General features: G+C 36.0%; 1 long non-coding RNA gene across 2 annotated transcripts; it reads left to right on the forward strand.

Annotated features, from left to right (window-relative positions):
• Nucleotides 1–19,233: 19,233 nt before the first annotated feature.
• LOC120511697 lies at nt 19,234–35,620 on the forward strand. Of its 2 annotated transcripts, XR_005629806.1 has the most exons (5): nt 19,234–19,276; nt 19,624–19,838; nt 20,124–20,274; nt 33,202–33,325; nt 35,380–35,620. It is a non-coding gene; the product is annotated as an uncharacterized LOC120511697 (long non-coding RNA). The 2 variants fall into 2 exon arrangements; XR_005629807.1 differs by lacking the exon at nt 20,124–20,274.
• The last annotated feature ends 36,469 nt before the right edge of the window (nt 35,621–72,089 follow it).

Raw genomic sequence — 72,089 nt, forward strand, 5'->3', positions numbered from 1 at the left:
AAAGGGGGTCTGCAGCTGCTGGCTGAGCTCAGTTCTCTGTGATTGCTTGAAATACCACCTCCAGCTCTCCAACTCTCTTCCACTCTGAGCTGTCTGCTTTAACTCTGTAACTCCACAGCAGTGCTCTGGAGGAAAAATACCAAGAGGGAATAAAGCCAGCAGGCAGCAGAAGGGCCCAAGTACACTAGGGTTTGAGAGGGCAGTCCACTGCACTGCAATGACCTAGGCCAGAATGACAAACTTCCCATTTCTGGTCCCAGCATTTCCTGCTGAAACCTGGCCCCCCAGCAATGACATTAGTAGAATAAACAGCATTAAAACCTCCACTGCCTTTTCTCTGTAACCAGGACAGTGGAGGAGCCCTGTTTTTCTGGAGATGTCTGAATTCCCTGCTCATGGGAAATGGTGATTGAAGCTGTTTTGTTTTGCCTGCGTGCATGGCTTTAGCTTTACCTGTTAAAATGTCTTTATCTCCACCCATGAGTTTTCTCACTTTTACCTTTCTGATCTCTCCCTCATCCCACCAGAGGAACATGAGAACCAGCTGTGTGGAGCTCAGTTTCCTGATGGGGCTGAACTGTGACAAAATTTAAAGCAACAATATGCCTTCAATAGAGTAAGCAGCTTTTAGATCTTTGTGTTAATGCTAGTCTGAAGATATATGGTACAATTTAATTTCTTTCCTGCCTTATATTAAATTGAAACACAAACTTCCATTATATTTGACTATGGTAATTCAGTATAGTAAAAAGACTGAAAATAATGATGCTAACCAGGCAACAACTTAACTAATAAGGAATTTTACTTACCTTTACATAACAAGATTTTGGTAGTGGAGAAGTTACAGAGTTTTCTTCTGTGAGAATCTGCTAGAAGCTTTCTCTGTGTCTGATAAAGCCAATGTCAGCTGGTTTTAGATGCACCCACTGCCAGCAAAGCCTGAGCTCATCAGTGACAGTGGTAGTGCATGAAAAAAACCTGTGCAACTACAGTGGAAGTGGGGAGTGAGAATATATGAGAGAACTGCTCTTCAGACACAAGGTCAGTAAACAGGGAGGGGGAGGAGATACTCCAGGTGCCAGAGCAGAGATTCTTCTGTAGTCTGTGGTGAAGACCATAGTGAGGCCGCCCATGGAGGAGTACAGACTGGAGTAGGTGGATGCCCCAAGGAAATTGCGATACTGTGGGAAGTCTGTCCTGGAGAACACTGGTCAGGACTTGTGACCCCGTGGAGGAACCATGCTCAGCAGTCTGTTCCTGAAGGAGAGTACCCTGTGGAAAAGACCCATGCTGGAGCAGTGAGAAGGAATGGAAAAATAAAAGGTCTGAAAAAACTTACAAAATGTTATTAATAAATTATATACTTGGCATGGAATGTTAACTTGGTAAGTTAGTTCCTTATCCTATAGCATAAACACATGGTGCTGGGCTTTGAATAAGGAGTAGGGTGCAAGAGAAGAGAGAGACCAAAGAGAGGGGCAGTGAATAAAAAAGGAAAGAAAAAGAGGAGACCAGTCCTGGCTCCAACATTGATCCAACTGATGGGGTGTCCATCGTCCTGGGGAGGCTGCCCAGGCTTTGTGAGGGTACTTTTTTATAGATAAGTTCCTCCACCCTGAAGCTTACTTTCTCATTTTCGGTGCAAATTATTTATCATGCACAGTTCATTCTAGACCTTTCTGGAAATGGTTGTAGGTCTTTGGGGATTTTTGGTGCTCTTGATTTCCCCTTCTACTGGGTCAGTCTTTGCTCAAAAGTTCATGCCTGCTTCTCAACTTCATTCCTGTCCTTGAGCTTATCTCCAGGAGCCAGAACAAGGTTATTTGTCCCAGAAAAATGCTTCCCTACCTCCATATGGCTCTCTTCTTCAGCCATATCAATTTTTTTTCTTACAGTGTGTTCTTACATGAGTCCTCAGTTGGTTCTATGGCTATCTGGGTATTGTACTGAGACATCCACATCAACCCCTTATCTTCTGGGCTTCTACACTGTGCCCTTGTGCCATTGAAGTGGGGATGAGGTAGAGTAAATCAGGACAGGTGGTATCACAAGGTGGGGCAAACATGGTTTAAGGTTTGATTTTTTTTTCTCATGTCCTTCTCTGATTTGGTAATAAATAATTTCCCCCAGGTTTCCTCAATAACTTTCCCTTTTACTTTTGACAGAAATTGGTGAGTGCTCTCTTCTTTCCTTCTCTTTATTTGTGAGGTTTTCACTATATTTTCTCTTCTCTGTTGAGCTAAGGAAGAGTGATAGAGCAACTTTGCTGAGCACCTGGTATCCAGCCAGAACCAAACCACTACATATTCTGTACCTGAAGTAAATTGCATATTAACATAATATAATTTTAAATTGTAACTAGGCAGTCAGAGGGTAAAAATTAGGGATGCTACTGAAGGTGAAGGCTTACTACTGAAATGGGAGATATGAAGAGCATTGCTGGAGAAGTTATGTAGAGTATCAAGATGCAAAATTCTATTTCACATCACTAGATAGTCTTAGGATTTCGGTTCTTCCATGTCTACTAGTAACAACTTCCTCTCAATATCAATATAAAAATGTAAAAACAGATTAAGTGGCAAAATGTGTAATAGTGCCTACTTTGTTTTGCATACACAGAAGAAGGGCTTTCCTACTGTATTTTTTTCTCTCACTTCGAGCCTCTCTTTTTGTGCACCCTCTATGCGACTTTTCAGAAACTTAATAATTCAGGCGTCCCCATGATTTCTTAGTTGTGTGTCTGACAATGGAGGTACTTAAAATCAGTGATTCACTTAAAAATTCAGGTTTTCATATGTATATATTATTTTATATTCTTTCTACAGTGTTTGAGAAAGATCACTATAATGTTGTATTAATAAAGAAGTTCTTGGTGACAATGATTTGACAAAAGCATTTCCATAAAATTTGCAAAACATATAGCTTCAATTTTATTGCATTTCCCTGCAGAGGTAGCAGTTAAAAACCTTTCAAAATTATAGTATTATATCAGAGGCAGAACTGAAAGGCTTTTAGAAATAAACTAGTCTGATTTACCTGTCTAAGTAAGATGAAATTGAAGAAATAAACTCTATACAGTGACAAGCAATGTAGATTAAAAGAAATTATTTGGCATCTAGAATGTCATTTAAAACATAGAGGAGAAGAGATTTTTACAAACTGTGGTAGGACAGAACTAGTGTGAATTGGCAGACCTCCATTGATTGCATTGGAACTTTGCCGATTACATTAGCTGAGGATGTGAGTTTATATGAGTTTTAACTTCATAGCATCCCTTAAATCATCAGGAATAAGATGCCTTAGTGACTCAGTAAATCAAGGCAAGATCAAATAATTATTAAAAAATAAATGAGATCTGTTCTTTAGTGCAATACAATTTTATTTTGAATAGCACTTCATAAAAATGCATCCCAAGACACTTTACAAGAAAAGCTATAAATAATAAAATTATGTGGTTTAATAATAAATAATAGATTAAAAGCTGTTAAGGGTGTTGGAGAAATAGTTTCATCTTATGCGCAGAATAGAGTAAAAATTTTGTGGGTTGAAACAGGGCAAGGATGCTAGTTTAATCAGAGAGGAAGAGATATTCAAACTATAATCTGAATGAAAGGGCAAGGGGAAAAAATAAAAATTTTTCATGGCTGAAATCTTATATGCAAATAAATCTACATTTCTTACTCTCTGGAGAGTAGTTCAATCTCCACATAACAGCCTACTCAGGAATTGGGAATATTTTCAGGCCTGCTGAAAACGGAGCTGTTTTGCCTTGCAGAAAGAGAGGATAGACTGAGCAGTGCATATCACACTGTCTTGTGCACAGCTTTATGTGGAGAAGAGAGTTAGTGTCCCAACCCTCCAGCCCCCTCCCCAGGTGAAAAGCTCTTTAAAATAATGAGTCAGACAATGTAATTGTTTGGTTCTGTGTTAAAAATGTAAGGTGAGGGAGGAAAAAGGACCACAGGGGGAAGAGTGGAACCTAGTTCTCCATTACAATTTTCCTCACTCTTGACTCCCAGCACAGCATTTTTTTTTCCTAGTTGTTATGGGCTTCATGCCTCTGCATGTGACTCAAGGCAGGTGATACATATGCTGAGGGAAGATATTAGTGCTTGGGAATTACAGCAGCATTGCAGTGACCAAACCACTAAGGTATATATCTTTAAGCTAAAAATTATGTCCTTTAATTCTTATACACTTATTTTTTCTAATGTGTGTGTCTGTCTTTCAACAAATTATTTTTATCATATACATTCCAGTAGGAAAGTTTTCCAATATATGCCTCAAAGACTGGAGGAGGTAAGAAATGGATAGTGCAAGGGTGACTTGCTGTCAGGTAGCTTCTAGAAATCCATTGGAGATGCAATGATGAAAATACACCTAGGACATGACAAAGAGAAGAAGTTGCAGAGGTATTCAGAAGGAAGAAGGAATCAGAGTGTCAAAGGGAAATTGGGGAACCATTACAGCATGGGAGACATGCAACCTTTCCTGAATGAGATGAAAAATTAGCAGAGCCTCCTGCTGTTCCTTCTCTACCCAAGAGTCTCTTAGCTTTATACTCTCCGCCCACAGTAACTGGCAGCAAATCTAACACATCTGCTAATCCATTTTGAAGAATATTTTGGTAATAAATTCTTTCCTTTCTCCTTATTTGCAAACCCAGTATGCCCTTCTCCTGGAAGATAACTGTGGGTAGGAGTCTATAACTTGTTACCAATCTTTAAAAAGTACTGCCAAACTTCACGATGACTTAAGAAGCCCCCATGTCTGGAAATCTATAAATCAGGCCAGCTCTGTGCAGGGTCACCATTTCCTTTCTCTAAGGCAAGTAAACTAGGTTAAATAAAGTAATTCTTAAAATCCTTACATATGGGACTCCAGACAACTTTTTGAAGTCCTTTGGAACAGTGTAAGTTATTTGGTAACAATACCAAAGAAAATAAGCCCTCTGTGACTAGAATGAAGTAAACATTAGTCTATTATACTCAGATTTCAGTAAAGTATGCCCACATTCACTTCACAAACAATATGTACTTTACATATAGCCGTACGCTAAGGATATATACATGGCAGGTCTCATGCTGGGCCTTTCCATTTTCATCCATGTTTCATTGTGTTCCACACAAAGGTTGGAATGGAACTATTAAAAAGATGGCACGAATCAGATATGGTAGTTTTGTACTTAGGTTCTACAAGCTTAAGGATGTCTTAGCCTCATGTTGAAGAAATTGCACAGCTACATTAGAAATTATGGTCTTCTGCCGCCCTTGAGAGCTCAGTTGCCCTTCAGAACACATCATGGAACTTCTGTCTTCTTTATATGCATTTATATTTACAATAAAATTTAATTTAAAAATTTTTATAATCTATCACTGAACAGAATACTTTGCAAGCCATGACAAAGGATTTTATACACTCTAATTCAAAATTAGTAATAATAATATCTTTTTGCTATTTGGAATTATTTTTGTTTTTAAAAGTGCAAAAGCCAACAATAGAAAAGTACGCTTTTAAACTAAAATACTGTACAAAAGGATTTTACCTATAGCTACAGCAACAAAAGCTTTTTTCCTGGTAGAAAAGACCTATTTCCCTCACCTGACAAACATCACTTCTATGAACTTGTTATTCCTATACTCGTTATTCCAGTGATTAGTTGGGTGACTGTGAGAGTTATTTGCATCTTTCTTCTGTGCTACAGCATTGGTGGCTGGGGAGAGGAGGAAACCATGGTTAATATTAATGAAATATATTGGGACGTGGAGCAGAGCACTAACTTCTGCTGTCTGGGTAGTAATATTACTCCTCATTAAAGAGGAAGTTCATCTCACATTCAATTACAGATGCCTGAAAACTGTTTTCCAGGCAATCTATGCCCCTTAGACAAGGGAAAAGGGGGAGGAAATGATCTGTTTTCCCCTGAGATTTGCTGCTCTCTTTATATATACTACTGCTGACCAGCTGGAAGATTTTGTTAAGTGACTTGTTGGTCAGGGAGATGCCATATTCAGAGATGATGAATGACTCTGGGCTTCTGCTCTAAGACCTAGCAGAAATATTGCAATAGTCTCAAAGGAATATTGGAAGTTTTAGCTGTAACAGCTTCAGAAATGCAGTCGCATTTATGATATTCTAAATTCTAGACAAGTAAAAGCCCGGCAGTTTTAGTTTTTGGGGGTTTTTTTGAGAATAACATTTTGTACATGGTTAACCCTTTTGAATATGAGTCTAATGGGGTTGTCTTTGTTCAGTAAAATTCTGCAGGGCTTGGAAGTTCGAGAGGAAGAGAGGAAGCAGAGAGGACATACAACACTTATGACACTTGCTGGTTTTTGCCTCAGCTTTTATTCTGTTATGAGATTTTCTCTAATCAGTATAAAAATACATGATTCTTTTATAAATATGCAGTTCAGAAACACATCACAAAGTCAATTCTTATGAGGTATGAAAAGACGAAGTAGCTGATGGAAACTATTAACTATCTCAAACTTGAATTTGAATTGTGTTTTGGGTGAGATACTTTGTTTATCAAAACTTGTGAAATTCGAAATAATTTCTTTTTCCCTAAATCTCTATTTCAGCCTCATTGAAGACAATATTGAAGAAGGGAATTGGCTGGTAGGTCACACTCAAAGGCTTGAGGTAAATGATTTGATGTCCAGGTAGAGATAAGTGAAAAGCATCCTTCCTTGAGGGCTGGCTTTGGGACTGACACTTTCTACCATCTTCGTTGGTGGCATGGACAGTAGGAGAGCAAGTTTCCCAACAATGCCCAGCTGAGTGGTGTGGTTGACACTCCAGAAGAAAGGGATACCATCCAAAAAGAACTTGGCAACCTTGAGAGACAGGCTTGTGTGAACTTCATGAAGTTCAACAAAATCAAGTGCATGTGGATTAGGGAAATTCCAAAAACAGCTGCAGGCTGGGTGGAGAATGGATTTACAGCAGCTCTGAGGAGAAGGATTTGGGTGTGTTGGCTCATGAGAAGCTCAACACAAGCCAGCAATGTGCACTTGTTCAGAGAGCCAAATGCATCCTGGACTGCATCAAAAGCATCATGGGCAACAGGTTGAGGGAGGTGATTCTGTACTTCTAATCCACTCTGGTGAGACCTCACCTGTAGTACTGCATCCACGTCTGGTGCCCACAATATAAAAAGAACATGGACATTTCAGAGCAACTCCATAGCAGGGCAAAAAAGATAAAAGGGCTGGAGTGGGAGAAGGCTGAGAAAGATGGGGTTATTCAGCCTGGAGAAGACAAGGCTTTTGTGTGACATCATTAAGGCCTTTCAGTACCTAAACAGGGCTGACAAGAAAGCTGGAGAGGGACTTTTTACAAAGGCATGTAGTAATAGAGAAAGGGGAAATGGCTTTAAAGGGAAAGAAAGTAGGTTTAGACTAAATACTAGGAAATTCCTTACTGTGAAGGTGGTGAGATGCTGGAACAGGTTGCCCAGAGATGTTGTGGCTGCCTTATACCTGTGTGGAAGTGTTTAAGGACACGTTTGATGGAGCTCTGAGTAACCTGGTCTAGTGGAAGGTGTCCCTGTTCATGGCAGGAGGTTTGGAAGTATATGACCTTTAAGGTCTTTCCCAACCGAAGTAATTGATTCTATGATTCCATTATTTGCTGTCATATATTGTGAGAAAACATTCATTTGCAATATAAAACATAATTTCACAGTCTCTTTTTGTACTGGATATATTTGTTAGTTAGAATCTACCTGAAGGTGAAGAATCAACATATGCAGAACAAGACAATTACTATATATTTTCTGGTGTTTAATGCTCTTTCCTTCACCTCATTTTTATTGGGAGGAGAGAAAGAATTTGAACCCAATAATAATGAAAGGATCATAAAATAACATATGCTGACATATGAGAATATTAATTAAAATTCTGGACTGTAAATGATTTTTGGAATTCATGGAAAAATCCAAAATCCATTGATTTTGGAAACTATGACATTCACAAAACGGGAAGTTTGCTAGACTGTGATATAAGTTATACCAGTTTCCCTTAGGAAGTTTTGCTGAAATAGATGTCTCAAAAGAGAAACCTAAAATCTGAAATTAGAAATGATCATTACATGCAATATGGTTTAGACATATTGTTTCCCTATTTTAGACTGAAATACCTTCTTTGGAGGACAACCTTCACTGCTTTTAAGTTGGACATTATTTCTACCTGAAATACTGTTTGGTTCCTTTTTTAAGATTTTCCAAATGCTTATCAACTCTAAGGCCTCTCTCATGTACTTTAAGCTTCCTCTGTTGAATCTGATAATGACTTTATTTGCAGGTTTAGGAAAGGGTACAGACCTATAGTGTGCTCCACATGCTAACAACAACCAGCTCCATACCCACAAATCCTGGCAAAATCTGTAGTCCAAGGATGTGTTTCTACTTTGGTAACATTTTGTTTTCAATTATTATTTTTTTTCTACTCAATAAGATTTTTAAAAGGTTTCTAGATGGTTTTGTTTTACTTGTAGAGGGATTTTTTTAAAATTAAAACATTGTTTTAGTTTTTAGAACATACATTTTTAACAGTTCATTTACAGCATGTTCTAACTGCTTATGATACTTAAAAATATAAGTAACTATTAGATAAAAGTTTAAAAACAATATGCTCAGCACACAGGCAATGATTTCAATGATAGTTTTGGTGGAGTTGGAACAGAGAGGCTGCTTACACACTCTCAGTGGTTGTATTGAAATGACATACCATAATGGCTCCAAAGGAGCTGTTACAATCTACCCAGTCAATGACCCATGAACAAAGAGAGATTTAGTCAATTTGAAACCAATACCTTCTAACATGTTAAAAATAAACAAGCAAATGGTCCTATGCTCTACTGGTCCACACAGAAATTTTCTCCTTTACTCACAAGTAATGCACCTATCTTCTGCCTCATCCTCATAGCTCTCCCTACTCTGTCTTCGGAAGTACTTGAAGGAGTAAAAATAAAAATATTTTAGTCTGCTTTGATATTACTGTCAATGGCATTTTCAAGTCTTGGGAAGCAGAGTGGAATATTTGCAAATCAATACATTGTTGTGGTTTAACCCCAGCCTGCAACCCCCACAAAAGCCCCACAAAACTGCCCACTCTTCCCCCACACCGGGATGAGGAAGAAAATCAGAAGGTGAGAAGTGAGAAAAGTGAGAAAACTTGATGGGCTGACTGTTTAAATGCAAAAACTTTGCATGGAAACAAGACAAAACAAGAATTCATTCACCACTTCCCATCAGCAGATGGGTGTTCATCTATCCCCAGGAAAGCAGGGCTCCCTCACATATAACAAAGGCTTGGGAAGACAAACACCTTCCAATCCTTTCTCCGTCTTCTTCCCTCAGCTTCATATGCTTAGAATGACCCCATGTTGTATGGGATGTCCCTTTGGTATTAGTGTTCAGCTGTCCTGGCTGTGTCCCCTCCCAAGCTCTCATGCACCCCTTGTCTCCTGCTGGGGGGGTAATGTGAGGAGCAGAAAAGGCCTTGACTCTGTCCAAGCACTGCTCAGCAATGACTGAAACATCCTTAACACTGTTATTAACACTGTGTGCAGCACAAGTCCAACACACAGCCCTATTCCAGCCCCATTCTGAAGAAAATAACTCTATCCCAGCCAAAACTAACACAAATAGTTATTACTAGTGACTTTAGGAAAATGAGTTTTCATATCCAGCTTAAACACAGACATGAATCCAGCTTTTGACTAATTACCTATTTTACCAAGTATTTTTAGCTTATTGTTTGAAAATGTGGATTTATTAACTGCTACTTGTTTAAACAGCAGTTCAATTCTAAAACTGTCTTTGATACAGGGACAGTGATAAGTATGAGACATTTGTATTTAGAACTTAGGGAAAACAATCCTGCAGAAAATCCCTAGGAATCCAACATATTGCATGTAAATGGATAACAGTAGACTTACTTTTTTTTCATTAGGATAAGTCTGTCTTCCTCTTTGTTTTAATGGCATAACACTATGAATTTTCCAAAATAGCGAAGCAGGTGTGATATCACTATTTATTATTAAGGGTTCATTGTCTGAATAGTAACAGCCTCAAAGGATGACAAGTTTTGTGAAATATATTTAATCTGCAGGTGGAATTCCCATTACCTAGAGCTGAGAGGGTGAGTAATCTAGACTAATGCCTAAATTTGATGTGATAAATTGTAGATGTTGCACCTAAAATCCTGAAGTGCCTAAGGTTTCTAACTTTCTAAAATTCCAAATTATTTGTACAGTTATAATAAAAAGACAATACATTTTAGGTCTGAGTTCTACTGTCTATCAAAGGGGATCTGGAACATGTATTTAACCTGTAAAGTGTAAACAACTATATGTATGTATTTTTGAAGTGGGAAAAATGCTGAAACACCAAAATTCCTTATCTTTGAACAAACTCCATGAATTTATGAATGTTGAGAAAACATTGCATCATCACCATCAGAAAACATAAGTTCTTCTTATAAATACTTGATAAATATAAAAGAATTGTAGGATCATAGAATCATCAAAGCTGGAAGAGACCTTTGAAATCACCTGGTGTGTCTGTCCATCCAGCAGCGCCACTGCAGCCCCCAAAGCACTGAACCACATGACCCAGACCAGATCTGAACACGTCCTGAGCACCTCCAGGGATGGGGACTCCACCATGTCCTTGGGAAACCTATTCCAATGCCTGAGCACCCTAACAGTGAATTTTTTTTTTTTTGGGTTGCTCGGAGGACATTGAACAGGTGAGAAATGAGACAAGAAATTGAGAAATGTTTAGGAATCCTAATTAGTATGCATTAAAAAATTACCAGCTGAGCTATATAGTTATGGAAGAGTGAATGTCACTATCCTAGCAGTTTTACTAGTTCTTAAATTTTAAATTAAAAAAAATAAATTTAACTGAACATATGGAGCTGCAGTATGGCTATAGTCCATAATTCTTTAGAAATATATTTATTTTCTTCTACTATGTCTTAAAGCTTTAGACCTTGTATATGGACATGTTACACAGAGAGAACTGAGAGGAATATAAAAATTATTCCAACTCATAAGTTGTTTGATGTTTGTTTACTAAAATCTGGAGTTAGAGTAAACTATTACTCATTTCTGAACAGGTTGACAGTTTTAATGAAGTACTTGACTTACGATGAACTTCTAAAACCTATGATGCTGAACTTTATATGCATCATACATAAAAAGGGGAAAGGTAAGATCAATTTACTGCAATTTCTTCAAACCTAAGTAGTTTTTGAATTCAGATATGGCTTGATAAAAAAAATAATTGAGCATATTTATAAAAAATGCATATTACCAAATACTGGCATTCTCCCTAAAAATAGAATTCCAGTACATTTTCATTAAAGATATGTTCACTATTATGAATCATTTATTCTTTAAAAATATTACTGCTTTTTATTAAGTATGAAAAATATCCACAGAAATTCCATATGCTACTTAAAATCTAAGCAAAATGTGTGTTTTCATATATGATCACACTTTTTCAATTTTTCACTAAAAATAACACAATGAGGCTGGTCAATTTTAGAAGGACCTATTTATATTTTTTTGTCAGAGCCCCATTTATTGAGTTGAATGTAATTTTCATATAAGATCCTCTTTCATATGAAACTTTCAAATATAACACATGTTAAAAACCTTTCTATTGCAAGACTTGCATTATGTTTTATTTTATGAAAACAGACACATCTGCACACAGAAGTATACATCTGCCCGTCCATCCACACATCCATCTGCCTATATATTAAAGAAATTAATTTATCAAGAATTTGTCCATCAAAAGTGATAGAAATTCTGCACTAAACTAAGGAAAAATAATAGGTATGTGTTCTCTGCTCTAATTAATAATTCTGCATTGTAAAAAAATATAATTTGCAATCTAAACAATACCAATCAAATATAGGAAAGATAACATCTGATACAAGTTCTCATAGACCCATTGAGTTTAAAATAATGTCGTTACTTTTCACATGTTTAGCTGTTAGATGTGAATCTTTACAAGTATTTTCATATATATGAATATTCATTCTATGCACTGTTTACCTGTTCTTGGGGTTTGAGTCCTCATGGATTTGCTTATTATTTTGAAGGTTCTGATATCAAATATATCTCAGTTTCTTCTGTGGTACAGTCTACCTAACCTAAAATACAATAATATCCATTTCTGAATTTCTCTAAGAAATTCTTATAATTTCTGTACAAGATGTAGATTTTCAGGGCCCCTTTCTTTTTCAAGTGTTTCCTACCAGAATTCTGTAAAAGCTCAGATTTTGCTGCTTTGATTAAGTTTATTTTTAGTCCATCTCTCTCTTATTCTTTTGCCACTCTTACATACTTAGCTGGATTTTATTACTTTAGATTCAGGTTAACAAAAGTCAGTGCATTTCTGGATTTTACGATAGAATAGTTAATGATCTGAACTTCTGTTTCACTTAAATTTTTTGATTCTAACAACCAAGAGAACATTTCTGTTTGTCAGAAAATTGTTCTTCAGAAGATTTCTTCAACTACTCTAGATAAAGGTAATGTTATCTTTTATGTTATCTTCCATAGCTAAAATCAAACATATGACACATCCTGAGGATCAGCACAATTTCTTTACTGTAGATGTACATAGCTAGAGCATGGTATAACTCTTCATTCAATAATAGGAATAAATACGTGCAGTATCAACAGCATCAAAATAAGTTCTACATAGCAATTTAGTTGCCATAGCGTTAGACTTTTCTAGGTCTTCTGCAGAAAGTGTGAAAGCTTATTAAATTTCCTATATTTTTTTTTAAAAGTAGGGCAATAGCTGTAGAATCTTGAAGACTTCACATTTATTTTGTCCTCTTTCTTTATTAATGTGAGGTGGTTTTGCTCACAGAATCATAGAATTATGGCATCATTAAGGCTGTAAAAGACCCTTAAGATCATCAAGTTCAATCATTCTACTAGCAGTGCCAACTCTACCTCTAAACCATGTCTCTAAGTGCCACGCCTATACCTCCAGGGATGGTGACTCAAAGCACATTATCTCACTTGTGTGCATATGGCATGAGCAGTGAGATATACATTTAGGCTAAATGAGTGTAATATTAATAAACAATTATGAGAATGAAGTACTAAAGGTAGCTGTTACAGAACCCAAAGGCCATGAAGTTGCCTTGTACATATGTAGCTCATTAAATTTTAAGCAAAAATCAACTCATATTCAAACTGAATTGCAAAACACTATTTTAAAATGTAGTTAACCTTTATTACTTACATAGAATGGGCAGGAAAATATTCATAGCTTTTCAAATTTTTTTTTTCTCTCAAATTATATAATACCTCATAAATATTATAAAATCCCTCAAAATAAATATGTTATTTATTTGTAATTGCATTTGTAGCTGATGTGATAGACTTTCTCAAAATGGCTTACAAAAAAGAACAACATTTTTTGGAGCAATTAACATTCTATATGTATGTGAAATTGCATGTATACACGATAGAGATACATATATAGATTCTGTGTGAAAAAGGTGTTATTAAAGATAAAAATATTGTTGAGTGTAGGTTTCAAAATCCTTACAAGAACTCAGCAGATGTCACTGAGTTTTACAGAAAAGTCTGTAAACATATCAGCATGAACTGCAGTATGTTCTCCAATTCTAAAAACAAATTTTTGTGTGGCATTTCAATGCCTTTTTTCTTTTTATATTTTATTCTTGGTTTTTTTAAAAAAATTCATGTAAATGTACAACTTTATGCTTAAACATATTTTGACTTTCTTACATTTATTAAAATTGAAATAACACAGAAATTCAACTATAATGAAGTTTAAAATCATGTTTGGGGGATTATGAAAAAAAGTGGTATGACAAAATGATACAAGAAGTGCTGTTCCACAGGAATCATGACAGAGCAACAGATAGAGGAAAGTTTAGCTTACAAACTGGTTCCCTAAACTCTTGGGTTTGATGATGCCACTTGTGCTATAGTATGAAAATACTTTGTATGCTTTTATAAATGACTATTCCCATAACAGAAAAGTAGTAGAACTGAGACTTCCTTTGATGCCTTTACTGCTGTGAATGAGATTTCCTACACCAACTCAAAGAGCCAGAAGACCAAGCACATAAGAGTTTCATGACTATAAAAGGAGACAGCATAAGGTGTCCCACTTTTTGACTTTGAAAGTCTGTTCCCTATGCAGCTGATGGCACGGTGACTTTTCTGTTACATGGTGACTTCTGAGATTCTGACATTTGCTTTTGTTCTCTGCTGGAAGGACAGCAGAAGTCTTTGTGAAGCACTATATTGGATTGGTATTCAGGGCAAATACAGGAGTTTCAGTGTGAGGTGAGTGCTCTTGTCCCCTTGTATGTGAAGGGTTTTGAATTGTTTTGAATTGAGCAGGATAAGAACTTGATCCTCAGCCTCCCATGTGTTTGTATCTTAGGCATCCAACATAAGAGTCATGCTACTCCTCTTTTTCCACTGACACTGTACCTTAGGTTGTGAAACCTTTACCATGAGAAAGTACATCTCTGGGAAATACACTAGAGATGTTGAAGTTGATATAAAATTCACTGTTCTGGTGAATTCTGATGTTTGCTTCATTAAAGGAAAATAAACACTTCTGAACACTTTGGGAGCCTCTTCTTGGTTTTCAACCCAAATTCAAGCAGAGAAAAGATATACAGTATTAAAAAATGGGTTAATAATTTCACACATGTGGATTTATTTATCTTTGTCTTTTTAAAAGTACCTAACATGTTTCTTTCCATTATTAGCAGGAGGATGACATATGGTTTAGCTCTGAAATTATTAATTTTTTATTATATACTGTTTTGTTATATATTTTTCTTAACTGTTGGATTTCCTTTGTTGCATTTCTTTTGTGGAAAAGCAAAACCTTCAAGTGAAGTAAAAGTCTTGCCATTCCATAAAAAATCAATTTAATTTCTGGTTTCTTCTTCTGTGTACCTGGACTTTGTCAAATGTATTACATGCACCTGCAAGCCCTTCTAGTATTCAATTATTTTTTTACTGCAAGCATAATAAGAAAAATATAATATGCTTTTCTTCAGCAAATAAAAAATGAGAACTTGGACACCTGATTATGGTGCACTGAAAATGTGAATGCTGAGAGGGTTTATCAATATTTCTGGGATTTAATTTTTTTTTTAAAGAGAAACATGCAATAGAACCAATGTGTTTATTTAAAGGCAAAGGGGGCTGCTTTCCCCACTAAGTAAAATCATACCAAGTGAAAATGCTTGTTCACCCTGATTTTGAAATACCAGAAAATGAAATAATAACTCTAAAGAATAATACCACAATTCTAAAGAAGAAAATGATTCTACCAACCAACAGCAAGAATACTGCTTCAACTGGCTTCTAACAATTAGGGTCACTGTGTTCAATATTAAGTTTCAGAGCTGATTTTTTTTTTCTTTGTCTCTTTACTGAATTTACTGTATTTTGAGTTGTAGCACTATATGGTTATGGAAAGCTACTTTGAGGAAAGCAAATAAAAAAAATTTCTGACCTTGTTCTAAAGCAAATTTAAGCTGTCCCAAGCCAGTATATGAAAGTACTTATATGGCATTTTGAAATAAAAACAAATAATGTTTTAATGTTATTACTCTATGACTCATAAAAAAATGAGACTGTTTATTTTATGTATACAATGGGAGATGACAGTACTTTTACACAAAATAATAAAAATACAGAGAGGAAAATTGGATATTTATTCTTATAGAGTAGGAAAAAATTAGTACTCTCAAAGGAAATGAAAAGCAATTAATGTAAAATTTATACAATAAAACAGAATTATTTCTTGTTTCTTGTTTTTCACAAAATGTCTAATCAGATTTTGGAAGTAATTTGATCAAGTAAACCACTATCAATATCAGTTTTTTTTTTTTTAAATGAGTGTTTATAACAGTGCTGAAAATTCTTACATAAGATACATTTCTGAACCTGCTTTTCTTGACTTAAAACATTGAAAAAATAGTAATTTTGCATTATAATGAGAAATTTCTGGGTTTTTTTCTTTTAGAGTTTTTTATATAATTTATAAACAGACTAGATTAGTTGTTTATTTTTCTTCATATTTTTACTTATGGTGCTATAAAAAGATCTTATTTTCCTTCCCTTTTTAACACTCAGTTTTCAGAAAACAACACAAAAGTTTATTGAAATTATTTTAGCATCATCTGAATTCAATGGGAACATAATTAAAAAGAAAAAAAAAATTTATTTTCTTCCACTACATAAAATTGACCTTTATAAATCCCTATGATTTTAGTAGTGAAAGATTCATTGGGAAAAGAAAAACTTCCATAGTCATTAGATAAACATAATCAACAAACAAAACAGGCCCATTTCAGCAAAATGCTGTAAAAAATTTAATCCAGACTTGATCATCAAGATTTATAATGGCATGCTTTGTTTCAATTTGTAGATTTTATAATTGTTCTGAAAGAAAAACACGGTAATTAATCAGAAAAAATCAAAAAAATGTTCAACAATATGTTTCATAGTCCAAGTTTTATGGATATAATTAGTGCGATTTGGCTTTTTCATTTTTCACAAGTCACATTGATGCACAAAAAATGTATCACAGTCATGGCATGAATTTTTCAAACTGTAGTCAAGAAATTATTTTCCACAGTAATTTTTATGTTACAAAAATTTCTTAGACATTCAAAGGAATTACTAATATCTTATGTATTGCTGGTGACAAAAGCTCTAAACACAGGGCATGAGTTCCCTTTTCTTTGCTTGGGTCTCACACAAAAGTCTACTCATGGATGCCAGCAAATCACAGGTAAGATTAGTTCATAGAAAAATGGGTTTAGAAGTGATTGTAAATTGCTATACAGCCCCTTCCCATATCACAATGTGAGTAAAAGATAACTTTTCTTATAATATTAAATAAAAAATCTTCATTCATGGAGTGTCATGGCCTTTTTGAGGCAATCTATTCTAGCAGATTTTAGAGTAGTGAGTTTAGGTAGGCTCACAGATGTTTTTGGATGTTAAGTCTGCAGTGCTACTCCACTGGCTTACCTGTGAAATCTCAAATATGACCTGCTCTGAGGGCAGCACTGTGACAGTGAAATACTCTTCAGCTGGTTTCTTGGCTTCCAGAGCTGAGAAAAGCCTCAGAGATCTTTGCATGTCAGTTTGAAAAATAACCATGATCTCAGATATATTTTCAGTATCTGCTTTCCTAATTTCTATTTTCTAAGTGCAACTTCTGCTTTTATTGGTATAATCAACCTAAAATCTCTATGCTTTTATAAAGTAAAAAGTTTTGGTTGCATTTAAATTTCTTTTCTGGCATTACCAATGCATTATCCATGCTTTAGAAATCATTATTTATTTCACTATAATATTGAAACAAAATATAGTAGAGTGAGAGTGTTGTCCTTCCTTTGGTAACAGCTTTGAGTATTTTATTTATCAAGTACTTTCCAAAGCTGCAATTTTTGATCAGAGGTTGATAGTAATACATGCCAGAAAGATGGAAGAAATGTTTTCTTACAGTCATTCTCCAAGGCCTGTTTGGCAAAGCCCAAGCAAAGGGGATGCAAATCATATATTTTCATCCTATTATCTTTGTTCCAGCCACAATATTTGTTTCCTCCTTTTAAGTATTGAACCAAAATATAGTAGAGTGAAAGTAGAGTGTTGTCCATCCTTTGGTAACAACAGCTTTGAGCATTTTATTTATCAAGTATTCTCCAAAGCTGCAATTTTTGATCAGAGGTTGATAGTAATACATGCCAGAAAGATGGAAGAAATGTTTTCTTACAGTCATTCTCCAAGGCCTGTTTGGCAAAGCCCAAGCAAAGGGGACGCAAATCATATATTTTCATCCTATTATCTTTGTTCCAGCCACAATATTTGTTTCCTCCTTTTAATGGACATAATTCAATAAGCTACTAGATACAGTCTGTCATATATTCGTGTGTCTGACAGTGGCTTGCATACATGAAACTTGTGAAATGATTACAGGAACATTGATAATTCTCACACTGCCCATCAACTTTTAGATCAGGGAGTTTCTGAGCTAATGTTTTGATGCAACATCAGACATCAATTTGATGCAACATCAACATCTTTTTTTTTGTTACATGAAGAACTAATAAATTAATTTTTATATTAATTTTTATATAGATATTTTTATCCTTTATTCTTTATGGTGATATTTTTTTCAATCAGGTGTGAATAAAAGATCTCTTTTTTTTCTTTGAAAATGTCCCCCTTCCTTAGGATATCCTTAGAGAATAAATGGTTACTTCCTATTCAGTTCTTTTTAGTTGTGTCCATGATGTTATTGTTACCTTTCATAAATACCTTTCAATCATCTTTTTACAGAACAATGCATCTTAATTTATTTAATCAAAACTTAATCAAGATGTTGATCATCTGTGTAATCTTTCTTTGTATTTCCTTGAGTTTACTTTTGGGATAGAAAGAAGAGGACTACATACAAGATATTGCTAAAAAAGAGCTAAATCAATGCAGTATATCTTAATGTTTTGGGTTTTTTTCTCCTAAAACTCTTTGTATTTTTCATATGCTACCTTAACTGCTATAGATCAAAAAGCTGCTGATTTCAGACAACAATTCAAGTCTTAGATTTAAGGACAGTAGGTTTAGATTAGATATTAGGAAGAAGTGCTTTACTATGAGGTTGGTGAGCACTGGAACAGGCTGCCCCATCCTTGGAAATTTTCAAGAGTGGGTTGGGTGGGATTCTCAGCAAACTGGTCTAGTTAAAATGGACATGGGAGGTTGGAAGTAGATGATTTTTAAGGTCCCTTCCAACCCTAGCATTTCTATGATTCTATTATTCTAAGAGGAAAAAAAAAAAAGGTTTTTTTGAAGGCAAATTAGGTAGAACTTTCATAATCTTAAACAAAACTGCTTGATTTGGTAACAGAGTGAAATGATCTTTACATTTAGTACAACGGAGGCAGGGCCAGCATCCCACCCCTTGTTTGCTATTTAATGCTATGCAAATCTGTAAGCAGTTCTAAGCAAGTTTAAAATAAGATGTCTGAGTGGCAGTTTAAAAAGACAACTCACATCTCACCTTTGCTTCCCTGTTGAGATGTATGTTTGGTGATGTAACAGCTAGATTTAGCCACATCAAGTCAGGAGATTACTGAGGTCACGTGCACACTTGGGACTGGTCCCAGGATAATATCAGGAGTGAGAAGTGGACATTGTATTACGGCTGTGGTGGAGCTCACAGGTACTTGGTTCTTTATTTTCTGGTGATTTGAACACTCTGAGGTCATTATCTAGTAGAGCAGGGGAACTGCTGAGCAGATTTCAGATGCCTCAAGGACTGTGGAAGAAACAGTTTCAGCTGATGAGAAGAAAATAATGAAATTTTACCTTAATGATTTAATTTAAATTTTCTAGTCTTAAACAAGATCAAAGGTATTTTTTTTAAGCTTAAATAAAGTAGGCAGAGTACAGAGATTGGGAAGATCTGCATAGAGACCTGAGTTTTCTAGGTCTCAGCCAAAACTTGAACAACTTCATGTCTATTTTGTATTTGGTCCTATTTTTCATCTGCATTGATTTTTTTTACAGTTAATGAAAATGATTTATAGACGTTGATACTGAAAACTTCTGCTGTCGGGACAACTTTACAGCAAAGGAAGCAGCAGAGTCTTCCAAACAAAGTACATATGCTACTGTGACACACATTTATGAGTGTTGCCTGCAGATTGAAGGAAGTGATCCTTTACCTCTGCTCAGCACTTGTGAGACACATTTGGAGTGCTGAACCCACCAGTACAAGGCAGGTATGAAATGAGAGACCAAGAGAGTAGAATAAATCTAGCAAACTGGAGCTAAAATATTGAAGGGCTGGAGTACCTGACATAGGAGTATAGAGATGGGACTATTCATCCTGGAGAAAATAGGGTTTAGGGGAACTTTTTAAATGTGTAAAAATAACTGTTGGGAGGAATAAAGAAGACAGATATAAACTCTCCTCACAGGTGTCCAGTGGCTACAAACTGAAATACAGAATTTCTGATTAGACATAAGAAAAAACGGTTTCCATAACTGTCTGAACACTGGAACAGGTTTCCCCGAAAGGCTGAGGGATCACCATTTGTGTGCATTCTCAAAACCCAACCAGACATGATCCTGGGCAACCTGCTTTATCTGACCACACTTGAGCAGAAGCCTTGGATTAGATCCTCTCCAGAGATGCTCTCCAACATCAGCCATTCAGTGAGTCTCCTTCCTGTTGTAGGACATGTCCTAGAAATGTAGTTTCAGTTGTGTTCATCTGTGCTGTGTTGAAAATGACTGACTGCTTCAGTTCTTGTGAACATGTCAAGATGTCTTTGACAATCTCAATGTTTTACAGAAGTGCCATGGTAGTTGTGGTTGTTTGAGGATATAACATGTGGGGATTTTGAGATTTTTCATGTTAATATATGACACAGATGCATGACTGACTCTTTAGAAGGATAATAAACCAAGCTGGTTTAAAATAATGATGAAGCACAGTGAATTTATCTTGTAAATGAGAAGTGTTGAGCATTTCTACTCTTCCAAAGCTCTTCAAGCATGACGTTGCAGATAAATGTGCCAGTGAAAATCCAGAAAAATTTTAAGGTGAAAGTTTTCCATTTCTGTTTTGGATTTCTCCATGACCTGAACAAAATTGCAAAACAAGGAATCTATGCTAAATAAAATATTTTCTTTTACTTAAAAATATCTAATCAATTTACAGAAAAGCTGAATTTGCAGGTGCAGATTACTCTCTTTCATAGAAAAGATTAGGAGCATTATATCAAGGATAAGAATTTTTTTAGTTTTTTTTTTATTTTTTATTTTTTGGTACTTGACAATTTTTATTTTTTTAAATCAGGAAAAGAAAATACCTATTAAGATTTATGAATACTGAGTGGACAGCCTAAGTAGTTCATGTGTGGATAAGTTTATTTGGGCAGTGTTTCCTAAAAGTGACATTTATAGCCATCAGCACTTAGATTCCTCTTTCCAGCCAAACTGAGTGTCAGTAATTGGTGTACCATACTGCCATGTAGTAGTTCATAAAGCAGAGCTGGCTAAAAAGCAGCATTACACTTTCCAGATTTTTTTTAAAAAGGGGTTTTTTTCTGAATCAGCCCAAAATGAACAAATAAGAAAAAAATCTAGAATTTCCTGTGAGCTGGAAGCTTCCCAAATTTTGCAGCTGCTCAGAGAAATGAGCACTGAGCTGTGATACTGGCAAAAATGCAAAACCTGTCAAACTGCATGCACTGATTGTAAGATGCACAGTGTTGAGCCCCTTCTCATAATTGCCTCGTGTATTTCCAGCGTTGTACCTTGGCCTTTCTTCTTTTTCAGGCCTTTACATGCCAGAGAGTTTGTTGGTGGTGTGTTAATGTGGTAACCAGCTGCTCCTTGCACACGGGTCAAGGGATGGACAAGAAACCAGGGCTTTGCCCAACAGCTGGGGCAGTGCTTTTCAGGGAAAGGTCTCTGCTGAAAAGATCCCTGTAGAAGACATATTACTTGGTTGCCATGTGTCTTTTAAAAACCTCTCTTATCATATAACCCCATGTGGCTCTCCAGTTGCACTATATCACCTGCTCTTCTAATTGATTTCTCATCACATAACTTGATACAGCATATCCTCACAAGCTAAGGAAAATGAAATTTAACCAGCTGAAAATACATATTTAGCTGAGGAGGTGAGGGAGGTCTCCATTTTGAGTTATTCTCATGTGTTGTACTAAACCTTGAAATGAAGGTGGAGATAGTTTCTGGGGCTGAGGTATTCTCACTGTAATACAGCAAAAATTAATATTTTCTAGTCAATTTTCTATTTCAATTTTCTATTTCCTTAGAAAACATATGAATATCTGCTCTGCTGAAATTTAAATAGATCAAAGGAAGAAGATGCTAATAGTGTCAGTGATACACATAGGAAGATGCCAATCTGTCCTGTGGAAGAATCAGTATTGTTCAGAGATTTTAGAGCCACAGGGAAAAGACAAGCAACATCCATAAGACAGCACAATCTCACATATAGAATATGTACACATCTTGATCATACAATTAAAATTAATTCTATTATTTATGGTTTTTACTTGAAGAAGTATTTAGAAAGCCATCTTTTGGAGCACTTTTATAAAGAAAATATACTGGCTAGGGAAACTAAAATTTAGGAACTATGAGCTACAAAACTAGAACCATGACCTAAAAACCACAGTGAACTTATTAATGTAAAAGAAATGGAGTAGAAGTGAAGCCTGGCTTCATGGGAAAAGAAGGAGGAGAAAAACACAATGAAACACATCAGACAGACAGCCTGAGGTAGCCTGGTGGGGTGATCTGAATGAAAGGGAAGAAAAAATTTAGCTTGATGCAAAGGGCAGAGGAAGCACAGAAAGAACTAAGGAAAAGAAAGAACAACAAAAGGCATGAAAGCACTTTATTCTGTTAAACCGTGGTTTATAGATTTTTCTAAAAGTTAGTATAAGTTGCATAGCTGAAAAATACATAGTAGTTAACTGGCAAATTAAAACATGTAATAGTTGCAAATTTAAGTTCTGTATTGCTCAATTCTTCTCTTCTATCATGCACATTTTAACACATGGTGTGTTTAAAATCCAGTGGGAAAATTAAACCCACTCAAGATGTCTCCCCACGCCTTCTGATACTGGAGGAAACACTAAGAGAGACTGTAAAATGGAATAACAATTTATGGAAAAATCACAATAACCACAGCAATATTAATGAAAGAGAGTGTTTTACCAAAAAAAGAGTATATTTACCACTCAACAAAGGAAAACATTTCCCAAAGACAATTCCAGGTGTGATTTTCTCAGACAAAGGTGAAATAGCCACTGACTTCTGGGTAAGCTATGTTGTATATAGGAAAGCAGAGGCAGTAAGCCAGGGAGGCTCATGGTTTAACTTCCTTCCCTCAACCCCCAGCCCAAACACAATGGAAATACAGGGACAAGACAAAATTTGGTGGGACCTGACAGGGCTCTGAAGCAACACAGGGGAACCTTTCCTGGACCTGCCTTTATAGAAGTGGGACTGGAGCACTTGACAGTTCCACTGCAGCTTGGCCACCATCTGCAGCTCTTCTGGCCCAGGGGAACCTTTCCTGGACCTCCCTGGAGCACTTGACAGTTCCACTGCAGCTTGGCCACCATCTGCAGCTCTTCTGTTATCACCACAGCTGCAGCTTGGGGTCCACACAGTTCAGCTGGGCTCTTCTCCTTGTCCACTCTTTTTACCTTTTCCTCAGGGCAGTGTCTTGGGCTTGCCAGAGCTGTCTTTCAGAACAAAAGCTGGAAAGCTGCAGATCAAAGGAATGAGAAAGGGACTGTCAGTGGCAGAGAGAGACTAGCTTCGACCCTGAAACCTGAACACCCCATTGTTTGAAGGGTGCCCCTTCTGCTTCCAACTCCATCTTCTTCCTGCTTAAACCATGCCCCTGTCATGATGTGGGTAGTATGAAATTAAACAGTGCAAGAAAATCCACTCCTTTTCTCTATAACCATGATATTATCCACTCCTTTTTCTAGACTATCAAGGTCATGCCCAGATCTTATGCCTTTCAACACACACACACACACACACACACACACACACACACACACATATATAAATGCAGAGACATATATTTATACACAAGCACGGTATTGTTTCAGTAGTCACTGGCAAGCCACTCAAGATGTTTGTTGAATTCATTTAGTCCATGAGTGGTGTAACTGGAGCAGTCCATACTCGTTGACCATGGTATTTAGGACATACAACTGCAATGTTACTTAGGAACTGATATCACATATGTAATTAAACATTTCAGGCTGTTCTCAACCAAAAATTAAATTCCCGTAAGTTATGTGTGATGTTTCCCTGTTCCTGTATATTACCCACCAAGTGCACCCCAGTCCTTGAGTGAAAACAGTTTGCCCTTGTTTGAGCCAAGACTAATCTTAACTGTCATCCCAGCACTCTTCCAATATGTGCCATGGGGACTTTATCTTCTTCTATGGTACAGAGGGGTTTTGATTGGGCAAGTCCAGCTCTATTGGTAGAGCCTCTAGTGTTAACTAACCAGGTGGCCTTCACTAAATGTAGATTCCAATGTCTGATCCCACCACCCAGTGCTTTCATTGTGCGTTCTAACAGTCCATTGCACCATTCCACTTTCTCAGTGCCTGGTGAATGTGATTGGGAATATGATACACCCACTCAACACTGTGCTCTCTGGATCAGATATCTATGAGTCTGTTTTTGAAATTAGTCCCATTGTCTGACTTTGAGGGGTTTTTTTGGTGCTGGATTTGCTTTTCAAGGCCCAGGATGGTATTAGAGGCAGTGGTGTGAGGCACAGGGTACACCTCCAGCCATCCCTTAGTTGTTTCCACCATTGTCAACATGTACCACTTGCCTTGGTAGGTTTGCAGGAGTGTGATGTAATCAATTTGGCAGGGCTCCCCATATTTATAGTTTGACCATTATACCCCATATCAAAGGGGCTTCACCCACATGCTTGATCATGACACAAGTTTCATAATTATGAATAATCTGGGAGATAAAATTCATGGTCAAATCCATCCATGAATCATGAGTCCATCTGTATATTATATCTATTCCCTGATGACCTGAGGCGTCATGGACCCACTGAGCCAGAAATATCTCACCCTTGTGTTACCAGACCAGATCCACCTCAGCCACTTTTATCTTGGCAGGTTGATCCACCTGTCCATTGTTGCAATGCTCTTCAGGAGCCCAGCTCTTGGGCACTGCACATGTGCATCTACTGTGATGTACTTTCACAGTCAACTTCTCTATCCAGGCAGGGATGTCCTGCCACAATTCAACAGCCCAGATGGCCTTTTCCTCTGTGCTGCCAATTGGCCTTTTTTCCATTGGCCTAGCCAAACCCAGAGATCATTTGCTACCGTCCACGAGTCAGTGCAGAGGTAGAGTGCTGGCCATTTTTCTTATTCAGTGATATCTAAAGCCAGCTGGATGGTTTTCCATTCTATGACTTGACTGGATCCCCCTTGTGCCCCAATAGTTTCTGAGACTTGCCATGTAGGACTCTATAAAGCAGCTTTTAGTACTTGATTTGTCCCTAATGATATAGCAGGAACTGTCAGTGAAGAGAGCATGTTGCTTTCTATTTTCAGGTGTCTGATTATATGATGGGGTCTCCTCAGCACATGTAACTTGTTCCTTATCCTCTGGTAGTACAAAATTTTCACCTCCAGGTCAATTTGTGATGATCTCCATGAGCCCTGGGTGAATGGGAGTCCCTATTTGAGCTCACTGTGTGATCAGAGGGGTCCGTTTTCTCCACAGGGCACGATGGCATGATAAATATAAGGGACTTTCCCCTGACAGTAGAGGTGCCAGTAGAAGCTTTGCTTTCATGCCAATCACTTCTGAAGCAGATCAAATTCCTTCATAAGGTGATAAGAACTCTTTTTCAGTTGGGGTTTAATAGGCCTCATATCCTTTGTATCCCAAACTGTACTACCCCAGTGACAGTCCTCAAGTATTCCTGGGTACTTTTTGCTAGAGGTTCTTCTTTGGAAAGGACCCCTTCTCCCCTTCTCCAGTGTAGAGTGCCTTTCAGCACGTCATGTTCTGACTCACCCAAGAGCTACTTCATGGGCAATCTCCTGTTTAATTTGTTCAAAAGCTTGTTGTTTTTTGGGACCCCACTTGAAATAATTTCTGTTTCATAAGGTAGAAAAGGCTTACAATCTGTCTGTTCTCTGGGATATGCATTCTCCAAAACCCCATGGTTCCTAGGAAAGCTTGTGTTTTTCCTTCTTGCAATTGGTGGGAACATAGCTGTTGTTTTGTTAACAACATCCACTGGAATCTGATGACATCCATGTTGTCATTTTGCTGCTAAAAACTAAATTTTCTGGGCAGATTCCTTAACCTTAATTTTGTTTTTATGACAGAACAGCTTTCAGAAGGATCTGGATTATCTCCTCTCTTATCTCAAAAAAGGATTTCCTTTCCCTGCTGTGTTCCTCTATACAGTGATGTCATCTACATAATGAAAGTGCTCCAGAGCCTCACCTTTTCCCAGTGTAGTCTGGATCAGTCCATGGCAAATAGTGGGGCTGTATTTCCATCCCTGGGGCAGTCGGTTCCAAGTATACTGCACCCCTACCTCCAGGTAAAGTCAAACTGTAGCCTTCACTCTGCTGATAGAGGAATGGAGAATGAATTGCCAATATCCATAGTGTCAAAGTCCATGATTTTTCTGTCTTGAACTCTGGTTCATGCTGAGGCTCTAGCATGTCCAGCACAGCAGCACTCAGCAATGGTGTTACTCCATTCAGGCCACAATAACCCACTGTCAATCTCCACTCTCCAATGGACTTAAGCACTGGCCATATCAGACTGTGAAGGGTGAGCGAGTCTTGCTGACCACTCCTATGTCCATATAACCATGACAAACTTCAGCTATTAAATATTTCTTAATACATCTACCTTGAACTTTTCTGTTCTGATATAGTATTTTAAAAAATATATGCAATAACTAGTCCTATTTCTGATATGCCAGACCAAAACTCCCACCTTTCAAAATACAATCTTGCACCCCTAATGTCCTTAATGCCTCCCTTATTGTCCTTATTCATCACAGTCTAGAAAGAAAGTTTTTGATGAAAGTAGTTTGATAGTAGACTGACACAATAACTCCACTTAATTTTTTTCCCCCATATCAAATGTGGCCTCTGTTTTACAATCTATTGTTAAAATTCAAAAATGTTACTCTGGACAAATTTATTAGAGTAACCTCAGAAGATTTTTTTATTTTTTTTTTTAAGTCTGGGATATACCACAGTGCTCTTAAATAGCACAGAGACAAAATCCATACCCAAAGAAATCTTGTCCTGTTGTTCAGCTATCTGACTTGAACTTGTTTCTAATAGAAAATATTTTTTACTGCTCTAAAATATTTTATTAACTTCTGAGCATATGCTACAAAATCCCTGGGTTTTTTTTGTTTGCTTGTTTTTGGTTTTTTGTTTTTTTTTTTGAGGTAGCAAAAAAATATCCATGAAGTTAAACCACCTAAAGAATAACAACAAGGCATCTGAGAGGCACCCATTATTTCCAAGTCAGTTGTATGCAATTTAAAATTGTCAGATTTGCAGCTCAAATCAGCCCAACAGATACTGGATGCCCAGAATAGTCAAAGATACACAAAATACTCTTTCTAAAATTATTTCCGTATCATTCAAAGCTGTCAATCTGTTTGCATAATCAGAAATAAGATTTTGGCATTGCCTTATGGAGCTTTATCCTGAAATACAGAGTCTAAGTCCACTTGTTACAGATTCAGAGCATTATAAATATAAGACCCTAATTAAAATTGCAATCATTAATTTTATCCTCATGCCTATTGTGCCTTGTAGGTTTGATCCTTGTTTACTGTTTTGATCTTGGACAAAACATCAGTCTTTGGGGTTGAAGGTGCACTGAAACTGGATAGACTCCTTTCATTTGCAGTTCCTTTAGAATTTTATAGTGACCATGAAGACACTGGCAATCTGTTATCACTATATTTTCTGTATATCTGCTTTTGATCAGTACTTAAATGTGTCTTTGGTAAATGGAATTAACTACTAAAACCAGTTAAAATAATCTATATGAAAAACCCAAACAAACAAGCAAACCCAAACCCAAGACAAAAAATTAGCCACAACAACAAACCCTCTGAACAAGAACAATTGGATTTATCCTCAAGAATTCTTATGTCTACAAGGGGCAATCTTCACCTCTGTTCGGTTCTTCCCATTGCTCCTGTTTTGGGAAGAAATTATTAAAAGTAGGTAGGTTTTTGATGCTTATTATATTTTCAAAAAATATCAACAAAATCCTGTTCCTTTTTGCATAAGAAGAATCAAACATCTGGAGACTATTTCTTTGCTCAGATTCCAAGATGTGTTCTTGCCAGCACTCATCCCAAAGGTCTTTTCTCAGGATATTATTCAAATCCACATGTGTTCCTATCCAGCCTGTCTATCAATGTGTGTCCTTTGTTCTTGTGTCATTATTTTTACCAACAGGAACAGTTTCAGCAGATAGCATTCAGCATTTCAAAGCTTACCATGGTTTCCATAAGTTTTCCCCTCTGGTTTTAGCCTCAGTGACAGGCAGTCAGTACTCTCACCAGTTTCAATATATATAAAACCCAGCTTCAAGCATCAAAGAAAGAAAATACACTTATATGTGCAGGTGCTTTCTATGAGGAAAATATTAAAAGAACATATGATAAAAGGTCATATATTTAGCAGAACAAGAGGGATAATGTCAAAGTAAATAATTGCAGTCTTCTAGTTTAAGAGATAGAGTCAAACTTCAGGTAATTGCAGTCAGTTGAGAGAAAAATTACAGCCATTTCCTGAAGACACAAATTTTATTGCACAGATAAGAAACCATAGGAAGAGGAAATGCAGAGTTTTCTTTCTGAAAACAGACTTCAGGAACAGTTGTAATATAAACTCCTTCCCAATTTTACTTAGAAATAAATTATTAGGGTGGAACATGGCTAGAAACCCATAAAAAGAACAGAGAGGTTTTATGAAGTCTAGTTAGTAAATGGCTGTTAATCAGCTGTCCTTACAGGAGCAATCTAAGCCTATTTCTCAAATCAGTCTGTTTTCTAATGACATATTTTTTTGAACAGTGTTGAACAACCTTTCCTAAATCAGGTTCCACAATGTTGCAGCAGCCTATAAAGTAGCAAGAAGTGACAGGAATGGAATGATCCTCTCAATAGCATACAAATATCTGCTCCTTTAATCTGGTGTTTTAGGCAATGCAACTTGTGGAATGTTTAATTCTAATGCCTAGGTCCAACATATATATTAAATAAATTCTGAACATAGTATGGCTACCAGTGTCCAAGAGATGTCTTCGTGTCTTCATTGTGGCTTTTCTTTCTTTAGACTCCTTAATTACTGAAATAAAGTCATAATACGAAAAATAATAACTTTTAAATGTAATAATAATATTATTAATAATAATAATAATAATCCACCCTACAACAACAGCAACAATAGCAACCCCTAACTAATTCCTCTATCACCAAAATTATTGGTATTTTAAGTCTCTATCTGATATCTTCTCCTCTTTTATTTTATTCAGTAATGCAGACATGGTAACACAATCTGGAAGACCCTAACAGTAATAATGCACTCAAAAAGACCTAATGTGGTCTGCATAAATTGAACTTGATCCAAAGTTGCACAATAAGAAATTGCTGTTCCTCTGGCCTTAACACTATCTAGTGAAGACTATCAGTCAAGGAGCAAGGAACAGCCAGAATCAAGCTCTTAATTGATATCTAAAACACTAGAGAACAGAAGTAACTGAAGCTTCAATTTCAAACAGTTGTAATTAGGAAAGAAAAAAATGTTCTTTTCCTGGTAAATTGGAAGCCAATTGCTCTTGATGCGATGTCTTTGAATCTTCTTTCTGTACAGGTATAAATATGTAGGGTGAAAAACACCATCCACACCAGAACTGTTCATTAATTGTAGCTTACAATCAAAGGTGCAGTTGGAGAAAGCACTTCCTTTGAGAGGGAGCTAAACAGAACAAATGCATTTTCCTACCTAATTTTCTTTTGAGACTCTCCAGTATTACAGTGACATCTCTGTAAAACTCAAAAGATTTCTTGGTCTTTCTGTTTACTTCAGAAGAGTGTCTGAAAGTAGCTTACCTCCTTTTTCTTGCAACAGGTGAAATGTTTCTTTTGCTAGTGATGGGAGTCATTGAAAAATGTCATTGTCATACCATGAATTTGAACCGTAAAGGTCCTTCCTGCAGAAAACAATTTATGCTTTTGACTAGGAGGGAGAACAAAAAAGGATTCAAATGGTCCTAGAGGCAAACTGTGTGATTCAGAAGTCAGAGAAGTCTGTGACTGGAGATGGGCACATTTTGAAATGCACCTATCTGTGCATATAGGTATGTGAGGATTCACAGAGGTTTAAACATACTCTTTTCCTTTGCATGCCCAGTAATAACAAATGACCTTGTGTCAGTGAAAGAGAATTTCATAATTTCTATCCTCCATGACCTATTCTTTGTCCTGCACATGCGCCGCACATATGATTCTATTGTTTCATAGTATTCAGCACTGGAGGAAAATGCATTTGCTATTATTAGTTATTCTGTTCAGTCTTTTCTGTTCAAATCACAGATATTAATCTAACTGTATTAATTTAATCATTGCAGGTTTTACTTTATTTTGACCCACACTCTTAATCTGTGTTCAAAATACTCCCACTTGGCTCAGCCAGACTTCACTAAGGTGAACTTTTTTCCTAGGATCTTAATCTGATGGTGGTACCTGCTTTTACAATAAAAATGTGGACACAATGAGATACAGAACACGGAAGAGATACAGGCAAAGGAAAAAAATAGAGTAAAATTAAGAAACCATGCCAAGGTTTTTTTAAATTATAACACACAGAGTTAAGAAATGCCTTGAGACGTTCTCAAGAAATAGCAATCATATTTCATTTTATTTCACATCAGTGAGGGAGACCAAGCCTGAAAGTGGAACACACACATTTTGTTAGACAAGCACATCTGACATCTTGACTAAGAACATAAACAAATTTTTCACCATTTAGCAGTTGCTGCTAGACATATAATAGACACAGTCTCTGTGGTTTGCAGACTTTTTTTCACATTAATTTTCTTTAAGCAGAATTTTTCCCTCCTCTCAACTTCTTTTCTTTACAAATAATTCTACTTGGATTTCTAGGAACCTAGAAGAGGTTATATAATTTTGTATTTTTGCACTAGGTGTTAAAGACTTTGCAAAAATCTCTTTTGTTATTATCACATTGCATAAAGCCTTGAAAAAATATAGTGAGCATCTGCCTGTTAATTCTGTAGACTCAATGGCAAACTAAACATCTAGAAAAATATCACCTGAACTGAAAGAAAATCAGTATGTGAGCTGTGATAGGTCATGATCAAGAGGAACTAAGGCAGTCTGTGACTGACCCCCATCACAGAAAAAGTTAAGATATAAAGTCTTCCTTATAATTCATATGATAACACAAAAAAGTGTTCAATTTTACACACACACACTATTTTCTAAAATAAAAAATCCCATAGAAATCCTCCAAAGCCAAGAAAACAAAATACAGTGCAATGAGCTATGAAATGGCTTTTGCAGATGAAAGAAAATCATGCTAAAAATGGTGTTTAGAAATCCACACTGTAATTTGTCGTTTCCCATCCAAACACAGGGTTTGGACAGATGTGTTGAGGCAGCATTAAGTTTGGCATTTTAAGAAGATAAGCATCTTGTTTATAGTAGTAAGAAAGAAGAAATTAGCAGATAAGAAAATTCTGTAACTGTGGAAGGAATGAGATGTCCTAAAATGATCCTCATAACAACTAAAGTATTATTTACCAGGTGAACTTTTGAAGTCATAAATGATCATGTGTCTTAGCCATGATAATTTCCTATAAAACAAAAGAAAACTAAAACCAAAACAGAAATCCTGAATTTTAATGTTGCAGATAACGCCTTATGTGAGAAAAAAGTAAATGATATGCATGGGGAGGTGGAATAAGCTGTTATCAGCAGTTGGTCATGGATAAAACCTGTATAACATGAAATGTTTATCTTAAGCCAGAGGAAGACATGACTATAATATAAAAACACAGGGACTTTTATTTTCTTTTAATAACCTGTTTAGACACTTGTGGAAAGCCCACAAAAGTATCTGTTTTAACATATATTGTAGTTAGTAATATATGAGACAGCTTAATATATAAAGGTGTTCATAGATTTTTTTAGTTAAATGGTCTTTTGCTTGAAGGCACGGGTTTTCTTCTTATTTTTAAGGCAAATAACAAAACCTGGAACACTGATGTAAAATATGAGAATTTTGGATAGTTTTCACAGCGAGAACTGAATGTCTCTCCCCTAATTCTATTAAATAGTTCCCTCAGCCTATTTTATTTTCACAATTTTTTTTTCTTTTAGCACTGGAAAAATGGCAAGGACCTCTGGAATTTTTGATAGAGCTGATTTCTTTAGTCTTCTCTTTGAGTGGATCTTTCTGAACATAATTTAGTAGATTATGATTTTGAATCTCAATGGCAAGCATAGGGAGCTTTGGCATAAATAAAATTGAACTAAGAATTTTCTGGTTTTCATATGAAGATGTCTGAAAGTCTCTGAAGCCTTTACAAGAGCTATATTTAATTCAGGCACTGAGTGCTTATTTAAATGTTTAAAAAGAGGTTATAAATAAGTTTAAGTATTTTAGTGGTATACATTTTTCTTAGAAAATATTTTTTTAAAAGTGTTTTATTGACTTCAGTAAGTGTGAAATGATTGAAGCTATAATGAACAGTTTATGCTTGAGCATACAAGGACCCTAGGTATTTATAAATGACAGGTCTACAGAATACCTATGAATGAAAATGACCCCAGGTAACTGAACACTGCTTTTGCAGCAGGTATATACACAGCCAAATAATGAAATGAAACCCACAGAGGATTCTCAAGATATTTGACATGAAGTAATTTATGATTACTGGTGGAGTAAAGAAAGTGACATTCAGATTTCCTACAGATCTGTTACAGGCTACAACAAAACTTGTATGTAAAGCAAGGCAATAGAATGCTATCTTTAATGTATAACATATAATATGTTATACCAGGACAACATGGTGTGTTAAATTAGGTATGCACAGCAATGAGAGTATTAGGCTGCCTACTAGGTTCATAAGTTTATTTGATACAGAGCATGGTACCATATAGCATAAACCTTTATTTCTACTATAAATATTCAGACACACTGATAAGTAGTCATGACTCATTCATGTGACCTGACATCAGATGGATTGTTTTTCAGAGACTGTATTATATATGTGTGCTCAACCTGCCAGCCTGCTAGGCAGAATCACTACCATGAGAGTGATTACATTTTCTTTTTAATAACTCAGCCCTGTAACATTGTCCAAAGGCAGAAAAAATTCTCTTTTCTCCCAAAAAATAGCTCTGAACACAATATAGAAACTAAAAAGCCTTCCCTTTAGGCTTCACCTATCTAGATTTCTGTACTCTTTTCCCATTATGAGAATTCTTTCATACTTTCTCTTTTTTAGACTGAACATAGTGCATATTGTCAATCTCACTGAACTCTCACTGTGACTGTGCAGCAGCAGAAATCTCAGGCACTGATCTCAGCCAAATGAAGACCAGTGCCCAGATTCAGGCTACACAACTCAGGTCAGTATGCTGGCAGAAGACCTACAAGTTGAAAGTCTTCCAGCCCACAGAGAACTGCAGGGAATTCCCTGAGAATCAAATAATTCTATACAGCTGGATCAAGGATGCAGCCATAATGAGACAATTCAGCAACTGAGTGTTCTACACTTATACACTTTTTTCTTTTTTTTTTTTTTTGCCTTTTTTTTTCCCAAAAGAAAGATTATTCATTTAAAATTAATTTAAATTCTCTAATCACAACCTATTCAATACCCCAATGCTGGGTCTGCCAAAATCTCACATTTTTTTCTAAATGTTATATAAGTGCATGATGCAGAATGTGCCATGAACAGAAACATATGGCCTTTCTAATATAAAAGCTGTTACTGCTCCTTTCAGCAACTTGCAGGGACCTCTGTTTGCTTCCTGCTCCGGAGCCTAGCTGTTCACAGACTGGGCAATGGCAAACAATTCTGGGGTCCTTCTAATCTCTTACAGGGACCCCAAAGTTTTCAGTCACCAGACCACTTCTGTCCTGGCCTCGTCACTCAGTCTTCTTTGTTTAGGCAGTATGACAAGTAGAAAAAGAAGCAAAATCGGGTGAAACCAATCCAACCCCCTTCCTGCTGACCAGGCAGCCACCCATTACAGAGTAGGCACAGAGGAGTTCAAGTCATCTAGTGCTCTCCATATATTAGACAGGTTTATTTTTATTGTGCTTATTTATTATTAACCTTCCACCTGGCATTTATAGGGCATTTATGCTCTCTAAGTGGTTGGACTTGCTACTTAGCTATTACAGCTGCCAGGATGCAACAATAACAGTAGCTTCTGCCAGGATAGGTGATGGGATGGCAGGCAGTGGCAGCAGCGCAGGGGACACATGAGATGGACACAGGGAAGGAGGTCTGCAGTGATCATTTAGTTCAGCCAAGAGTCCAGAATAACAGGTAGATCCGTAGTAATGAGGCAAGTCCAGCATCAAGCCAAAAAGTCGCAAAAGTCACCTGCAAGCTGGGCTCTGAGAGAAGAGTTAAGGAGGCACAGGACTGGGATACCAAAGAAATATCAAGGGTGAGAGCCTAAGGTAAAAAGCCTCTCCCAGGTGCAGTGGGTTAAGTCACTGCTGGGGCCTCTCACATCCAGAGAGAAGCATCATCAAAGTTTTCCCTGAGTTCAAGCAGCTATCCCCTGGGGGCTGTAGGAAAGGCAATCAGGACCCAAAAACATTTGATGCTTTCAAGAACTGGATATAAGAGAGCATTAAAGCAGATCAGATATAAGTAGGTCAACCATGCTTGGCTCCTTTTTGCTAGTTGTACATGTGCCTTGTGTTTGGCAGACCACTGAGCTGCACCCTCTCTTTTTCCTTTTTACTCCACTAACAGCTAAACCTAAGCTTGTTTGCAGGCTCACAGTAGTGTTCTTTACACATACTGCTGTCATTGCTGATAAGTCACTTATGACTCACATCCACCTGTAAATGTGTTGTTTTCTTCCTTCCATGACAAAATATAAGCCAGTGTTTCTTCAGAAAACAGGAATAGACAGGTAAGTGAAAGGAATGGGTATATGCATGTGTACACATGTTTGTGGCTGTGTGGGCATGTGAATATCTGTTTCCAATTAGTTTAAATTCCACAGTAAATTCTTCTATCTGAGGAAGTGAACTTTCATAAGAGTCTAAGCTGTGTTGGTACCACTAAGTTATTGTTCTGACATCACTCTTTGTCACATACATAATTTTACAAATTATAATGGATGGTAGTGCTTATTCTTAATTTTGAAGCTATCTGGTATATAGTCTTTCAGAAGAATTCTCTCACTTTCTTTTTTTATTTTTGGAAGGAAACAAAGAACTATCTTATACTAGATTTCTGTAGAGTCCTGCAGAGTCTGTGGGGGCTTCACCTCCGTGGGGTCACCTGTAGCCTGTTGCAATGCAGGGAGGCAGCAAGGGCAATGTCTGATGATATGAGCTCATGGTAAAACAGGAATGTGGAACTGGGGAATGAAGATTTGCCTCTTGCCTCTTCAAATTCTGATTACATTCCCATATTTAATTTCTTATCAAGGTTGTACACAAACCCCATGACGGAAGAAGAAAGAAGACTGTTGGTAGACAGGATATATTTCTACAACCACAGGGAGAGCAAAGCATCATGGAATAACAGTCCACAGTTATCTGAAGAAACTGATTTTCTTTTTACTTTTCCTTAGATATCAGAATTAAGAGTTGTACTACTCTCCTTTGTTTATACCTTGCTTGCTTCTTCATTCAGATTGTATCGTAAAATTTATATGAATAAAATATTATCAAAGACACTTAGTGCTTATTTATAATTCAAGTAAAGATCATAAACTCTGGACTTTTCTTTGGTTTGGATGTTTGGTTTTTTGGGTTTTTTTTTTAAACCCTGTTATGTTTGGATATATAAAAATGAGTGGAATCTTTTATGAATATTTACATAAAGTAGATGGGGAGGATGCACAGATAAATATTGTTTCATAATTAGTTTCAATGTTTACAACATAGCCAAATAAATGAGGAAGAATATCTCAGAGGAAAACCTGAGCAAAATAAATTGTTCTATAAGAAGATAGAATCAAATTATCAATGGAAATTGGGAACATCTCTTTAGATAGGGACGAGATTGGAGAACAGAGGAGAAATTTCAAGTGCAAGGATTAGAAAAGATACTAAGGCCTAGAACTATACTAAAGTTTGTGGGGTGATATAAGTTGACATAAGACAGAAAAAACAAGAACAATTTTTGAGAGTAGCTTATTCAAGATAATGTTCTAAAACAAATTTGGGGAGAAGCTGAGAAGAGAAAGGGTGAATCTGAAGACTAAATCTCTCTTTACATCTGTGCGTAGTAAAGACAGAAACTGGAGCTCAGGAAAAAATCATATCTTCATCAGTGTTTTTGACCTTCCTGAGGACTTAGCAATGGTATACAGTGTTTGCTTTGCCAAGGATTCTCCCAATATGTAACTATCTTAAAAGGGCCCATTTGAGCAACATGCCCTATTTTATAGGACCCAAGGCAGTGAGATAAAGTGAACTAAATCATTATGAATCAGAAATTCTACTATGTTTTTGCACTTAACCTCTTATCTACTCTTAGCAATCACAGAACATTCCATTTTAAAAATACAATGGTTCTCTACCATTATGCTAATTATCCTTTTTTCTTGAAGTACCTCAGATAACATTCTTGGCTTAAGTTTTGTTCCCTGTGTAATCTTGTAAGCTAAAATTCTTAACAATAAATAAATCCATAACCATACATTAACCTGACCTTTTTAAAGAGTGAGATCTACTACACAGAGGAGCCTCTGGGCTAAAATAAGGGCAGCTTCTGACCACAGAGATTCTGAAATATTACAAACCTTATTAAAAAAAGAACTGTAATCTAATTGACATGCTCTGTAATTGAAGTGCTGTTATGTATCAGTGGATAAATGATACTTAAAAAATAATCAAGCAAGCAATAAGGGAGAAAAAAAATCCATTTGTGTTGCTTGGAAGTGTAAATCTCTGCTGATAATGGCTTGTGTTACAGAAGGTCTAATATGTCAGGATAAGGAGAACCTGTTGCCTGCAAACATGCCCAGGGATAGCTTATTTTCCCAAAATATCAGTCAGAGTTTGAATCTCCAGAGACTGAAATTTTAAGTTAAATATTTACTCTTTTTGATCCTTTCTTTACTACTACTGACCTTGGATAACCTGGTACGTTAACAATTCCCATGGAAGCAGCAAGAATTTTTGGACACAGAGATGAAATTTACTGTAATATACTGTCAGGTTCCAAAGCAGGTGTTGCTTTATAAGAAGGAATGGTTAGGTGCAAAAAACTGGTTGACAGGGAGTCATTGTTGTTTTTTATGTTCCTATGTACACTACAAATTACGTATGTAATACGATACTACAAACATCTCTCAAGTGAAGAAAAAAAAAAAGGAATACTGTGGAGGACTTCATTTGATCTCACAAACACAGTCATCATCTAGAGTTGGAATAGAGTTTAGCAGATACAAGAATAGTTTGTCAGGACACAGGCAATTGGATGTTTAGAGAATTTGCCCAAGAGCTAAAGTAGGTTTAGACAAAAAACCCTTTCTGTGTCTTTTATGAAGAAATTTCATTCACTAATACAGTATTTACTTACAAGGGAAATAAACCAAGCTTGTAGCTAGCAGCCTTAAGGATACCCAAGTGAAAACAATCCTTCTTTCCTGTAGCAGCCCTAAAAATTCCCTTTGACATTGATTGGACATGGCACCTTGCACAGTAAACAATGCTGCAATTACTTATCTTTTCTTGAAAAACAAACCCAATCCCCTGTGGTATTTTTAAGGTAACCTTAGGCCCAGTCTGGTTACACAGTAATAACTATTTTGTGGGGAAGACTTCGCTTATCAATATTTGAAGGCTGCAGCAGAGGAAACAACCTGATCATGAAAATTTAGACAATTTGGAAGGAATGGGTTTAAGAAAGGGAGATATTGATTCCTTTCCTGGCTTCCAGAAGCTTTCAAAAGAATGAAACAAAAGAATTTTGCAACCAGTAGAAGATATATCTTCTATAAGATTTTGACATTTTTTGGACAATGTATTAAAGAATAACCTGTCACTGCTGCGTGGAACTTCCAAAAAAAGCATATAATTTCTGCTACTTTATTTACATTACCCATTAAGCTTGGCCATTTCAGCGCTTACTAAAAGCATCAGCTGGTGGTGTGGGGGGAAATTGTTTTACACATATCTAAGTTTTAGTCTGTTAAGAGCTTAAGTGATACATCAGCTTCATCTGAACATAATTTTCTTTGAAGCCAAATCTTAAATCCCTGCTGATAGAATCTGAGAGAGAAGTTTGGTCCTTGAGACTATGCATGGTGAGAAAGGCACAAAGGTGAAAAAAGACATGGCAGAAAATCACAGCATCAAAGACAGAGGGTCTGTCACAAAGGATGAGGGTGAGTAGTTGAGAGAAGCAGTCAAGCATTTAGAATAATCAGTGAACAGCTGGAAAGGCCAAGAGGGACCCTGGAAGTCAGGGAGTATTAGAGAGAGTTTAAGTGTGTCAAAGCCCTGCTGCTTCTTGGGATTCACAGGAAAAAAAAAAAGGCATGAGTCAAAATTTTCTCAAATTATTTATAGCTTTAGAGGAGTTTTATTCTCCAAAAATCTCAGAAATCCAGATTTCCCACTGGTACATCTTCTGGATTTTTTTGAATTTGGACCTAAAGGTTGTGCCCATCTGTCCTACAGGAACTATTTCAAAACGGTTCTGGGTCTGCAGACAAATGATCAGTTTTCTGTGTGAGTATAGAAACACTGTCACTGCAATGTCAGGGAGTAGCACTGGGAGGGTGTTCATCCTGAACAGCTGTTCATGCTTGGTGAGTACCCTACAGTGAGAAGCACTCCCCAGCTCCCACAAAACACACCCACAGCAGTAAATTGCACAGCACTTAAGTCACAATTAACTGTCCTCATGCTGTATCCCAGCACTGGTGAAGTTATGTACACTGCACAAATTTATCTGTGTGATAAGCAGACACAGCTTTTTAGTTTTCCAGGCTTCAGAACCAGTAGGAAGAGGGTCATGGACTTCCCAGGCAGTTTCCCACTCTTGCCACAGCAGAATGTACTTTCACCAGGACAGCACTAAGAGAGTACAACTATAACACCCACCCTTTCTGTGGTTCTTAATTTAGAAAAATGTTGCAGTCCTCCTCAGCCAAAATTCAATTTTTGTTGGAGATCAGCACTGCAGTGCTGCAGAAGTCCTCCTAGGAAGCAGAAGATTCAGTAAAAAACGTCACTAGCTACTCATATCTTCTACCTCCGAGTCTTAGGTTTTGAGGTTCATCATTCATAATGAAGGAGTTTAGTGAGATGCATACACTTTTCTCTCTGGAAAATGAAACCAGGAGATATTGATAGAATCGACTCAACTTTAGTGACCAGTGGGGAAATTATTCATAAATGCTCTTCTAAGGTTTTTCTTCATAAATTTTCTGGGAAAAAAAGTATTTGGTATAAATGAACCTTATGTTCTTACAACTTATTCTGCAACAAACTGTTTCCAGCATCGGTTCTGAAATTCTGAGTATTGTTGAAAATATTTATTCCAATAGAAATATTTTCTTCTTCAATCTGACAGTCACTTAATGTTTTCAATCTATTAAATGCAGGCTGTGGAAATTTTATATCAGCTCATATGTTTGTACCATTTTTTCCTTCTGTTTCATTCTCCAGTATATAGGACTGTACACTCTTTGAACTGAATCTCCTTCTGCCTGTCTGCAACAAGTACCATAACTGAAATGCCTGAGCTTGGCCTTTAAAAAACTTAAACAATAACAAAAGAATATTTGCAAAAAGCAAAGATGGAAATAAACCCAGTCTTGCAACATGCTTTATAATATGTTAATTGGTGGCAACTGAAGATTAGTCTGCCCCACTTATTTTCTGAACAAGTTCCTGCTTGTGTCATAAAATTGTTCTCCCTTTGTCTATTAGAGAAAATAGAATTGCCCTCTCTGGCCCCAGTCTTGCGGACAGCTATATCTTGCACTAACAGTTCCATTAACTTCATTTAAACTACCTGAGCAAACTGACTTAGTTGGGTATGCAAGTGACTGAGAAATTGAGACCTTTGTCCTTAGGCAGTTTCAGGATGATTTTTCTTCCCAGATTTTTCTTCTCTCCAAACCTCTCAGTCATTACTGGATCATGCAGCTATTTAACAAAATGGTTTGCATTGCTTATTCTCCAGTCTGTCTAATTTGATGTTGTCACTGCTAATAATTTCTCATATTGTTAAACTTACTTTTGCTGATAGCTGCAGCCATTCTAGAAATTAAAATTATTTAAAAGATGAGCTTTATGTAAAAAGAAATAGCAAATAATTTCTTGGCCTCCTGGATAGAGAAAAACAAGAAAAACATTAAGACAATATCAGAGGACAAAAATATTTAAAAGTTGTTATTATCATTAAGTCTCTTTTTTTTTTCGACAATATTGTTAAAATCAAAAATTTATCCCATGGTTTCTTGAATTTTGAAGACTGATGAGGGATCTTGACAGGATTGATGAGTGGACCCATGTAAACCTCACGAATTTTGACATTGTCAAATGCAAGGTTCTGCCTCTGGACTGGGGCAACCCCCAGTATCAAGCTGAGTGCTGAATGGATTGAGAACATCCCCATAGACGACTTGGGGATACTGGTGGATGAAAATCTGGCCAATACTGATGCAGCCCAGACAGACAGCTGTATCTGGGCTGCATCAAAGGAAGTGAGACCAGCAGACTCAGGGTGGTAACTCTTCCTCTGACCTCAACTGAGGAATCCTCAGAACAAGAATGGCACAGACTTGTGAGAGCAAGTATAGATGAAGGACACAAAAACTGCCAGAAGATTGGAATAGATCTCCTATGAGGAAAGTCTCACAGCTGGGGCTGTTCAGCCTCTGTAAGAAAAGATTATGGAGAGACCTTACTGCGATCTTTACATATACACTGGACAATCATAAGAAAGAATGAGACAGTGTTTTTACCAAGGACTGTAGTGACAGGAAAAGTGGCAACAGTTTTAAATTGAGGGAGGATATATTTATATATATTTAGATAGGAAGAAATATTTTATGACAAGGTGAGGCACTAGAACAGGTTGCCCAGGGAAGCTGGATGACCCATCCCTGCAAGTGTTCACAGCCAGGTTGGATGGGGCATTGAACAGCCTGTTCTAGTGCAATATGCTCCTGTCTATGACAAAGGCATTGGATTACATGGTCTTTGAAAGGCCCTTCCAACCCAAACTGTTCTTTGATTCTGTCATATAGCAATTATTGAAATTATTGTACATAATTTATTATTCTCATTAAGAATTCCTCAGAATTTCTAGAAAATTTACTGAGAAGAAATCCCACAAATATTTAGAACAAAATAGATCAAAATCAATGACTGAAACTATTTTTTGAAACAAAGATAATCTACTTACTTATTTACTATTCTCAAACACATTCAAAGTTCTGAATAAGATAACCATTTTCCTTACTCTGCCATCTACTTGTCTCCATCTTCTGTATTCACAGGACATGTAACCTGCTTTTAAAGGTTCTGAATCCTCTACACAGGGATCAGCAGCACATTGCTAGGGAAAGTTGCAACCAGGAGCACCTATTAGGATCAGGGAGAATGACCTGTTGCACCTGGACAGGAAGGATGGTCACAAATTTTTAACTGATTGCTGAAAGCACTATTGGATCTAGATATGTAGAAACTACAGGTTTTTGGATCAAGGGAGGACATACTATTCTGACCAAAAGCAGATATTTCCATGTATAAACTAGTCACACAAAACTCCTATTATGTTAGTGAAGAAAGAGCCAGCAGAAAAAAATCAAGAGAAAACCCATGTTATTCAAAAGCAGAGATTAAACTATTTTGTAACTGTTTTGTTGTTTGTTTGTTTGTTTACTAACTGGAAAAGGATTCTAATGTGGCTAATTTTGAAATATGACCTTACAGTATAAACATATACAGTTAGATGAGAGAAATTTCATTCATAATGCCTTTGGGGAGAGAGAGAAAGAGGTAAACAGTATTAGGAAAGTAAAAAATTCACAAGAACTTGAGATCTTGGAATGCTAAATTGCCATCAAAGTCTTATTCCAATACCTGGTTTGCATCTCTGGTTATAAAATGGCTGTGTTCAAGAACTACTTCTGCTGTGTTGCCCAGATATATTGGTTTTGTTCTGTTAATGATTAAGCTAAGGAGTATAGAAGATTTCTAATTCTGAAAGACTGTTTCTACATATTGTAGTGTTGCTAAAGCTGCTCATCAGAAATGCTGTAAATCAGGAAAGTATAATAATTCTTTCTGGTTGCATAAAATATACTGAAAAAGATAATTTAAAAAGTAAAATAACCAGTGGAATACCATCAGTTAATCTACCTGTGATTTACTTATGGAATGCTTAGTTTATTTATTTGTTGTATAATGTTGACTAGAAATTATTTTTTTCAAAAAAGGTTGAAAAATTTTGGCATATCAGCACTTGGAATCTAGCAATGCTATTATTAAAGTCTCAGCAAGTCACTACTGCCAATTGCTGCTGGTTGTTTTGAGAACACCATTTGGATAACAAAATCATAATTTTGTAAAATCTATATAATGAGTCTACTCTCTTGCCAGATTTTCAGTTGTCCAGATTTCAAAAATCTTTCTTATGCAATTCTTTTCTGCCAATATGAAATGTATAGACTAGTGGACTGTAAATATGAATTATAATCAGAAAACTTAAATGTATACAAATACAGTGAATTGAATGTTAAAAGAAATGGTTTGGTTCTATAGTAGTTGTATCAATCTATTGTACAACAGATTTATTAAAACACAAGACCATTCCTAACCTTCTCCTCTCTTCTTTTTGAAAGAAAATATTTAGTTGGAGACCTGTCACTAGTGATTTTTCCCAGGCTTCAGTACTGGGTCCAATATTGTTTCAATTATTTCTCAATTTTTGGATGAAGGAGCAGAGACCGTCTCAGCAAGTTTACTGATGATACAAAGCTGAGAGGAATGCCTGATACTCCAGAGGGCTGTGCAGTCCTTCAGAAGGACCAGGACAAGTTGGAGAGACAGGCAGAGAGGAAATTCCTGAAACTCAACAGAGGAAAGCGCAGGGTCCTCCACCTGTTATTTCCTATGCAGGAAATAACCACCTGCACCAGCACAGGCTGGTACTCTGTGGAGAAGGACCTGGGAGTCCTAGTGGACAGCAAGTTCTCCATGAGCCAGCAATGTCCTTATGGCCAAGAAGGCCAATGATGTCCTGGGACAACATTGTCAGCAAGTCTAGAAATGTGATCCTGCTCCTCTACTCAGCCCCGGTGAGGCCACATCTGGAGTGCTGTGTCCAGTTCTGGGCTCCTCAAGAAGAGAGAGACATGGAGCTCCTAGAGCAGGTCCAGGGGAGGGGAACAAAGACATTTAAGGGATTGGAGCATCTCTCTTATGAGGAAAGATTGAGGGAGCTGGGCCTGGTCAGCCTTGAGAAGAGATGGCTAAAAGGGGACCTCATCACTGTTTATCAGTATCTGAAGGAAGGGTATCAAGAGGATATTTCCAGGCTATTCTTGGTGGTGCCAACCAATAGTCAGAAGGCAAAGGGCAGAAACTGATGCACAGGAAGTTCCACCTGAATATAAGGCAGAACTTCTTTACTGTGAGGGTGACTGAGCAATGGAACAGATTGCCTAGAGAGGCTGTGAAGTCTTGCTTGTTTGAGATACTCAAGAACTGTCTGGATATAATCTGGTGCTGTGTGCTCTGGGACGACCTTGCTTGAGCAGGAAAGTTGGATCATATGACCACTGTGGACCCTTTCAGCCTTCCCAGTTCTGTGATTTTGTGAATCTGTTATTCTGTGACTATGACAAGATTTTTCATAAGTGTTATTTCCACAGCAATTTTTAATATTCCAACATCAGTCATATTCAGTGACATTTAATATCAGATAAACATCATCAGGCTCTCAGGAGACCTATGTTCTGTGTCCATAGTGCACTGAATCATGTCAAGAAGTCTCTGATATCTTATTACCAAACACATTGCAGTTCATGGTGTTTTTCAGTGACCTATTGCTAAACAAAGTTGTCAAGAACGCTATTGTTTAATGAATTTGTATACCATTTCCCAAAAAGACGCACTTCTGTCACAGTATAATGTAGCTCTACATAAGTGTCTAGGTGCAAATGCATAGAAAGCTTCAGCTGATATTCTCCTAAGTAAAGGGTAGGCAGGTTCTGAGAGAAAATCACAGAAATTCTTTGTATATTTGGGAAAAGTTATAAATGCAACTCAAATAAAGGCAAGAGAATCAAGTAGCATAAGAGCCATTTTAATCAACTGGGTTTCTCAGTGGTATCAGAATATTTTGCACATGGATATTCTTTTCCATATTATTCCTTTAATTTTTAAATATTCTTAATCACCACATTACTGTTTTGTAGACAACTGCCTATGAAATACATGGAAACATATTTTACCATGCAGTAGTGCATGCTAAGAAAGAAAGACAACTCTACATTTTTTATACTATCTCTATTCTATTTAACACCCATTTTGTTTTGGATTGTTTGAATTAAAATGGGCAAACAATGAGAAAATGTTCACTAAGGAATTATCCACTGGGGTTGAGGGCTAGAGTTAATTTAAAATATCTTTTCCATATTTGGATTCTTTCATTATTACTTGAGAATACTATAAGCTTGAAATAATAATTCTTCCTTATTCAGCTTAAAGTATGTAATGCAGAAAAGACATTGAAAGTTAAAACCACATCTTTTAATTTGTTTGCAGTGTGGACATCCTCTCAGGCAGGGTGAAATAGTCAAAAGAAGATTAAGTACCCCTGTCTTTGAATATTTTATAAACTATTAAAGTAAGAGGCATTATTCTGAGAGGGCATATGAAAAGCAAACAAGTAGAAAACATCTTGCAGAGACTACAGCTGGTTTGGTGGTTTTTTGGTTTTTTTTTTTTTTTTTTTTAATAAGAAAACTGCATTGATTTGTATTCCTTCTGGATTTGTTCTGTTTGAAGAATAAATTGGATCTTGAAACAAAGGCCCTGAAGATTCTAGAATAATACTGTTTCCATCTTGGGGTGCTGAAATAGCCCAAAAGCATACATATAGTCTTTTATACTATTTGAGTTATTAATATAAAATGATATTGTTTCTTTCTCATTTACAAACTTTGACTTAGTGAATATACCACAATGAAGAGGCCTATTCTCAGACAAAACCCTGCTTTTGAATTTGTGCCATTTGACTGAGCTTGCTTTTGATATGCACGACTTTTGCTAGTGTTCCCTATTAAACTTTTATTTTATTGTTACAGACATATTTTCACAGAATCACTTTTAAGTGGAAATGAAAAATTAAAAAAATGCAATGTTATTAATTATTCTCATTACAATTTTTTTAACTTGTGAAAAAATTCCCTGGTATGGAGATATGAAGGGGGAGGTTTCATACATTTATTTCCAATTCTTAATTCAACATTTGGTAAACAAAGCTCAGATTTGAAGGAGTTGAAATCCCTATATGACTACATCAGGTATTATATCAGAGTTCTCTATGTTCTTTTCTTTTTTAGCTTTTCTTATTGACATTTAGAGTCTTAGTATTATTGCATTGTGCTTACATCTGACTCAATTTTCATAAAGCTGGTAGATTGAGTTTGTTGCTTTGTCCGTGATAAAGTATTCGAAAAAATATCAGGTTCTACTTCTTTCATGACTGTGTGCTTTCTGAAACAACCTCAACTATATCACACGTGGGATCTTTAAGGTCCTTTTATACTTACTTTGAGATTTATAGAATCATGAGGTTTTTAAGGTTGGAAGGACTTTAGAATATCTAGTTTTATATCCTCTGTACTAAAGGCAAAGCCCATTTCTTGCAATATTGTTCTTTATCACACCATCTGTAACTAGATTTTACTTATTTGTTATTATTTAATTTGAATATGAAGTTTTAAAAGGGTAACCATTTTTTAACATAAGTAAAAAACCCTGACAGAAAAATGAAAGTAAAGGTTCCAAATAGAATTTAATATAATTTGCTTCAAAATATTTATTCTGTAATATTTTTACACTGTAAAGCTTCTTTCTGTGTACAAATTCGTATTAGAATGTGTAGTTTGTCTTTCTTGCCTACTGTTGACATTTTAACAAGATGATATTTACTGCAACTGCTTGCTTATCACATTAATTTCTAATGTCATCACAATATTTCTTTTGAAAAGCTTTAACACTTTGGAAAGCCACAGACATTTCATCGTCTGAGTGGAGTAAGATATTTCTGAATACAAAATAAACAGTAAACTGACAGTGGTTTCGTATGTGAATTTTTTTCTAGGGTTCAGTTTTTATAACATGTATTTGGTTACTGGTAGGATTATTCTGCCAAATAAAAGTGGTATTACTGAGTTCCATGAACTCCTAATGAACACTTACTATCACCTACTTATCAAAGAATGCTTCTTTTCTGATACATGCCTTCCGTCTAATTTTCTGAGAAATATCCCTAACAATGTTAAGAGGATAGCTTCTGTATTCTAATTCTGACAAAGTTCACTTGTGAATTTTTATTTGCTTTTTGCCAGTGACTTTGACATGTCAGGGACATATTCTACTTATGAATAAATCAGTGAAAAACATTCTGGCCTCTCCATTGGAAGACCAACTTTTGTTTGCTTAGTGCAAGAGTTTAAAAGAGCCAGTTGATATCCAACCCAGAGGCTACAACTCTTCAATTTTTTGCTATAACTGTATAACTATCCTGTTTTGGTTTCTTTCCTTGGACTTAAAACACCACCAGGGATCTGTGCAATTCTTAAGGAAGTTATCTTTTTCACATCACTATGTTAAATTATTTTATGCTTCTCAAATTCAGCTCAGCCTTCCTGAATTAACTGCAAAAGTTGCAGTGTATTGACCCCAGTTAGCAGCTAAAGCCCCACAGAGCAGTCCATACACCACTGCCCCAGCAGGAAGAGGAATAGAAGAACAAAAGTGAGAAAATCTCATGTCTTGACATAATGACAGTTTAAAAGGAAAAGCAAAAGCTGCATGTGCAAGCAAAGCAAAATAAAGAATTCATGGAATAGTTGCCCTGAGAAGACTGGTGTTCAGCCATCTCCAGAAAAGCAGGGCTTCAACACATATTACAGTTTTTTGGGAAGACAAAAGCTATCACTCCAAATACCACTCCTTTCCTCCTTTTCCCCAGCTTTTTTTGTAGAGCTTGATGTCATATGGGATATACCTTTGGTCAGCTGGGGTCAGCTGTTCCATCTGTGTCCCCTCCAAAGTCTGCTAGTTCTCCCTGTCCAGTCCCCTAGCTCAAGAAGCAGAGTGAGAAAAAGGAAGAAAAAACATACCCTCAATGAGTTTTATTGGAGGAGTGGGGGGCACTGTGAGAAGCAAAACCAGCCTTGATTCTGTGCAGCTGCTCAGCAGTAGCAAAAGCACTGGTGTTTTAACAACTTTTGATCATAGATTAGAACCACAGCACCATAGGGGCTTCCATGAAGGAAATCCACTCCATGCCAGCCAGATTCAGCACAAAAATAAATTTCCTTCATGTTTTTATTGGGTCTGATTATTAGGAACTTTGATCCATATCATTCAATCTCCAGTAGAAAACGTAGACTGTAGCTACAACTAACAGATGAGTTTTTAAGCAGTTATTGGCATTTAACTTTGTTGGCCCAAGAAGATTATGGATTTCAGGTCTCACACTTCCAGGCAAGTACTGTTCCCCATCAGTGGTGACCTCCTCTTTCCCTTGCAGAGCTTTTCAGAGATTGATCAGCCCTTCCGTGTTTTTGGATTTGGTTCATGTTCATCTTTCTCTTTACTCTGCATCTGGCAAGCTGAAACGTTTAGGAAACCAACATAATTTTTGTAGGGTTTAGGCTGTGGATTCACAAATACACTTGTGTGTTGCTAGACTGACAAGAAAAAGGTTTTTGCATAGTTTCTCAGTAATCAATTTGTCCAAGACCTGATTTCTGTGTTTTCTCCAGCCTCTGCCTTTCCAGGATCAGAAGCCTTGCCTTTTCAAGTTGTAAATCAGGCTGGGGTTGACGACAGGCTTTTGTTCCTCTTTCTTGAACCAATATGAAACAGGGCAGCAGAAATATGTTGCACATAGCAGAATATTGCACGTCAAAAAAGGCAGAGAAAAGAAAGAACCATTATGCAGTGAAAATAAGGCTGTTTTGTAGCAAATGAACTAATATCAGATGATATTTCAAACTACAGCAACGATACTATTTAGAAATTATATTAATGAGCTCTTGTTATAGAATTCCCAAATTTCCTTACTCTTGTGTAAAAACAACAACAAAAAAAAGAGTCTGACTTGCCTCAGAATTAAATTAATTTTGGTAGGATGAACTACCTAATAAGCTGGAATTGTGAGAGGATATTTTTTCTTTAACTACATATTTTTATTTAAATAATTAGTTCTGAAATACAAATTCAGTTAGAGTTTCTACAGTACCACTGATTTCAGTGTCTTTTTCACAGACTTAAGGGTATCATCAGATTGACTGGTTACCTTACAGGTCTAAAAGAACTTTCTTATACTGACATTTTTTATGTATTTTGTTATTAAGTAGAAAAGCAGAAAAAGGCTGGGAGATAAAAGCCATCCCATTCCGGAGTATCATTAGCCCAAATAAATCCTGTTGCATGTAAATTATCTGAGCAACTCAGAGCAATTAGCTTTTCATTTTAACTTGAGTGTTTTAGTGCAGATTGGTAGCTAATCAAGCTGGGAAATTTTAATAGAGTATGTAAAAAATTGTTTATGAGTAGTACTGTAAACAAGCATTGCAGATAAGTCTGTACCTGCTTTAGTGCTATAATAAAATAAGCAGTGAAATCAGCATTGCATCCATTTAGGTGTAATTGTACAAATTGCTAGCTAATCAGAGTGAGAAAATTGAGCCACAGCTCTGGAGAACAATGCTGGTTGCTATTAACTTGGTGTTTAGCTATGTATTTAAAGCATTTGGAGATGAAGTCTTTTCAAAAAAATAAACATATATTAATTTTGTTGTAAAAAGCATGCCTGATTCTAAGTTGGATTCATTAGTGTAATCAGGAAAAAAAATCCACTGATATTTGTGAAGTTAATTCAAACACAAACTGATGTAGGCAGTATGAGAATCAGCACCATTTATTTTATTGTTTTCTCCTGTGTTAAGCCATAGACATTTCATTAAAATTTGAAACTGGACAAATGCATAAAATTCCCAGAAATAAACAGCTGAGTATATCAAGCCAGCTGTGGTCAGCAGTTCAATGGCTTTTGACATGCACAAGACAGAAGGGACTTAACTGGAGCCATGTAAGCCTGGCTCAAAGGCTTCTGCAGTTTTCAACAAGTTCAAAAAAGCTTGAGAATTCATAATATAGGGAAGGATTGACTTGATGCTTCTTTCCTGTAAATTCTATTTTGTTTAAAGTTTTACATTCTTTAGTGCTGTGCATCAAGTTGTGAACTAGCCAGCCTTCTGAATGCAACCTGATAGTTTTGATCTTTAAGAGCTAAGACACAAAGTAAAGCTCACAGGTATTGATCTGTCAAAAGACATCTAAATACTGCTGTCATTTAGCCATTCCACAGCAGTACTTTTGGAAGGTTCTGTTACTCTACTTACAAATATCTCTGTATGCTTAATACAGATATATCTACTGCATAAAAAGAAATAAGCTAAAAAACATGTAAAAAAAATCTTACAATAACGCATTCATAATGGTGGAATGAACTGCAGTAGGTCACCTAATATTTTAAATATCCCAGACAGGAGCAATGATCCCTCAGTTCTTTCTAACAGATGTTCAGGTCACAAATAAAAAAAAAAAAAACAACAAACCTAATGCGATACCAAAGTCTCATAGGATGCTTAACTAGTATGACCATGAAGAACCTTTTTATTCTAAATGTAAATTTATATATTTCTGAGACTAAAGCCAATTGTTATTTATTCTATGCCTTGTGGTCAAAAATAGAATATTTCCAACAGCAGACTTTTATATTTTTCAAGACTATCTCCATCCACCTAAGTCTTCTTCTGGCTAAACAATTCTAATTTTTTCAAATTTTTCTTACAGGTCATGCTTTCTAGACCTCATATCGACCAATTTTCTAGACCAAGAATTCTCATTGTTCTCCACTATACTCCCTACACCTAATGTTTCTGCCTTGGGGCCTTAGAGGTAATAGAAGGAAAAAAATATGAAATGCACCTTACAGAAAATGCAACTTTCTCTATATTGATGATAATCTCAGGGTGGTGTTTTCTTGCTTTTGTTTTTGGGTTTTTTGGGGGGTTTTGGTTTTTTTTTTTTTTGGTTTGTTTAGTTAGGGTTTCTTTGGCAGCATTTTGACTCATGTTCAGGTCAGGATCTACTACAACCTCTACATGCTTTTATGCAGAACTATTAACTAGGCAGATGTCTTTAAAACAAGATTATGCAAACAACTAATCACTTGAAACTTGCTTGTGCTGAATTTCATGCAATTGTTGGCTCAAATTATTTTTAATTTTCTTCCAATCTTGCAACATACTGGCTACCCATGTTGGCTTAAATTTTATGGAGTGATTAATAAGAACAGTCTGCAGTTATTCTACGAGATTACTGGTGAAAATATTGAATGGTACCTCAATCAAAACAAGAGGAATTTAACTTGACGAAGGAAACAGATGTATATATTGAAGAACATAGATTTTCTTAATATACACAAAGAAATAGGTATAACTGTGTATGTATATTTAATAAAGTTTTTTTGGGTCTTATGTATGAAAATATTAATATTCAATACAAAGATAATTAGTAAAGAACAGAAATACAAGTTGAGTTGGTCTACGTTTCCTCTCTATTTGTATACTTAGTTAAGATTTAGTAAGTCTGACCTTAAGTTACTCACCTCTTCACAATCGCCCCTTCCATTTCATTACTGCCATAGTCTAAATTACTTCAACACCCATTTCCATCTAAGAAATCTGCAGGGAGAAATGCAGTAACAAGGATTGTGTAACACTGTGACATCTACATTATTGTATCAGGCAAAAAGCTGTTAATAAGAACTAGCTAATGATTGGCAATGGAATAATAGATCAGTAATTGTACAGCCTTGGGGTAAGTCAGAGAGAACAAAAAAAAAATGAAGGAAGAAAAGGCTTCTGTCAGTCATCAGACACCATAACAATTCTTTAATTATATTGTGGGCACCATTATAAAGCCAGACTATAGATATACTTTATCAGCTTTACTTTGTAGTAGCCCATCTATATAATCCAAGTCTGTCACTTTTTTAGAAGAAGTCACTCTTTAAATCAAAATTGAATCCCTAATATGTATATATATATACATATAAAACTTTTTTTGTATTAAAAACATCAAAGGGTATATCACATAAGCAAGGAGGAAAATGGACTGCACAAATACAATAATAACATTTCTCTCTGGTAACTGAAGGGAAGTTAGCAGAAATATAACTCAGTCAGTGGATTCCTGTGAATGGCTTAAAAGAGGCATAAGAAATTGGGTTGCATGCTTAAAGATTGGAGTACAGTATTCATTACTGATATAGTTAGCAAAATAAGTCTGTGATATTTTAAGAAGATGATTGTCATTTAATAAATCTCCCATAAGACTTGATTTTTAGGACATGATTTTCCTGCCTTTAGAAATTGTCTTTGTACAGTGACTGAATTAAAGCTCAAATCAAATTAAAACAGGATCTTTTGAGGGAATATGGGAATGGCTGGGAAAGAATAAGATACAGGGGTAATGACATAAATAAAAACCTTTTAAGGTAAAAAAAAAATAGAAGCAGAATTTCTGTGGAATCAGAAACAAACAGAAGGTTTTTAAGATGGAGACAAGCAGAAGGGATTTAAAATGAAAATTATTCTTTTCAAACTATGACAGCTCAAAATCATGAAATACAAACATATATTCATACCATGAATAGAAACTATAGAAAATGAGGCTATAAAACAGGTATCTCTTCTGCAAGTAGAATGGTTTAATGTAGAATTATTACAATGATAACATACAAAAATATATAAGCAAACAATCCCTGCAGGAGGACTTACACTTTGTTTGCAGTGCACAGATTTTTAAAATTTTTTTAACACCAGAAATCAGCCCCAGAAACTAAAATATATTCTACTGCTTTTCTCAGAATTTCCTGAATGAGTTACTACTGCAGCAGGAAAATAGAGTGTAATGTGTAGTAAATATGAATATGAATTTAATAGTCAAAAGGGTATCCTATGAGAGACATTAGTCATCAATAGGCTGAGGTAGTCTTAACCAGACTCGAGTGCCAGAGAATGAGTATTCAAATGGAAAACTACCATGGTGTGGTCATGTTGGGAGCCAACACCCATTTATCAGTCAAACTGAAGCGGTCTGGAGAAAATAATAAACCAGACCCACCAGGCAATAATGATAACTATCTATGAATGCAGGACTCCAGAGCCCAGGTCTGTTGGCTGTGTGCATAGCCCAGCTCAAATACAAGCAGTAATGGCTAGATCATCCAATGCCACTTGACATGACTTGCAGCTTATGATCTGAAATTCTAGATACTCTCCTTTCTGTCTAAACTCTTAAATACTTTCTATCAATCAACCTCAGTTTCCCTTAACAGTGACAAAGTGCAAAGAGCAACAGAAAATTACCAACAAAGCCAGTGAAAAAAGTCACCTTCTCGTTGAGAACCCATTAGCACTTGGGCTTGCCCCAGCTATTCTAAAGGATAATTGAATTGTTTAAATTGCAGCTGGATTATTTTAGCAGAATTTTTCCCCTACTGTCATTACTGAGTGATACTTAACTCCCATAATGGTAATTTAAAATGAAAGTCTATCTTGGCTTTGGATAAAAGTGAGCCCACTTGCTTTGTAGTGAGTAAATAAATTATGAAGTGTTTTAATCATTGATGTTTTACACCTGAAATCTGCTACATAAACTGCAGAAATAGTTCTGTGCTCTGCTACATATGCCACTTATATTTTCTACATTAAGTATTTAATTAGATTGGCATCTGAGAAGCTAACTCAAATCCATTTATTTTCATCTGGTGTGAACTAAACATTGACACTAGATCTCTGTGAATACTAAAAAGACTGTGATTATATCCAAGATTAAAACGATTACCTTCACTGAGCATTATTGTTATTCCTCTTAAACTTCTGACCTCTCTCCTGAACACCAACACTAAATCAAGATAATTTTTATACACATGAGATTAACAAAATAAGACTAATTGTTTTCAAAGGTATGTTATTTAGTGGAGAGTATTGATAAAGCAGTGAGTAAGATACCCCTATTAGCACTTAATAGGAGGCAATAATGGACTATCCATTGATCAGCAAAGGAAAACATGGGACACACCATCCTTTAACTACTGGGAAGACTGCTTGCAGCATATTCCTTCTTACAGCTGTTCTTGCATTTTCTGGGATAATGTGTCTTGTTTAATGATATCATTCATAAAATTAGTACCCCTATTTATTTAGAATTGTAACGTCAACCCACCAGCTTAGCCAGGTAAAATGATAAAATAAGGTGGTTGCAGTCCTTGTATGTTGGATGAAGACAATTAGATACTTTTAAGAGCTTAATTGTCCCTCTTGATATGTAAACTTCACAGGAAAACCAAGACCACTAAGAGCAGGGTGTGATTGAATTCAGAGAAATTGGACTCTAGATCCTGGACCCTTAGGTTAAAAGTTATCAGACGATAACTTTTGTCTGTTGAGAAGTCAACATGTCCTGAAGACAAATCCTTAACTTATTAAACCCCTATGTCCTTTGTAAAACCAAGAAAAATTAAGTATTATGTACAGTAATTCAGTGATGAGGCAATTGAGTCTGTGTCTAAAAATGCTCTCAAACTTGTGTAAGAAAGACAGGCTGTCATTTTGTTGGAATGTAGAAATCAGATGAGAAAGTTTATAAGTAAGCCAGAAAAAAGTGTTCAAGAGCCTGATCCCCAATATATACTTTGTGTCTCATTGATCAGATGAAGGAATTTAAATTGACCTGCAGAGGAGAATTTCTGTTGCCTTCAGGGTTACATAGCTGCAGTACCATGGGGTTTCTAGTACTTTGTAATTAGGTACATTTAAATGCTTATTTTTAGAACCCTAAATAGATGTTTTGGATTTTTTTCCTAAGCAGCTGCACACTGTTAAGCCATTCCACAGAGTTTTAAATATATGAGGCTGAGAAAAGCTTGGATACAACCAGTGAATACTTGAAAATTAGGTGACATAACTGCCATGCAGTATATGTAGCTCAAAATCCAAGAATAGCAGCTTATTACTCTCTTCTTCAATAGCTACTGACAGTCTCAGTCACAAAAGGGTATGTAAAGTATGAACCCTGGATATGGCACTGAATTGTAGCAGAGGAGTCAGGAATGTTCCTTGAAGCCAAGTAATGGGTACAGAGATGACTGCATTGGCTCCTCTGCCTAATAGGATGTAACAGGAGAGGCAGAAGGCAGCTGAAGTTACTTAATAAAAGTTTAGCAGAACCTAGAGGACAGCGCTGGGTTTTGGATCAAAACTTCATTTTTTGGAGGATTTTCCATATGTGTATGAAATTAGATCAACTTTTTTTACAAAACTGATCTGATCAATGCTGAGAAAATGCTGTCAATACATGTAAGGGATCCCCTGTTGGTAAACAGAGAGAAGTTGCCCCTTTTCCTAAGGGACCTCATCCTGCTATAAATTTACTAAAACTGCCTGGCCCTATGTAGTTTTCAGTCCCTGATGCTACAACTGTATTAGTGAATAAAACATCTGTAGCTAAAGTGGATGCATACTGCACCTATAAATGTGGAAGCACAAAAAGCAGATTTTAATTGTAGCTTCTTTTGAACCCAAACAAGAACACATTAATATAGCATAACTATATGAATACTTTTTACCTAATAATCCAATAAAAAGTTACTACCACTGCTGGCCATGGGCCTTATACTTATTGTGCCTGATGCAAACAGTGTGAAGTTCTAGTTCTGGCTTGTGAGGCTGAATATCAAATTGTTATGAGAAATGGTTGACATGGACCTGATGCCAGGTGTGTCTTGTTATGATGCATAGTTTAAGTGCCCATTAATAGCAAAGACCTTGAAAATATGAACACTGGTTGAGGGTAGCATCTCCAGAGCTATTAATAACACACCAATGTTGTGCTATTGAAAAAATGTAACCTACTGAACTGTGGGAACATTTCTTTTGCTCTAGGAAAAGCAGCAGTAGCAGATGAACACAGGATAAGGAACCTGCCACAGCCTGGAAAAGTAATATTCCCCAAGGATCAGGCAGGTAGTAGAACAGAGTTGAGCCTGAGGGTTGAGAATTCACTAGCCTTATGAAAGATCCAGAATTTCTTGGGTATGGAGGAGAGATACACTGAAGATCCATCTTATCTTTACTGTGGAGACTAAGAACATCCAGGACTGCTGCCATCAGTGCTAATTAGGTGGCATCAAGTCCTTGGTATTGCATTTCTGTAGCTGGTGTCAGCTGTGATTGCTAAGGACTGAGTACCTTGAATATATACTGATAAAATTATAGTGATTGATACTAAGATACTAACTAGCCACTAGCAGGAAGGGTGTTATTAATTACTTCTAGTCTGGGAAATCTTAAAACTGGACTAGAGTATCAGTCTTCTAAAAACTCACTTTCTTTAAATTTCACTTCTGTATATATTTGACCATTAAATAGTGTCTGGGACTGTTCTTTTGTATTGATTCCCACAGGTGATACTTTTGTGAAAGCTTGTTCTCAACAGTCAACTTGGATCCATCTTCTTTTTGGAGGCAGACAACAGAGATCACTGTGGGGACAGACAAAGCATTTGAATTTAGAATTCAAAACTACTTCCAGTCTGGGAAAAAAAAACAAAAAAAAAACCAAAAAACAGAAGAGATAATTTCTTAGACATAATCTAAGAGTTCTTGAGAATTCAATGTTTGTTCCATACTTTGTGTATTTATTTATGTACCTGACTAGCACTGGGACTAAAATGTATTTTTTTTTTCACTATGCAGCAGTTCTGTTGGTTAAAATAACTAACCTAAAGCAAAAGACATGAAGTAAAAGATCTGCAGTGATGAGAATATGTTTCTGTAGATAGGTGTGCATGTACCAAGTTTGCTGGGTGTAAAGTGTTAGGTAAAGCTGCTTTCATGTCCACTGTTCTTTTCAAAGTCTCCTACATGTCTGTTTTTAAGCAAAGAGTCTGCATATAGCCTCTGTTGAGGTACTGCTTTGGGGGACTTTAGGAATTTTCTACAATTGGAAGCTAAATTCTTCTGAGAGACAGAGTAGAGAAATAATTCTGAAAATCTTTATTTCCAGTTCTGACTGAGAAATAGTTATAATCTAGGTTATAAACCAACTTAAAATATGTATGCCATTTGAAGTCTGTATTATGAGGTATTCCAAATACGGCAAACACAACAGAATTTAAGTTAAAAGTATAAAATGCAGTTTATGTGTTATAGTTATTGCATTGCTGGGTATCCGGGTGGTACCTCTTACACTTCCAGTTAACTTGGATCATTAATTCCTTGGGGAGTGAGAAATTTCCCCAGGCACTCTTCTGCAGAGGAAACTCACTGAACACAAGGCAAGTTGAATGACTGAGATCCCATTGTTCACAACAAAGTATTTGAGCAAATGCTGTAAAAGGTTTCAAAGTGGCCTCAAGAAAGCTTTTGGACTATTTCCCTCAGGCAGTTTCTGCTCTGGCTGTACTAATTTCATCTACTCAAACATGTTGATTAAAACCCCAAGTGGAGAATCTGGCCCTTCAGGAAGCTCCCTTGGGTGTTTCCTGCTGTAGATTTATCAAAATTGTACCTAGATAAGGCACTTCAAAATGGTCAATAGAGACTGCTGCAGCAGATGTAGAAGTAGTCATGCAGGCCAGCCTTTTGTATATAGGGAAGAGAGTTAAGAGAGATTTTATGTGTAGTTAAGATGGCGAATAACTGGAGCAGCCATGTAGAACCAGGGACCAGCTGGAATTTACAAACTGAGCAGAATAAAAATTTTGGAAGACTTATGTGATCCAGCTGAAGTCATTATCGGTAGGATGTGTGCAACAGAGATTTCTGTTTCCATCTGTAGAGCAACTCTCTGTCCTGTTACTGATTCTCATTCTCCATGCAAAATTTCCCAGTGTCCAAAACACAAAAAAATATTTTTTTTTTTACCACTCTGTCTCTTTACGTCTGAGCTACATAGTCCAGATCACCCGACAGCTAATTTCCACATAAAATCTGCCACACAAATAACTAAATGTTTCCTAGCAAAAACTGAGCCAAGCCTTCCAGCTGCAAAAGAGCAATTATAAGTGGCTGAGCCTATCCAGTATCAAGGCCACTTGGACTAAGGCAGTTTGTTGTGTTATTCTGCAGGTTTAACCTGGGGAGAGCTGCAAAAGGCTGAAGTGCTCATTGCAGGGAGTCCTTTGGCCCTGTGGATGTTTTCACCTTAGCTGCCAGACAATTAACAATGTGAGAAACTGCTGTAGACCAATTATTTTTTAAAGAGAAAGACTATTGTATCTGAAGGTTTAACTAGCTCACCTAGATAATTATACACTTTCTTGTTGTGACTGAAACTAGCTGTAACTGCCCTGTCTCCACAAGTTGGAGGAATTCCTCTAAGAAAACATAGGTTAAAAACATTTACAATCAATTCTTTCTTTAATAAGTGTTTTGTGATTTCTACTGTTACACAAGAATAAAGTTGATCCAAAACAATTCAGACATTTTTGTAATCTACCATACGAAATGTTGTTGGTTATTGCTCCACAATACAAGACATACATCCAGTAAAGCAGTGACAATCTACACTATACTGTTTAAAAAAAAAGAAGCATAGACAGTCCAAGGAGTACTATCATATACCCCAGTGGCACTTTCAATATAGAGGTTAGCTCATATTATTGGGAAAAGTATATTACTTTTGTCTAGTATCTGAGACAGTTGAAATATTTTCCTATATTTTGTCTCTAATTAAAGCCATAAAGCATAATGAAGACTTGTCAGAAGAAGAAAACACTTCCAGGGAGCATGTGATTGTCCAGTTGTACTTAAAATATTTCTTCATCTCTGATGACAGGTCAACATTATACTTTATGTTTGTAATAAAAAAATGGCATGTAATGATCCATTTTTAGAATTAATCATCAAAACCAAGAACTTTCCAATTAGTTCGCATGTCTAAGGGATTCACACCATTCCCTGACTTCATCTGCTCAGTCCCAGTTATGACTTGGCTGATGGGATGAAGGACCTTGATAAATCAGGTGTCCATTGGGATACTTGCAGGAAACATGCATGGTTTCATGTGATTTCTTTGATGACTGTAATGAACATAACACTTTTTTTTGTGGTAGTCAAAACCTAAGTAGCTTTTATGAAGCAGATTTATGTGTAGATTTAAGTGCTTAAGTCCTCCTTAATTTCAGTGATATTGCTGGCAGATCCTCTGATAGCAGGGACAGATTTAAAGCTGTTTCTTATTAAGCAGGAGGTTTTTTTAAAAAATAAATTCCCTCATATTAGAAGAAATTTGTCAAGTTTTTGAGGCAGTACTGGGTGCAAGTTTCCTGGTGCTGGACACAGCCAGTACCAGGCAGCTCCAAACCATCTGGTGCAGGGCATAGCTGAACCCATAGCCCAGGTGAGGACATCCTGGCAGAAAGATGTGAAAAAAGGGAAAAATAATGTCATACTGAAGGTTGTGAGAGAGAAGAGTGAGAATATACAAGAGCAACAACTCTTTAGACACTGAGGTCACTGAAGAAAGAGGGGGAAGATGTGCTCCAGGCACTGGAGCAGAGATTCCCCTGCAGTGTGGGAAGAAGACCATGGGCAACTGACATCCACACTGCAGTCTATGGAGGACCCCATGCTGGAGCACAGAGAGATCTTCTGAAGGAGCTGTGGCCCATGAAGGGCCCATGTCAGAGCTGGGAGAAAATGTGTGTGGGAAGGAGCAGTGAGGGAAGCAGTTATGAACTGAGCACACCCCATTCCCTGTCCCTCTGCACTGCTCAGGGGTGGAGAGAGAGTAGGTGTGAAGTGAGTGAAGCTGAGGCTGGGGAGAAGGAAGGAGGGGTTAGGCCATTTTAATTTTTATTTTATTTCTCACCACCCTAAGAGCATAAGCACCATAACTGTTTTTCAAATAACCAACAATAGCAGAATAATCCTAAAGCTAATGTAGATGTTTGCAGTTACTAACTTATTTAAGTTATTATTATTTTGCATTCAACAGTATATATTCTACTAGAACTTTAATATTTCAATTCAAATTCATAGTCTTGTCCTTTGTTTGGCACAAGCTGCATTTCAAGAGAACAACTCTCTGTGGAGCAGATAGCTGTTTTTCAACTATTCAAGGGCCTTTTTCTGCCTTCTGATAACTTGCTACTTTTCAGCTTTGGAGGAAGCTTTGATATTCCTATTAGATTTGACTTTCCTTTTGTACACTAAAAATGGCCAACAGAAAAATTACACCTCTTTTGGAACAAAACTTTGTGTCTGTTTCTTTTCTAAAGAAATCTTCAAAGTTTAGTCTTTGTACATGTCATATTCCATGTAATATTGTGGATATTTTTATTGTGTTGCCTCCTCATTTCTGAGCTCCGTGTTGCCCTAAAAATGAGTCAGGAGTGTAGGTTCAACTGTAGCACTAAAACTTTCTCTCCTGGAGAAATCACAAAATCTTTCCACCCTCAAATGCAGGTTGAATGCTCTGCCTTTGTCCTGGTTTCACACGGGAAGAGATTTGAAAGCATCTGCACAGTCTCACAGAGCAAAATGCTCCTCTTTGTGCCACCAGAGTACGTGCAGCAAAAATCTATTAAAGCAAGAGGAGTTAAACTCAATTCATGCTGGGGAAAGAGAAAGTGTTGCCTAATAATTGTATGTGAATTTATATATATAAATTAACATTAACTTAAAAGAGCACATAACAAAAAAAAATAATTCCTTTCTTTACTGTAAACAGTAAGATAATAGAAAAAATCATGCAGTCCTTATGTATCTGGTAAGACAGGCTTATAAAGGTCTTCATAGTTAGTTCAATGATTAAATATATCCAAGATAAGTGCAACAACTGGACTTGGAACGGGGTTGGCAGATACATCATTAATTCTCGGTTCTTAGGCTGCGATTTTTATCACACTTCACCCCTCACACCCCGAAAAATAAAGAAAAAAAAAAAGAGAGCCTGTGTACCATTAGAAGAGCTTGATAATTTTTTTCAGTCTGAAACTACATTATACTATTTTTCTTTAGTTAGTATCTTTAAAAAGGTATCACATTCTGAATAAAATTAGAATTGGAGTATAGACAGCAAGTGAAGTATAAACACTAAGTTTTTGATAGAGTATTTTAATACCAAGTGGTTTGGAGTTGGCAAGATAAATGAAGTGTATTAAGAACTGCTTTGTTCCATAGCAGGGATGAAATACATCGAGGTTCTGTGTATGCTGTAAAAAAAAATTACTTACATAGTTGTGCAAAAAAGTAGAAGCATCAAGAAAACAGAAATCCCTTAAAGTCTCTGATCTGTTTTTTACTTTCAGTGAGAAGTTTGGGATTGTCTAGCTTATCAAGTCTAGCATTCACTTTCATTAGTGCAGCTGCTTCAAAATCAAAAAAGGGTGGCAAATATTTACCTAAAGGAATGGTGGAATTTGTTTATTTGTGTCATGAGGCCTGTAACCTATAAAGACACATTTCAGGCAATGGTACAGAATTATTTCAAATTTTAAAATTGGTATATGTGTAATGGAATTTATGAGTACAGGAGGCGGTCCGGGCATTGTGCACACCTTGTGAATCATTCAGGTGTTTACATGTGGATATCTAATGCCCAGGGCAGCTCAGGTCACCTTCAGCAGCCACTTTTAAAAAGGTATATGGGTCATCCACGGCTCCAATATTGTACCTGTTATTATATCAATGTGGAGACTTTGGACACCTAGGGGATTCCTTAAAGCTTAGTCGCCTATCTTTTACAAATAAATCCTGTCCTTCTAGCATGCGTGGTTCTGCAGCTTGTGTTTTTGACACAACAGAGGTTTTGACATCCTTAGTAGAGCTGTGTGGCTGTAATAGTCACACAATATAGCTTCCTCAGATACAGTTATATTTCCTCATAGTAATTTTTAATAACAATTTTCATGCTTTCCATTAAATTCATCAGCGTTATTTGATGTACAACAGTAAACCAGTGAGGAAGTGTTTGCTCTACTTGGTTTATATTCTCACTCAATGGCAATACTAGAAATTATTTAGCTATGTATATTTCTGAACAATATATTAAGATTATATAGCAAAAAACTTATATGTTGCTAGTCTTATTCAGATGTAGAATATAATGAGAGTGCAAGAAATTCAGAAGAAATTATTAGGTCAAGCTAACAGTTCTGGAGTTTTCTTCTTTTTACCTGACTTAATTATTGCAACCTTTTCTACATATAGCATTATGCATGGCATAAACCCATCCAGAATTATTGCATTGTTACTCTGATGGTATTTAGTGTCACTGTGGTTTGTTTATCTATGCACTTTAATGATGAAAAGTATATCAGAAGGGATTCAAAATGTTTTAATTTAGGGGAGAAAAACATACAGGTGGCACAATTTACTTCTTATTGGTAAAAGACTCAATGATGCTGCCCTGAAATACATGCTAACTTGTATGTTCTCATTTCTGATGGAAGTGCACAATGCATCAAACTGAAGGATTGTTATTCTATTGGCTGCAGCTAACCTGTCTTTATAAAGAATGAGAATGAATAAAAATTTCTGCAGGATTTTTTGTGTTTTACCAAAAATATATGTAGGAATTCACCTTGACTGTATAATGACTTATGGATTTTTATAATCAAGCATCTATCTTTTTTTAACAGAGAAGTATAAGTTATTTTGAAACTGTTACCTACATATCTCTGTAAAAATCACTTTGCGTGACTCTTCGCATGATTCACGCATAAATTCACTTATCAGCTGCATTGCAAATATAAAAATTTTACCAATGTTGCTAGTAAAGACTTAAAAAATTTGAAAAAGAGGACATGTTATAATTCTCAGACTGGTTAGATATACCAGATGGGGTTCTACCATATGTTTATGAGAAAAATAAGTTTCTATTTTTGTTTTAGTTGCTGATACAGTCTGAAATCTTATGTTGTATCCCTACATGATCTCCTTGTCATACATTGAAAAGAGTGCAATATATTTACAAGTTTTTTACAATTATATTGCAATGCAATGATCGTTTCTATCTTTTTTTCAGAGACCATTCTTGCATTATTAACAGACCAAAACAAGCTGTTAAAAAATTGAAATTTAATCTGAACATATCCCTTTCTGAAGAGCAATTAGAAATTAATTCAAGCCATTAAGTGAGATTCAGAAGTAATTTTTCAGCTAATAAATAGGTTCCTTGCAATTTGAGGTCTCAACTTACAGAAACGGGTGATAATTTGGTGTTACAGAATGGGAGTCTAAAAAAAACTGCCTTCGTTTCGGTTTAGAACCCTTTTCTGGTGTGGAATAAGATCTGCTTATTTATTCCGTTCTCAACACATCTGATGAAGCCCACAGAAAAGTATAATTTTAATATCCAGTGGGAAATTAACGGGAAGTTACATGTAAACATACAAATTTTATGACAGCTAAGTATGGGAAATGTTGCCTGTATATTATGTAGCATTTTCAGTATTGGAATACACTGTTGCATGATCTATCCAGTATTTTGATGACAAGACTCTCTAATCATTCACTTCTGTAAGGAGACTGTCTCTTGATAGTAGTGAGTCCAGTCCATTATCTACTTCTGCACATAGGCCATAAAAGAACAGTGCTGGGCCTAAAGTGATATGGAGAAAATTAGGACTTTGTTGGAAGGTGTTTGACAGCACTATATCAAGCTAAAATTTCATTGGTAGTGTTGCATTTAAAGTAAATGCATAACATGGATTGAATCTTCTGAATTTATGGTAGATCTAAATCCATAAAGAGATTTGAAGGTATGGTGAATTTGCTCTTGCAGCAACAGAATTTCCTGATGTCACTGCTGACACTTAGAGTAAGAAAATTGTTCAAGGGAAGAATCAGAAAGTGGGTGTTCTTCAAGAAGTTTGTACTCCCCTAATATTACTATGGTTTTACTACTGCTGCAGGATAAGAAAAACCAAACCTGTGACATACATTTCCATGTGTATGCTGTGTCTGTTCAGAAGGACAATGCATGATTGTTATTGCTTCCCACAGAATTCCTCTAACATCTTTTAAACAAGACTCCTACATATCAGTTTTGGACAATAAAATTGTTACTTTGTCTTTCGTAGCTAGGTTACTGGTAATTTACAGATAGATAATTATTATTTAAACTCATAAAATATTAATTCCATGTTATTTTGTACACTTTACTGAATAATTATGAAAACATTTGCAGCTTAAATATAATGGTATAAATTCATTTTGGTTTGGTTTTAAAAAGCATAATTGCACACAGAATATCTACAGTCTGTTAACAAAGTTTATTAAAGAGGGATAAAAGTTATAGGATATATCACAGTGCAAGAAGATAGACGTTAACTTGAGAAGCAATCTGAAAGGAATTAGCAAGGAATTGTGCAATTCCTGAAAAGATTATAACAATTGTCTCTCACCAGTAAGGTAAGTAAAGGTAAGAGAGGACCAGCTAAACTTCAGATGTCCCAGGTTATGTCAAGTTCTACACTAATTATCAACTTCTTGAGCAGTCGCCTCTACTGCCCATTTCAATATTTTTCTGCATTTACATGCTGCATTTTCAAAGGTGATGTTAATAATAAAATTTAGACTTAAAAGTGCACCAAGCATTGATACTTCAATAAAAGTTGATCCCATCTTAATGAAAAAACCTTTTAAAACTATGTGTTCCACAGTGTGTTTTCACAAGATATATTGAATAGTTTTGGGCCTTTTCCCACATTTTAATAGGTTTTGCTTAGAGCAATGTCATAATTCTGGCCAGAAAAATTATGCAGTGCATAATGTCTAAATGTTTTCACCACTGCTACTATCCTCTTTGCCCTATTAGAGGGGAGAAAAGACCTTCCAGACTCATTAGCAGATGCACTGATAATACTGATTCTGTATTTCTTAATAAACAGGTTGTTCATGAGGTTGGTCTGTTTATATTCATTTATGATCTGTGGCAGCATTAGGAAATTTTTTTAGTCTTATCATATTATCTATGAGATTTATGAATCTAGAAAGGAGTAAAATACCTTTAAAAGGACCATATGTGGGTTGCATAGCTTTTCTAGGAGCCCATAGGGGTCTCTGTGGGACAATCCATATGGCTGTGAGTTCTGTGTTGCAGCAGGCAGAAAACAGCATCCCTGCCTTTGAAACAGACAGAGCAATTGAGATGAAATGACAGAGATGGAAATACTGCTGGAAAAAAAATAGTGGAAAATAGTGTGGCTAGAGGAAGAGTAAACTATTACTATGCACATTATTATTCATGCAAATGGTTGATTTCGGTTGTTTTTTGGTTTTTTTTTGACCTCTAGTTTTATTTTTATTTAATTCTTTTCAGAATACTGGAATATGTAAACATTATCTTTGAAATACATCTTTAATTTCAAAAAGACAAATAATGATGGTTATTCATGTGTTTTAGAATACAATATAAATCCTCCTGAACAAAGCTTCAACTCTAGGCTTTATTTACAATACTTAGAATGTAAGTGAGAATAAGAACAAGATTTCACACATGAAATTTACTTAAAATTGAATTTAAATTATCTCTTTTTTGCAAAAACAAAGCATTCTGCATTTGTCATAACCTTGTTGTTCAGTGGCCTGTTCTACAGTGCTCTGTTCTATACGGGTGAAACTTCAATCTCAGTCTGGGTATTTATTCTACAGGATTTCACTGACAGCTCTTTAGCCATAACTGCAGTCTATTTTAAATCTAATTTTTCACAGATTTCACATGGGAATTTGTATGCACGTAATGTAAAAGGAACCAAAGCAATATTATGGACAATGAAAGCATAATCTTAATTTTTCTCAAGTCCCATATACAGCAGCTTCAGCAACTGCCTCTGGGTGTTCTTGGTTCTGTTTCACCACTGTGCCACCTGGGGAAACATGAGAAAATCAATACTCAGATTCTGGAGGTTATGCTTTAGAGGTTATTTCTTTATATGAATTGTTTTACACCTTTTCCTCATAAATATAATCAGAGGAAAGTATCTAGTGGCAACTGAGATAGCTAAATACTGCAGCTTTTCTTAGCTATAGATAAAAAGGTTGTAAACCTTGCTTGACAGTGTCCAGTCATAGCATGAAGGACAAATTTTTCATGGACTTTGCATTAGTGTGATGTATGGTTCTCTATGCCCCCTCCCCCATAATAAATTAACTTCATCCAGGATAAATGTAAATACAAGAGCAAGCAGTAACATTGCTTGATAATTTAATTCTTCCTCACTGTGCCCTTGAAACTTTTCAAAAAGCACTGTAATCTTTTAGAGTGACTTAATGCATAAGGTAACAAAGTACTGAGAGAACCCAGTTTCACAAAATTAGACAGGCATTGATTTTGAACTGGGAGGTTTCCTTTTCTTCTTTATTAACATCTATCTTTGTACACTAAAAGAAATTTGATGGAATGCATCTGTCTCTGATCTTGAAAATTATAATGCCAATTGAGGTGTTTATTATTAAATAGTTGGCATTATTGCATGTTATAAATTTTAAGATTAGAGCATTATTACATTCTGCCAATAAAATTAAGAATGCATGTACTGATTTATTTTCAGTTAAGCATGAACAGAAATGGTTTTAACTTCTTGATCCTCTGAGAATATGCTACCTAAAGGCCTTCATCTGTAGAAATGTCTCAAATAAATATGTGTGAACATGACTGGGATTTTTATTTTTCTGAATAAATGTGTAATGCTGAATAATTTTTACTTGCATAATATGTCTTATCATATAGTTGCAGAGATAAAGCTCCTTCAACTTTCAGAGGTCTGAATACAAAGTAGGTCTGCCCCAATGACATAATTTCCTACTAAGTCATATCTCCCATTGTGTCTAGACACTTAAGGGGCAAGAATCAAGATTTTTGGCTGTGACGACTGAGACATGCGTCCCATGATAGAAAATACTGAAGCCTTCATCGTTCAGCTGAAGGAATTAACTCACCAGGACAAGCCCTGCTCCTTTGTGCCTTTTCTCTGTCTTGCCCTATGCTCTCAGCATATATGATCACCTGGGGGCCCTAAACTAATCAGAGTTGTAACAACTCGATTTTAACAAACCCTTGGTGAAGCTGGCTTTGTCCTCCTCCTGTCAAAGGTATGGGATCCCTCATCTCAACTTTGTTGATAAGGAGATGTCATATCTTTTTTCTTCAGCTAATCAAACACAAAACCCAGGAGTTTCACTACTATCCCTTTTGGAGAGTTGAGTTTAAATTCAGAAATTAAACCAAGGAAACTGTCAGACTAAATACAGAAAGTCTTTAAGCTTTTTTAGTATTGGAAAGGTGCAGGGCATGATGATCATACAGTCCAGTTCACAGCCTGGATGTTATTGGATTGAAGTCTGTGTACTAAGTAGGTGGCATCACTGATTTTTATGATTTATAACAAAGCACATGGACTTAAAATATATATGAGAAAAGAAGTGGAAAGCTGAAAATCTTGGTTAGTACAGACACAATACTTTTCAGAGACCGGAGACCATTAATATTGAATTGATATTTACCAACTACTAGAGGAAATGTCTCCTTAGTCCTTTTACTTCCCTGTTGGATATAATAACATTTCTATTTGGTTTTCTTTTTGTCAATACCGTTATTACTATAATTGTTGTGAACAAATTAAGAGGGTATTTAAAACATAGTAACCCCAAATTCTCCTTGCAGGAACACCGTGCTGCATGAATTGAATATAGATTCTTAATTCACAGTTGGTGATCACCCTTGGAAATATCACTGCACATTAGACAAGTTCTTATCTGATATAAACAGATAAATATATCCACAGATATATTTTATATGTCATAATGCTCTTGTCCATAATTTGTATTAGATTCCTATTACTCAGAAATATATGTTTCCTTCTTCTAGGTGAAGTGTCTGAGCTGTAACTATAAACATGTGATATGTGATGTGAAATACATGGTGAAAGGTAATGCCCATTAACCAATATTCGGGAGAACAGTTCTGTTTAATGTTGGCTGAAGACGTAAGACTCCTGATGATAAATGCAGGAGCTCTGTTTTTTCCTGTATTAAGTGACTCTTATTCAGCCTTAGGCATAACACTAAGAGACTTCTAAATTTTCATCAGATTTTTTTCTTTCTACATTGATTTTAGTGAACCTAGACCAAAAATTAATTTTACTCAAGAGACCCAACAAGTTTAATGCCTTCACTAAACAAGTTTGCAGATAGAAAGAAAAAGAGTGTGAATATTCACTGTATGTATTTTTCTACTTTTCTTATCTACTCTTACTCTGTGCAGAAAACTAATGTATGCTCCAATAGCATCTGAGGACTACCTGCCATGTGGATCATCTGTAATAGTCATTATGACAGTTTTGACTCAGTTTTCAGTATCTGATTTTTCCAAGATGGAATTTTAACCAGATTTTTAAAATTTAAGATTGTGGGCAGATTTTGAATGAATTTTATCTAGCTGTTAGCAGAACTAGTGAGAGAACAATCAAAATGTTGCCTGTCACATGTCTGGGACTATGGGACTAACCTTTGTAATACACTTATGAAAAGCATCTTGGACTCTTTTGTTCTCTTATCATACATCATATGTTATTACTTCCATTTTTTGAAAGTTGGGGTCCTTGGTACATTTAATATCTTTGTGAATTAAACCTTCTTCAATAAAAAAAAATCATTACCTGTTAGATATTGTAATATAGATTCTGTTTCATATAGACAGTTTTAAATCAGTGTACCCTGCCTTGATTTAAAAAAAAAAGAAAAAAAAATTGACCAGATAGAGGAATATCCTTGGCAGTGTGAAAGAAAATTATAAAAGCAGTAGGTATTGCTAAGGTTCTGGTGAGACACAAAAGAACTCTGTTAGCCAGTCATATCAGGATATGATTTATTGTAATCATAATTTATCATCCAGTGGCCATGAGTATATTAGATGTATCAAAACCAGAAATTGGAATTCATCTTCTTTCCTCTGTGGTGTTTGGATAATGCTCTGTAGCAATGGGTATTAAAGAGAGAGATAACACTAGAATACATGTGTTCCATAGCTTAAATTATTATAAAGTGCAAGAACAAATTTTGACTGTCTTTTTTCATTGTTTCTAGATATTACTTTATATGAAACGTTCAACTCAGTGGTGACAATTATATGTCAATGTCCAAGACAAGAATACAAGTATGAGTTTGACTGTGAAGATTTTTCTAGTAAAATTATATCTGACCATTATCTTAAAATATTAAGGGTTAGTGACAATATGCTGATTTTGAAGATAAGTCAGTTTATACTATGTAAGGACTTCTGTTCCATTTGGCTATTAAAGCTATATTTCCTACTACATAATCTATAAGATAAACAGTGACTATGTGACAAGCTTAAGTATACCATAAAGCCTGAAAAAGAAACAAATATCTAGTACCTCCAAAATATATGTGCTAGAAAACTAGATAGATTTAAACAGCTCAGCAACAGGTTTCCATATCAATAACTTAGTCTTCAGATTTTAATAGCTTCAGTGATCTAGGGAAATAGACTATATCCAGCAAAATGCAAGTTTATAGCTCAGTGGATGGAGATTCAGGCTTCCATTATAAATAAATGGCATTGCATTAAATTGCACTAGCCTCTTCCTGCACAACACCATCTGACACTAGTAAAATATTACTGCATTACCTTGCCCTTTGTACCAACAGCAGCAGCACATACTGCCAACAACAATGAACTTGCCCCAGGGAACACTGGGTTATTCCTAAACTGCAGTACTCATGAATAGGTGTGGGCTGATCATCTGCTTCCTCCACTAATTTCCAATGCAAGAAATACTGGCTTTTGTGGCAGAAGGATGGTAATTCAAATGACTGAAAGGTCACCTTATTGAACCATTTTTTCTTCTTTGATCTAATCATTCCTATGTGAGTATATTACATAAGTGTTGATTTACAATACACAGCTTTTACTGACCATATCATGTTTTATTTTATTTTCTGAATAAAATATGAAAAATTAGCACTAAAGACTTTAATTTTTAAAGTAAAAAACTTAGCCATTGACAAAAAGACATATGGTCCCTAATTTAGTAAATATTTTGCAGAAGATTATGAAATAAGATAGATATTTTGTCTTCACTGGTACATTGCAGATGGGTAGACATATGCATTACTTTACACAGATATTCAGCATCTTGGACTTTCAGCTTTATAAACTCACAATTGGAACAAAATTGGTAAAATTTAAAGGATGAACTAAAAGCTCTCACAGGCACATGCTGATCAATGTTCTTACCTCAGTGTGTGTTTGAAGCATAATTAGCAAAAAAGAAACACCATTCCTATTACTGTCGTGCAATAAATGTGCTATTTGACTTGATTGGCTTACTTAGCCCCCAAGTTAAAAACCTGTGTATGTATATATGTGATGAGGAAAAATACTGTAACACTTCAACCTCTTACAACTTCAAAATGCATTACACAAGTATTGCAAAATTTGTCCTATGTTATGTCCAAAAGTCTTGGTGACTTGACAGGCTATGTGCTTTCAAAACAAATGTTTAGAAAAATTTCCTCTGTGAGTTGCTTCTATCCTACAGGAGTGGGTTTGATATAAGCTAAGAATATGCTACAAAGTCTCTGCCATTGGGATTGGGACACCTCTTATGTTTTACAGCATTATATCTGAAATATAGGAGAAGTTAGGCAAGCACTAGATGGTAAGACAAGACCAGTCTTATGAAGTAAGGTTATTACACACTAGGAATTATTATTACACTAGGAATTCAGAGAGTTTTGCAGTTCAAACTTTGATTAGTTAATGGTATTTCTAACTGCAGGATGTTATGATTTGCATAATTTAGTTATGATTGACATTTGAAAATTAAGGAAATTTTTGTACTTGTGCTCCACCTTTTTTTCCCCATGGCATCTGTTACTGGTCACTGCAAGAAAGAAGACTTTCGGTCGACATACTCTTGTCATTGAGGAAGTATTTAAATTACTTTTAATCCACTTAAGAAAACTATTGGATTACTTCTATAACCTTCTAAATGTGCTGATTGTTACTGCTCAAAAATTACAATTTGTCTAAACAGTGAAATAGTAGACTGCATGACTGAAAACATTACTTTTTTCCTCTGTTCTGACACTTTCCCCTTGCAGTCACTTCACGCTACAGAAACTGTGCTGTTGTTGGATTGTAATACACTGTTACACTAGAAATACACTGTAAGACACTAGTGTGTGACACAATCAAAGTATTCTCTTAATATAGACAAAACTCTATCAGGACACCTGTAATTGTTAATTCTACCACTTGAAAAAAATCCCCAAGCTCTCTTTGTGAAGTGCAATTTGGTAATAAGAATTTATCTTTGCTAAAAGTTTCCATTATGCACAAATCATCCCTTATCCTCCTTTAGATCAACATTTTTGTTATGGCTGGGGAAAAAAATCTACTGCAATTCTAAATTTTTAGCATAATTGATGCAATATTCAAAAGGATCTAAAAATTTGGATGATTTGGAGGATATTTTCTCAGTAAGTTTTTGCTCAGTCATTTAATGATGCTGTATATGCTGCACAGTTTGAACCCAGTAACCTCACTATCAGAAAAAAAAAAGTCATTTATATGACAAAAACCGTCATGCATACCCTTACTTCAGTCAGGGCAATAAAATCAGTGTAATACCAACTTAAGAGTGCTGAACTGAAGCCACATATCTTGGTGACCTCTAAAAATATGTATTCATCATTAGAGAACTGGGCGTGATTTACTCACTATCGAGTCAGGTTTTGCAACCTTTACTGACCCCAGTTTAGTTACAGCTGTAGTTACCCTGATATCTATGCTAGGTAGTCTACTACCTTCCTGCTCTGAACTGTAGGTCAGGCAAAGCTCTTGGTGTCTGGAAATGGTACTTCCTAGTGTTTGTTGTTCAAGGAACACTCTTATTCTCTTTGTTGCAATTAACTTGGTTTTCTGCTTTATGAGATTCTTTCTGTTGGTGCTCTAAGTTTTAGAGAAAACTCCTCATAAACATGATCAAAACTATTTTATTCATAACTATAGTTCATGTGCTGAGCTTCCTTGATCATAACTTCCCTTGTTCAGAAACAAACAGAACTATACTCCCAAAATCACTTCTCTCCTCCTCTTCAGAAGTAATCATATCTATCAGCCTCTTTACTTAGTCACTGAGAAAACTCACCCTGTGCTGTTAGGAACTGTAAATTGAATTGAAATACAGAATATAAATTATAAAGACTCAGATAAAAAACCCGGCTGCAATTATAATCACACACACAAAAGAAAAAAAATACCCACAAAGGAAGACTTTTAAAGCTAAGGGCCAGACAGGCAAAATAAAACATATACCAAACCAAAGGTAATCTACTTAGAAATAAAACACTCCATATACCTTCTAACTCATAAGTTGCATTAGATACATTGTGAAATCTGTTAATGTGAAAGTCTCTTGTGTTTAAATACTGGTTGAAGCAGTGATGACATTATAATTTTGTTAGTAACTTTTTATCATTTTATCTTTCAATTATAAGAAATTTGGGTAACATGGGAGAATATATGCTTGGTGAAGTATAAATAGTTCTTATGTACTAATTCTCTGCCCCCTACCTACCTGTGCAAGTAATATTTTTGGGCTCTGTATCAAGTGGAAATTATATATGTATTTTGTCGATTAATTATCTGAAGATTCTGAGGTATACTTTCCAAAAATGTAGAGTACCATGCAAAAAATTAAGACTCAGATCCACACAAGTTTTTAAGCACTTAACACCTGTCAACACAAGATTAAGTGCCTAGCTCACATTTTGCAATTCTGACCTTTTGTGCTTGTTTGAAACATTTG

This window comes from Passer montanus, unplaced genomic scaffold, assembly GCF_014805655.1.
Source record: "Passer montanus isolate IOZ18808 unplaced genomic scaffold, ASM1480565v1 scaffold11, whole genome shotgun sequence".
In the NCBI taxonomy this organism is placed as follows: domain Eukaryota; kingdom Metazoa; phylum Chordata; class Aves; order Passeriformes; family Passeridae; genus Passer; species Passer montanus.